Source organism: Populus trichocarpa, chromosome 14, assembly GCF_000002775.5.
Source record: "Populus trichocarpa isolate Nisqually-1 chromosome 14, P.trichocarpa_v4.1, whole genome shotgun sequence".
Lineage (NCBI taxonomy): Eukaryota > Viridiplantae > Streptophyta > Magnoliopsida > Malpighiales > Salicaceae > Populus > Populus trichocarpa.
In genome coordinates, this window is record NC_037298.2 from 17,292,722 (window position 1) to 17,364,810 (window position 72,089).

At 33.0% G+C, this 72,089-nt stretch overlaps 2 protein-coding genes, 1 long non-coding RNA gene and 1 pseudogene across 5 annotated transcripts in view; 2 read left to right on the forward strand and 2 right to left on the reverse strand.

The window, feature by feature from the left end:
- The first annotated feature begins 2,683 nt into the window (after positions 1 to 2,683).
- LOC7464416 (protein LOW PSII ACCUMULATION 1, chloroplastic) lies at positions 2,684 to 23,313 on the forward strand. 3 transcript variants are annotated; one of them, XR_002977705.2, is made up of 6 exons: positions 2,684 to 3,076; positions 3,384 to 3,956; positions 4,044 to 4,094; positions 4,574 to 4,742; positions 22,320 to 22,382; positions 23,088 to 23,313. XR_002977705.2 is itself a non-coding variant. In XM_024584896.2 (5 exons), exons 1-4 carry the CDS (start codon positions 2,850 to 2,852, stop codon positions 4,713 to 4,715), a joined length of 993 nt encoding a protein of 330 aa, XP_024440664.1. In that variant the 5' UTR covers positions 2,684 to 2,849; the 3' UTR covers positions 4,716 to 4,742; positions 8,183 to 8,491. The 3 variants fall into 3 exon arrangements, 2 of the variants coding, with proteins under 2 accessions (XP_024440664.1, XP_002320616.2); XM_024584896.2 differs by lacking the exons at positions 22,320 to 22,382; positions 23,088 to 23,313 and adding an exon at positions 8,183 to 8,491; XM_002320580.4 differs by lacking the exons at positions 22,320 to 22,382; positions 23,088 to 23,313 and having other exon boundaries at positions 4,574 to 4,957.
- On the reverse strand, positions 14,419 to 19,663 carry LOC18105408 (uncharacterized; annotated as a pseudogene).
- A 3,960-nt stretch (positions 23,314 to 27,273) lies between the features above and the next one.
- LOC127904311 (uncharacterized) lies at positions 27,274 to 30,819 on the reverse strand. Its single transcript, XR_008057347.1, has 3 exons — positions 30,451 to 30,819; positions 29,080 to 29,136; positions 27,274 to 27,508 (listed from the first exon to the last, which is right to left on the reverse strand). It is a non-coding gene; the product is annotated as an uncharacterized LOC127904311 (long non-coding RNA).
- A 37,326-nt stretch (positions 30,820 to 68,145) lies between these two features.
- LOC7464418 (26S proteasome regulatory subunit 4 homolog A) overlaps positions 68,146 to 72,089 on the forward strand; it is a 5,518-nt gene continuing 1,574 nt past the window's right edge. Inside the window, exons 1-5 of the mRNA XM_002320581.4 lie at positions 68,146 to 68,723; positions 69,603 to 69,848; positions 70,387 to 70,556; positions 70,660 to 70,876; positions 71,023 to 71,163. Of these exons, the coding sequence (XP_002320617.3) occupies positions 68,244 to 68,723; positions 69,603 to 69,848; positions 70,387 to 70,556; positions 70,660 to 70,876; positions 71,023 to 71,163 (1,254 nt within the window). The 5' untranslated portion in view covers positions 68,146 to 68,243. The remainder of the gene's footprint in view (positions 68,724 to 69,602; positions 69,849 to 70,386; positions 70,557 to 70,659; positions 70,877 to 71,022; positions 71,164 to 72,089) is intronic.

The window sequence follows — 72,089 nt, forward strand, 5'->3', positions numbered from 1 at the left end:
TAATTAGATTAGGATTGAATTAAAATGTTTAATTCAAAATTTTCAAGTTTTGTCATATCCTAATAGGATTAGAATTTAATTAAAATGTTTAATTAAATAAAGAGAGTTTTTAAATCAAAACTTTATTTGATTAATCTTAAAATAGTTTAAGGTATTAATAAGAATTTTAATGTGATTAATTTTCTTATTAAATTTTAAAAATTATTTTTCAAAGAAAATCTATATTAAATAAAATTTATTATATTTGAGAAATTATCAAATTGGATTTGATTTAATATTTCTAAATGTTAGAAATATTATTTTAAAAAATTCATATAAAGCCAATAATTATAATTGAAGCATCTAATAATTTTATTATTCATATTAATATGTTATTATGCATGATGGATGGTTATGGACATTAACGACCAATGTGTTTGTGTTTTTATTTTATAGTTGAATGGTTGTAATTTTATTAAATATGGTATGTGTGTCCTGCTTTATCTTTATTTATTTTTTCTGAGTTGTAATTATTTTCTCATTTAATTCCCCTCAAATATAACTTGAGGTTTTTTGATTAATTATATAAATGTTATGTAATTTACAAATGTAAAAATTTAGATAGGAAATTATTATGTAATCCAAGATGAAGAAAGAAATGGCAATGAAGGCTATAAACAAAGTGCTTACGATGGACTTATGAAGACTTGCTATAACTACCTAGGATTTGACCATCTAATTCCCTTCAATGGATCAAGAGTATTGACTTAGATATGTTCATAATAATCTAATTAAAATAGTATGCTAGTGGTGTGTGTATATATATGTTATGCTATGTTTTAAATGAGACCTATTTAATTATTAAATCTCTAATTAAAATATTAAGTATATATTGAGAACATGAAAAATTGCCTTTCAATTTTATATATATAAAACCACAGTTTTATTCATGAATAACTTATTGAGTCACTTAGGGTTACCGTTAATCAAATATGTTTAATTTTATAAAATTGAGTTCTACTTAACTAACCTATATGATTTGGATGAGTCACTTAAGATCATATGAGGTTAGAGACATGAGTTAGGCGAAACATATAAGATATATTTAGACAAAGAGTTGTCACCTAACTGATCTAGAAGTCACATAGAGATATGATTGATAAACTAGGTTATTTATCTAATTTAATTTATTTTGATTTATTGAGTCACTTAATGTCGGATAAATTAAATGGAATCCTAACCCATTAGAAAAATCTAAGTGAGATTTCCCGACTTAATAAGGAAGACTATTAATTTGCAAGAAAATAATGAGATACCAAATTAGAATTAAAGACCTGATCTAAATTTAAAATTTAAATATGTATGCATGAAACTAATACTTGCTATCTTTACATTAATAGGTTGATAGATAAAATGAGTAGTAACATATCCATACGAAACATACTTGATGCTAACAAATTGACTAAACCAAATTTCTTGGATTGACACTAAAATATGAGAATTGTTCTCACGCAAGAAAAGATGTTGTATGTTCTTGAAAATTCAATTCCAAATGCCTCTACTGAGGACGCTAAAGAAGAAGTTAGAAATGAACATCAACGTCATGTTGATGACGATGAACAAAATATACGTGTGATATTAGCTAGTATATCACTTGAATTTCAAAGGCAATATAGAAATATGGATGTCCATACTATGATTATGCATCTTAAAGAAATATTTGATGAGGCTAGTTGGATTGAGAGGTACGAGACCTCTAATAAATTATTTTGCTACAAGATGATAGAGGGTTCTTTAGTGAACACCCATATTTTGAAAATGATTGACTATATTGAGAAATTGGCTAATTGAGTTTTGTCATGGATCATGAGTTAAGTGTTGACTTGATATTGCAGTCATTACCCCAAAACTTTTTGCAATTTATTATGAACTATCACATGAAAAAGTTGGATAATACATTGCCACAATTGTTTAATATGCTTAAGACTGCAGAAGGGGCCTTTAAGAATAAAAAAAAGCTAAGTTCTTGTAGTTTAGTCTTCTAGAAAATTTTTGAATTTTTTTTAGCTTCAAATTATTTTTTTGGTATTTTTTAGATCGTTTTAATGTGCTGATGTCAAAAATAAATTTTAAAAAATAAAATGATATTATTTTGATGTATTTCCAAGCAAAAAAACATTTTAAAATATAACATTTGCCACATTTCTAAACAATCACTTGACACGACGCTGTTTGGAATTGCGTTCCAAACTATGTTTCTTGAAAATTTAATTTTTGTTGCTTAAATGTTTTTATATTTTTGGAGTTTTGATATGTTGATGTTATAATTTTTTTAAAAAAAAAATAACAAAAATTTTATTTTAATATATTTTTAAATAAAAAAACATAAATGATTTCATTTGTACTCTTCAAATCCAACCAATTGTAGTGGTGAAAAAACATCAGGGTCTGTTTGGGAGTGTGGTTGCAATTGCTTTTCAAAGTGCTTTTCATTCTGAAATGCATGAAAATGATATTTTTTTTATTTTTAAAAAATTATTTTTAAGATCAGCGTATTAAAACGATTCAAAATATAAAAAAATTAATTTCTAATAATTTTTTTTAATTTTTTTAAAATACGGGTTGGCCTGCGTTTCCAAACGCTCTTTTAATGGACTAATATGTCCACCTCCTCCACATTATTTCAGTTATCGCTCTGGATGATCCAGCCCATGTAAAATCGCACGGACAAAAGAAATAAACGGGAAAGCGTGGCGCTATAACGATCATCCAACAACGCGGCGGCGGCATCACAGGTTTTATTTAATTTCTTGTTCAAACAAATAAAATCCCTGTGAGTTGGAAATTTTGCAAAGGTTCCAGCGCCAGCCATGGCTTCTTTCATGGGTCTCTTTCCCTACAACATGGCTGGACCCCTTAACTTCTATCATCACAACAACTACAAATACCAAATTGGCAATCACAGAAACAGTGCACTGTTCTCTTGTATTGATCATAATTTAACACAACACATGCTAAGCTGCAAGAGGCAAAGTTGTTCCACTTCCACCATCACCTGCTCTGCTGCCAACAAACCCTCTCCGTCTACTGAAGTCAGGTGGGTTCTCCTTTTCTCAATTTTTGTTGTTGTACTTTGTATCTTGAATTGAAAAATTAGAGCATGAATTGAAATAGTTTAAGGGTGAAAGCTGACAAATATTGATTGGTTAATCTGCATAGGAAGGCAGACAGCTGAATGTATTGCAATGTGCTTGACTTTTACGCTTTTGTCCATGGAATTAAGTTTGTTAAAGAATATTCTCAGTTCCTCTCTGACTATTTTTTTCCCATTCAATGCTTCAGCTGTCAGAGTCTTTTTTTACAATTGAGGGTTCCTTGTAATCACTCTGTCATTTGTTCTTCAGCTCTACAGCCAAGATAAGGAGTGAAGTTCTATCTCCATTTCGGACTGTCCGGATGTTTTTCTACCTAGCTTTTCTTGCAAGTGGTGCTTTGGGAGGATTAATAGCAACCACACGACTGATTGCTGCTCTAGCAAATCCATCAAGAGCAGCTGAAGTACCTGAGATACTGAAAGGTCTGGGCATAGACATTGGAGCAGCAGCTATCTTCGCATTCCTATATTACAGGGAGAACAAAGCTAAAAATGTACAACTGGCTAGGCTGTCAAGAGAGGAAAACCTTTCAAATCTTAAGCTCCGTGTGGATGAAAAGAAGATCATTTCTGTGAGCTCTTTGAGGGGTGTTGCTCGTCTTGTAATCTGTGCTGGCCCTGCACCTTTCATTTTAGAATCTTTTAAACTTAGTGAGCCTTTCACTCAGAGCCTTTTGGATAGAGGGGTGCTTGTGGTTCCATTTGCTTCAAATGGGAATTTACCTAGTTTTGAGTTTGACGAGGGTGAGGAGATGAAGGAGCTTACCACCAAGAGGAAGAGACTCTGGCAGTTGGCTCCTATCTATGTTTCTGAATGGTCCAAGTAAGAAATCGTGTCAGAAAAATGTTTCTTTGTTTCTTCTCGAATTTTGTGCTCACTCCTTCTCATTCCACACATAACAAATTACAGCTGGTTAGATGAACAGAAGAAGCTGGCTGGCGTCTCCCCTGAATCTCCTGTGTATGTATTCTTCCATTTACTTGCCTTTTTCTAGTGCAGGAAAATGCAAGGATTAATTCTTGCAAATCAATTCTGTAATTTTACATTTCACCATTTCACATGGTTGTGAGAATGTGAAGCATGCTTTAAGAAATCAGTCTTTTGTGTTAAAGATGTGGCATCAATTACACCTTAACAAATCCTAATTGTATAAGCTCATCATATTGGGTTTAGGATTGTTTTTTCCAACTTATAACGTACTATGTGCGTGTTTGTGGCAAAACAAAAGTTGTGCGATATTAGGACTGGGCGTACTTGGGATTAGAGTTGAGAGTCCATGGTTCCAATTATAGTGAAATGTTGTCATCTTCTCAACATAAAATCTTTGTATATGCGTGTTATCCTTAACATGATGTTTTTCCTTTATTTATATGTAGAAGTTGATATAAAGCTTGCGTTAGGAATATTCCTAACTTTTCCGAGTACATTATGTTCTACAGGTATTTGTCTCTGCGCATGGATGGCCGTGTCCGTGGAAGTGGTGTTGGTTATCCCCCTTGGAATGCTTTTGTCGCCCAACTACCACCATCAAAGGGAATGTGGTCAGGTCTTCTTGATGGCATGGATGGAAGAGTTCTTTAGATAGTTTTATTTTTCCAGCCACTGCAGGTTAGTTTCTTCTTTGATTGTATAGTTCCTCCAGTCGTTGCTAAAGTTATCTTACTTCCTTTGTTTTGAATTTAAGAACTTACATTTTATTTTTTATTATTATATAATTCATCCTTTTTTCATAACCTTGACCCTCCTTCGGGTCATTGCAAAATTTTATCATTTGTACTGCCTAGAAGCAATATTTATATTCAATCCTTCACAATTAGTATTAATTGTTCTCCTCCCTCTCTATGTCCAAACAAATTTGGCCTAACCTTTTTTCCCTTCTCTTTTATTTAAATCAAATCGATGCTATTGACCTATATATCTTCTCAAAATTTTTGAATTATGAAGTTCATCGCTATGACTTCCTGTGCATTTCTTTATAGTAACACGAGAGTAATTGATTGTTGTTCTTTTGAAAGAAAAGAAAACAAACTTTAGGAACTGGAGATGAATATAATTACCTTAGTCTAGAAAACGCAATGGTTAGCTTAGGTTATGTGCTGGGAAATCATAGTATAGACTTTTTGCTAATCCATATTTGTTTTTTATTTTTTTTTGTATGTGTCAATAAATACCCTGTCACAGCTCACCACTATAACTAATTTGTTCTTTAGATTCCACTAGTTGTTATAATTATAGGATTTCGATTGCATTAGAACATTGTTCCTAAAATGTTCCTGATCAATGCTCTCTTAAATACTGAACATTCATTAGAGCTGTGAATACTGATACATATTATGTTCTTTACTTTATGAAAGGAAGCAACTGTTCTTATAAGTTAGGGTATAAGAGATACCTAGAACTAATATGTAGATGCTTATCATAAGACATGTATATTGAATTGACCTGCATGAGAATTTCATATGGAAAGATCACCTATGTCTATGGAAAGACCCATGTGATGGTTGCGTAAGTGATTCTTAGACTTGAGATCACTAAGTCATCTTATATAGAAAATGTTATGCTTTGATCTTGTTACATGGTATCTTAATCGAGATAATGAAGGGGTAGACATTAGGTATAACATGAACTATATGAAGGTACTTGAGTGATCAAGAGAGGATTCTTCACCCTAGATGAATTAAGAAAAATATTCTATTTGTTCTCAAATAGTATTAACCGAGAAATCCTTGGTTAAGGTGGAATAAGATTTGAAAAGGGTTTCAAATCTTATTGGAATGATCAATGACTATTATGTACACAATAAACATGATTTAACATGACATACGTACTTTATGTTTTAATGTTAAATCAGAACATTATTGATGAAATGATATTAATTATTACTAAGAAACCGATCACTGAAAGGCCTCAAACGATTGTGTAAGTGATTAGATCTTCAAGTAATAAATTCTTAAACAACTCTAGATCTATCTAACGGGATCATAGAGACCTCCAAATAATTTTGTTTTATTGTTTCCGCTGCGTGTATGATATTCTGGAACCCAACATTACTCTCTTTTGGAAAGTAAGGATACAAATTATGCCTTCATTGTGGTCGGTCAGAAACTCGTTACAAATTGCAGCCAGTTGGGGCAATATAAGGGTTAACATTTTTTGGTTTTTTGAATTTGATTTTAACAATAATAATAGAAATATAATAAGGAACAAGAGAGAGTCACGAAGGTGGAGTATGATACACATTCATGACACTTACAAAGCTTTAAGCTATAGAGTTGGATAAAGAAAACCAAAATTACAATTCAAAGACATCACACTCATTTTACTTCGATTTCATTTAAGGTATAGTTGTTTGTAGATACATTTTCATAATTAACCTTGTTGAATCAAACTGCCACATGTAGCGAGTCTTAAGGTCCTGTCCAATACAAATCCACTATAAATAACCATGATAAGAAATTTTAAAGGAAAAAAAGAGGTCAGGAAGGAGAGAGATTGTCTTACCTGATTAACAGCTACTACGGATCTAACACCATTGAACCAGTAGGATTCCTTCCTCAGAATCTTCACCTGTAGCATGCCAGGATAAAAAATGTTACTACTATTTTTACTTATTACTAATTGTTTGCTTGCCACATTCATGTATGAATTTAAGTAGTGAGAAGTGAATTCAAATCCCTCTTTTAAAGGAAAAAAATTGTTGTTTTCTACATTTGAACCATGCTTAATTGGTTTCGGTGGAGGTAATCCTTAAGACTAAACTTATTCCAACAATTAACAATTTGAAATACTTGGTTAGTGAAATTCCTCTATACTGGTACTAACATTATAAATTTGATATTTTTCAAACGAATAAAATGAAGTTAAACACACGTCAATGAACTTATTGTTGCGATGTCGCGATCGCACAAATTAATTACCTTAACTTAAATAAACAAGATAGTATAGAGCAAGCAAGTGTTCGATCCCACAAGGAAGTTTTAGTTCAGATTTTTATGCTATACGATATGCAAATGGGGGGAACTGAGGTTATTTAGGCTATAACAGAATTAAACAATCAAGCTAAATTAAATAAATCAAAAAATTATCAAGAGAACAAACCTTGGTTTCAAGTAAACATCCACCTACGGAAATCAGAACTGATCATTAAAACAAAACATCAATTTATATCCGAATCCTTATATTTTCTTAACATTGGTTAGTTAATAGATCCACTGTATAACTAACCCTAACCATCAAACAATCACAGTGTCCGCACTAGTAATTAAAATTCAATGGCAACCTTAAAAACTAGATAAGTTGATTAATCTAGACAACATAACTATCCGCAGTTCATGTTTGATTTGATCGAATGTTTTTCCTAAGATTAATAACATAGATCCGATACGATTATTAAACTTAGTTGCTTCACAAGTTTATATATCACAACTCCAGTTTAGATAGCAAACTTAACAATAGATTGTTCACAATAATAACTTAGAGTCTGCTCTAGCAATTAAAATAAACAATCGCAAGAAATAAACATATTCATTCATCATATAAACTGAAAAGAAAAGGTAAAATAAATCTCACAGTTCTTGAAATCCGAAGGTTTCCATGTCCTTGCAACCAAGAAAAAGAGTTTAGCCTTGCATGTCTATTGAACAACTAATAAAAAAGAAAGAAGAATGCATGATTTCGGGTTTTTTAGAGGAAGGTGTGTTTTTTCTCTCTTGGCTGGCCGCCCTTCTCTTTTTTTTTTTTTTGATAAGAAACCCTAATCCCTCTTGCCTACAAAATAGTCCTTACCTAAGTAGACAATTTACTTTTAAGTAGTTCAATAACTATTTTTCTAAAAAAAGAGAAATAACCTTGCATAAAATCCACAAACTTTGACTTAGACTTAGAAGAGTTAAATTAGTGAAATAAAGACTTGGATGTTGGTTTGGAAGCTTTGAGAAGTAATTTGGACCTGTTTCTTCAGAAAACATGTCTTTTGGCAGAATTCATGTGGCATCTTAGAAAAATCATATCTCTCTCATATGAGCTTTTTTTCTATTGAAATTGGGTAGGATGATAGGTCTTCGAGTCAGGAATCCAACCAAATTGAGTTTGCATCAAATGGACTTCTCTAGCTCAAGATATTCAAGTCAGAATGGTCAAAGGTCAACACTGGCAGAATATGAGATTTGTCTTTGAAGGCTGCGATCTCCATCCTCTTTTTTTTTTCTTGCCATATATTTACAGAAAGGTATGGATGTCAGCTTTCTAATGCCACTGGAATCATTTCGTTTCGACCTCTAGAGCTCAAGCTCTGCACAAAACATCGATTGGAAGTCAAATATGTCAATTATCTCCAATTTACTTCTTTTCGAATTTTACATCCAAAAGTGCCTTCAAAACACAAAACAAAGAATATCAAGACATTTTATATATAAAATATAGAAAAAATATTATGTAAATGTGGGTAAAACTATCAAATAATATGGTTGCATCACTTTAACTCAACTGGCATTAATGTAGTGTTTTTCAAGATAACTTATTTTTTCTAACTTATGAGTCTCAAAATTCAAGATGCTTATGAATAAGGTTGATGTGTTTAATTGGTTTATCTTTTAGTTCAATCAATCAAATTCATTTTTTCTAGTCAAGGTGTCTGCTGACTTGCTATGAAAAGCCTAAGGGGTTGGTAATTAGCAATAAATGATGCTTGGTAAGTCAAGATGACTGATAGCTGTGGTAGTAGCATGTGGTATTTAGTAAGTGAGGGTGACCGATAGCTGTGGTAGTAGCAGGTGGTGCCTGATAAGCCAGGTGACCAGTAACTGTGGTAGTAGCAAGTGATACTTGGTAAGCCAAATGACCAATAGCTGATACCTATAAAAGGTTCCTTTTGATGAACGTGGGGACTCTATGATGGTAAAGTCAGAAACTTTGTAAAGAGAAAATATAATGATATTTTAGAGAAATAAACTCTAAAAATATGTATGTTGAAAATTTTAAGATTGAAGAGATTGTGAACCTTTGACTTCAAGGATTTATGATGTATTTATTGTTAGTTTAATATACCATGTAGTCAATCGGTTGGTTACACATGTCACTATTATATTCATGCAAATACATATTTATTATCAATAAAGGATTAATTTATCTTTAACATTTATCTAGAATAAAGATAAAGTCAATAAGACAAAAATGCTTTGCAAAGAAAATTATAAAATTGTTACAATTATGAGATTCTGATTGCATCAAAGTATTGTTCCTAAAATGTTTCTAATCGATGCTCTCCTAAATACTAGATATTCATTAGAGCTGTAGAGACTGATACATATTATGTTTTTTTCTTTATGAAAGAAAACAATTGTTCTCATAAGCTGAGGTATAAGGGATACCTAAAACTAACATATGTTTGTCATAAGACATGTATATTGAACTGACCCGCATGAGGATTCCATATAGAGAGATCATCTATGTTTATTGAAAAGCTCACGTGACGGTTGTGTAAATGATTTTTGGACTTGAGATCACTAAATCATCTTATATAGAGAATGTTATGCTTTGATTTTGTACTTGTTATCTTAATCAAGGTAACGAAAGGGCAAACATTGGGTATATCATGAAGTATATATGAAGGTATTTGAGTGAACAAGAGATGATTCATCACCCTAGGGGAATTAGAGAAAATGTTTAATCTGTTCTCAAATAGTATTAACCGAGAAATTCTTGGCCAGGGTGGAATAAGATTTGAAAAGGGTTTCAAATCTTATTCAAATGATCAATGATTATTATGTATAGAACAAATATGATTTAACACGACATACATACTTCATGTTTTAATGTTAAATAAAAAAATTATTGATTAAAGAATATTAATTACACAGAGAAACTGGTTACTGAAATGTCAAGTCAAACCACTAATGAATTTTTTAATATTTGAGGGATCATGACACGTTGTCAAACGATGCATCTGATCTTAAAATATAAATTAATAAATTATTTAATTGATAATAAATTAAATTTTTTAATTTATTTATTTCTATTTAATTAGAATTAGGATTTATATTTAGGCCAACATATTAGAAACCTAATGGGTCACACGCATTAAGAACCATTAGTAAAAAATTTAATTGAGATGATTTAATTAAGTATGACTTAATTAAAATATATTTTAGAAATTAAGGACTAGATTATAATTAATACAAGGATTATATTTCTAGACTTAGAAAAATCAACGACTTGATTGAGTAAAGTTTTAAAATTATCTTGAATTAATATATGGATATTCTTCAGGGAGCAAATTGATATTTTACCGATTTATAGGTTTTTTAGATTTCGCTATAGATAATAAGTTGTGCCTCTTACTTTTTAAGGAGTGGTTGTTTTTTAAAAAAACTATGTAAGTCACAAAATAGAGAATTAACACTCTAGGTTTTACCCGTTTTAGGGCTTCACATAAACAAAAAAAAATAAAAAAGGGAAAAGAGAAAATACAAAAAAATAAAAAAAAAAGATGGAAGAAAAAAAATCTATCAGTTAAGAAGAATATACTGGAATTCCTAAGAAATTGCCAAAGATCGGTTGAGGCGAGTCAAAATATACAAAATTAAAAAATTTGACCTCGTTGACTAGCATAATATGATAGTGTATATGACAAAAAGACCATAAAAGAAAGCACAATTGTTAACCATCTGGCTGACAATTCCATCGAAGACTATGAGCCATTGAATTTTGATTTTCCTGATGAAAACATATTATTAATCAACGAAGAAGAAAAAAAGACAGATTGGTGGACCATGTATTTTGATGAAGCGGTAAATATATATGGAAACGAAGCTGGTACAATGATAATCTCTTATGATAAGAAGCAGTACCTGGTTTCGGTTAAACTACAATTTAAATGCATTAACAATACAACTGAGTATGAGGCTTGTATCCTGGGTTTACAGGCTGTATTAGAGCTTAAAAAAAAAGATGCATACGGTAATTCAATGTTGATTATCTGTCAAGTGAAAGAGGAATGACAAACCAAGAAAGAAAAGCTAAGACCCTACTAAGAATATCTATCCAAACTAGAAGAAATGTTTGAATAGATAAAGTTCACCCATCTAGGAAGAGTTTGGAACCATTTTTCCGATGCTTTGGCCACACTAGTTATCATGGCTAGAATTGATTTTGGACATAAAATACAACTAGTGCACATTAATATTAGAAATTTTTGAGCTCACTATTGCTCAGTTGAAAGAGAGATAAATGGGAACCCTTAGTATTGTGATATTAAAAACTTTGTACAAAACTAGGAATATCCCGTGGGAGCTTCCAAAGCAAATAGGAAAACCTTGAGAAGATTGACAATGAATTTCTACTTAGACGGAGAATTTTTGTGCAGAAGATCATTCGACGGAACCTTGCTAAGGTGTTTAAATGAGGCTGACACTAGAAATACATTACAAGAAGTCCATGAAAGGACATGTTCAACTCATACTAGTGCACATGATGACAAGAAAAATACAAAGGGCTTATTATTTTTTAATGACGTTAAAAAAGATTGTATCGATTATGTCAATAATATCATAAGTATCAGGTGTATAGTAATAAGATCAATGCACCCATCGCTCCTCTATTTAATCTAACATCTCTATGGTTATTTGCGATGTGGGGAATTGATGTGATTTGGCCTGTTAACTCAAAAGCCAACAATTGTAAAGAGAGGACAACTGTTGTAACCAAATTTTGGCCCATTGGTTTTTTAATTTAATTTTATAGGGTTTAAAATGTAAAATTAAAAGATCAGAGATTTATTTTGATGAAAAGTGTGATTTGTCAACTTGCGTGAAAACTAGTGACTACAATGTGCTTTTGTCATTCTATTTTTATCTTCAAGATAATCTCTATCTTCAAGATAATCCTTGTCTTCAAGATAATGATAGTTATCCACTTTCAAATTTGATTCTTAATCAAATTCAAACTTCAAAGAAGAGAATAAGTTTGATTGAAACTTTATTTCTCACACGTGAAGGGACTCTAACACTATAAATACAAATCTCAGTGTATGCAAAAAAAGAGGGGGGGGACAATTAGAAGAAACCTGGAGAGAGGTCATCACAAAAAAACCCTAAGAGGAGGCCATTAAAAGAAACCTTAAGAGGAGGTTATTAGGAAAAATCGAGAAAACAAAAGACAGAAAACAAAGAGAACGGGAGAGAGAAAGAACTCGAAAAACACAAAAAAAAAACACAACACAAAGGCGAGAGGAAGAAGGAACAGAGGGGAGGAAAACCAAAGCAGAAGAAATAATACCAGTTTTCCCAGCAACAAGCACCTGCATCAATCTTCGCTCAAGAAGTTGGCAACAACAGTCCATCAACAAGTCATTTCGTCCCCTCCTTTTCACTTTTAATTACCCTCTTCCTGTAGCAAGTGTGCGCGAGTAGCTTGCGCACACTTGCAAAGAAAAATATACCGGCCGGGTTACTGGTCTGAACTAGTAACCGGGTTGGTTTGGCTGGGTCTAGCCCAGCCTGCATGGCTGGGCTAGATCCAGCCCAAAAAGAAAAAAAAAGAGTGGGCCGGGTCTGGGCTTTAGGCCCAGCCGGCCCAAATTGTGTTTGCTAAGGGTGTGCTTGGCAAAACACACCCTTATGCCTTGACCATAATTTTTATGCCCATTCTAATTTGATATTTGATCAAATGAACCCCTTTTCGATAACAGAAAATTCCAAAAATATTTGGGGGCCTTCGTTGATTTATTTGTGGGCCCTTCACACTTTGTGTTTTTTTTTCCCTTTATTTTTGTATTTTTTGTATATGTGCTCAATCTGTGGACTAAAACTGTTAAATGTAAATATGTCGTGCAATGTTTTTTTACTTCCATCTAAAAAATAGCAAATAATAATAAAGGATAAACAAGAAAAAAATGGCATATAAAAATTCTTCTTCAAATTTATTTTTTGCAAAAATATTCATTGACGCTAGAGTCAGGAGTATCGTATTTTTTGGATTTGTGCGATATTTACCAACACCAGAGTTAGAAATATTCGTCGGAATTGTTCGCTGACGCCAGAGTCAGGAACATAAAAGGAAGAATAAAAAAGAAAAAAGAGAACAAATTATTATCAATTTTAGACAAAACCAGCAATGCAACTTGCCTTAGGTAGGACGCTTAAGGGGTGATAACATCTTTCCTTTTGCGTAACCAGTCTCGTACCATAGAATCTCTGTTGACCAGTTAGGGTTCCTAGTGACCATAATATTAGGTGACGACTCCTTGAACAAGACCTTTTCCCATAAAAGAATAAGATGCCAGATGTCTGTTCTTTTTTCCAATCAAGATTATTTTTTTTAATCGGTCACCGCGATGTCCGGGTGTGACAATGTTTATGATAGAAAATCTTGTAAGAGATTTTAGATTGTAAACTTTGTAAAGAAGAAAAATGAATGAGAAATAACAGACTCACTAGATCAAGAAATGGTTAATCATTCTGAAAGTGTTTCAGGTGAGAGCTCAAAAGCACACTAAAAGAAAAAAAAGATATGGCTAAAAAGCGTACTATCCAAAAGACGAGGGCTAGAAAGTGTACTCGAAGGAAAAAGAGATAGGTTTGTAAGGAAAAAGATGATCTTTGTGAAAAATTGACGCCACAACAATTATATTGATTAAAGAGTTTTAAGATTGAAAATAGGTTTAATGACTTCTAGGTTGTTTTTTAAGTCCAAAAACTCAATCATTGATTTTCTAATTATTAGAGGTGACTAGAAAATTATTCAACGAGTGATAGGTCTTCACCTGCTCTTTAGAAAAAGCCTTACACAAGCATGTAGGCCCAAGCTTCCAAGCCAAGGTGCGTGTGGGCATTTTTATGCTTGACGTATGCAAACTTGTTCTGCCAAACCCAACACTAGTTCAACACTAGTTGATTTTTTGTTTAACTTTTAATTTTTTTAAAATTTTAATTAATAACCTCTCCCTTGTTTTTTTTGTTTACTTTTAATTATTTTCTTAAATTCTAATTAATATCTTCTCTTATTTCTTAAATTGTTTACTTCATTTTTTTATTTAATTTCTTAAATCTTTAATTTTTTCCTTTTATATTTTGTATAATTAAATTATATTTACATAATAAATATATAAAAATAAAAATCCTTTGTTATTATCAACCAGAATTAAGCTCTAACACAAAATAAATAAAAACTAATTTTCTTTTTATTAGAAAGACTAGCATTTCACTCTGCTATTTAATTAACATTAATAACCGGGTTTTCGTTATATCATTCACTATATATATATATATATATATATATATATATATATATATATATATATATTAATTTATTTTATTAATCATAAACAATATCTTTCTCTTTCTGATACTTCAAAACACATTCTTAAGACCGACACCTTCTCTTGAAACCTTACCAACAACACAGTTGAGTTGTAGAAATAGTAGTAACTACAACAATCACGAACAACACAATAGAGGCCCCATCTTTGCCCTTTGGTGATCAACACAATGGATGATGCAGGTAGATTTGAGACGTTTGCCTGCCAGACCAGCTGATTTATCTATCCATGAGATATCAACAACAAGGGAAAATATACAGAAAATATTTACTAATTCAGGCAGTTGCAGGTGTTGAGCAAGCAAGGGCAGGTAGGAAGGATCAGCATTAATGGAATTCAATTGCATGAATAGACAACATGAAGAGTTACAACAAATAGGAAAAAGAAAGCCTCATCACACCCTACCTGTCAAATCAAAGACAGCCTCCTCAACAAGCTCATCCAGCAACTTTCCTTCTATTTCGTTCCCTAAGCTATCTAATTCCACTCTCATCTTATCTACCCACCCTTTCCCTACCACCATCTCCACCACCAGGCCGTTGCTGTCTCCACCGTCCCCAAATGTACATCTCACATCACTACAAAGCCATGACTTCAACTGAGCCCACAAGTAGTCAACTATCTGGGGTTGTGCACCCTCTACCAACCAGTTTTGAACCCCACTGCAAGTCACCGCCTTTGTGCTCCTGTCTGATCCATGACCTGTGATTTCAACCAGCGCTGCATTCACAGAGTCAAATACAAGTTTCCGATTTGATCGTCTCTGTCTTCGCTTTGCCTCGAGCAAAAGCTCCTTGTCATTTAGGTTAGCATATTTGTCTCTCAATGATGGGTCTAATGGGCTTCCGGGCGAATGCCACCTGGCAAAAAATGAATCTAATTGCAGGTCGGAATCAAGGCCAGCTGTTGTTAGTAGAGTTTGGACCAAGAAAAACCAGTCCTTTTCATCTTCCTCAGCACCAGAGGGGGCCGGAGAGGGAGAGGACTTTAATGGATAAGGACTAGCTGTCTCTGCACGGGAATCATCCCATGATAGATTTCGAGCCACTGATTCTATTGGTGGCGATTTATCAATCAAATTAGACTTGAGAGGCACCTCTATTCCTGCATTAAAGAGAGAATTCATATGATCTGGCTAGGAACTAGGTAAATGCATAAGAGATTTCTCTAAAAGTCCCAAAAATAGGAGATATTTACCTCTGTAACCTGGCTTGATACTGCCAGAAGCCTCCAGAATTGTGTTGTCATCCTTTTCGAATGGGGGTTCTAAAACTGAGATAGGTCTTGGCTGATCCTGATTCTCATTCATCGTCACAGGCACCAAGGGCTTTGTTACCGCTACCCCTCCCTGCAAAAAGTTTTTACAAGATTATCAGGTCGCTTCATGGGAAGTTCAAGTTGAACAGACAAATAGAAATAAATAAATGATATTCAGCTGGAAGAAGACAATTATGGAGTATAAATCCAGAACAAATGTATGACATTGCTACCATTACTTGAAATCTTGAAGAAATCCCGGCTTTACTTGAAATAGAATCAATAAGTAAGAAATCAAGATGTGTTTCAAGCTGCATGGCAAAAGCACAGACTGGTACTGTTTCGTTTACACATAAAAATTGATGAATTAACCAACCCAAACTCATTTTCCTAGCCCACAGGATGGCTTAGCTCATACAGTCCAGCCCAACTTTAATTAATTGACAAACTATAAGAGGTAGGAAGTACAGGCTGGGATTTCACTCTGTTCAATAAGAAATACAATGTTCGTGTCTCTCAGTCATGTTTTCCATAAATTATTAACTGTAGACATACCTTTGATCAATAATAACAATAGCAGCATATATGACTAGGAAAGAACAAAACAGGGCAATCATAAAGAAAGAAGATAGAACTACCTCATGGGAAACAATGCCTTGATTTGTTCCCATGCTGATAAGATCTGGATAAGCTATGCTTGCTGATCCATGTAAAACAGGAGATAAACGCTTTTCACAGCCACAGTTATTACAACATTGAGCTGCATCATCACGAACTTTTTCAGTAAGAGGAACTGGTGACCCTAGGATGGCAGACTGAGATTCATCTTTAGATTGACATGCAACAGATTTATCTTTACTTGGTTTCTTGTTCCTCGAGAAAAATAAACTAGAAATTTTCCCCTTTAGAGAAGATTTCATGATCTTTGCCTTTGTCAGCTCCTTCAAAACTTCAGTTTTGCCAGCATCAGGGTGTGAAACTTCATCTTTAAGCCTGGCATCATAAAGCATGGATGAGACAGGCACTGACTTGGACCTTAGAAGACTTCTAGGAGAATCAGGTGTGCTGTCTTCCTTATTTAAATGACTAGGGATGCAAGAGGTTGATCCTCTTGGTTCTTGTTCCTTATTACTAACCTCTTCCTTAGATCTCACAAATTTCTTTGCATCTGAAACTGCAAGCATCTCTCCCAAAGTGCTGGAGATTCTCCGGGCAGTTTTTTGCTCTTGAGCTCTCCCATTCAATGCCATCATGACCCATCTTTTAGAAAGTTGCTTCTTTGCTTCTCTGCAAACAGATGACTCTGGAGAACAAGATGCACAGCTGAAGGAGGAAGAGGAATAGGGGTTATCAAACCTATTGGTGTAATCCCATAAATGCCTAGACGTCAGTGACAAGATTTCTGTATCACTGAGATTTCCCACTGCACAGTCATTTTCTGATTTGTTAACTGAACTATCATCACCAATATAGCCATTGGAATACACAGAAGAAAGACGAGTTCCATTTCTCTGGTGGCCCATCAGGTTTTCACGCATATTCCGAGTGATTTTCTTTGCCACCTCTCTTGATTCTTGACCCTCAAAATCTTCAGGTTCATCATAAAAATCTTCACAATGCAACATTCTTGGTGGCGATGATGGTGGTGAAACCAAAGCCTTAACGTCATGGATCTTCCTTTGGCTAGGCTTCAATACTACTATTCGAGTGGGTTGAGCAGCATATTCATCAATCTTCTGATTGGAAAAGGCAGAAGAATATCCAAGATTACTTTTTTCCCACCCAATAGCTTGACCAGTATGGGACTGTTTCTTTGTCAGTTTATCACTCTTCTTCCCTGATCCTGCAAATCTTTCCTTCGAAGGCCTCAGAACAGTGATGCGCCTTGTCTCGGGAGATGGAGGCATACATTGCAGATCATGCAGATGTTGAGAGAACAATGAATTTGGTTCCTGCAGAAACTTGAGGAATAAATCTTTATTGGAACCTTCCAGTGCATCTTGGAATTCCTTGGACTGGCAGCCTTTTTCATCTGTTGACAGACGTTTTGCTTCCATAAACTTCAGGCGAACAAGAGCCATCATTTTGCTTCCATTGTGATTTCCTTTCTGAGGTGAACTATCTCTCAGAATTGTGTTTTTGGATTGCTGCCAGATTTTATAGACATCTTTGTATTCACTTTGCTCCTGGCATAGGTGGCCTTCACAAGGCCTCTGCTTGTCCAAAAAACTATGATCTTCATCCCAAGACTCCACAAGTATCCCTGAGTGACTTAAAGAACACCTTGAATAACCTCTAGAGTGGCTTCTTCGTGTAGCTGCAATAGGCTGCTGATGAGGAAGGGTATCAAGTCCCATCAACTTGGCAACCAAGTTGGGGGGAGTTATGCTTAGATTCAACTTCTTTGGACAGTTCTTGGGCAGTGAGTGTCTTTACGGGTGTTCCATTCGCTTTCTTATTTGAGGAGCTTCTCCTCAACTCAGATACAATCTGCAGATCAGGACACTATATTGTAGTATATTATAATGCAAGTGTTAGAAATGTAGACAAGTTCTTCAGAAAAACCTCTCTCTTCACTGGACTATGGTCAGTATTACAAATAAAAATTCTCGATATTTTACCATTTTATCCTCAGTCTTACCTCCAAAGAGTGCACTCAACATCCTTGCCACATCTGATTGACTACTTGAGATTGAAGAACCTGCCAAACCACCATCTCCATGTCAGCAACAGTTGGCTTGATGTATAATTTAAGATGCACAACCATCGATATGAAAATATAAACAACCAGCATGAATCCTAAACAGGACAGTTTAGAATCGAGTTAAACCATCCACAATAAGCAAATTAAAATCCTACGATGGCTGGAAAAGATGGAATGCGATGCAAGACATAAATGGTAGATGACTCCTTTATATTGCTCATCGCCCCTCATAATAAATTGCGAAATAGTTCAAAAACTTAAAATCAACACCTATTAAAGCTAGGCAACAGCTAATTGTCATGAAAACGTTAAGTTTAACTAAACAGATTTGAGCAGCCTGTTTCCAGCGACCCCGTTGCTCAAATAAAAAAGATTGACCATCCTGCCCAAGCATCCTGGAAACTTGAGCCTCTCTGTTCTGAATCCCATCTATCTCAACACCTATAATAAATACCAATTGTCAGTTTATGAACTTCCTAAAAACAGAAACCCCAACTCTAGACCAAGATATCTGTTCGGAGATGTAAAAAATGATGGCAGCAAAAAATAGAAAACAAAAAACGGGTGGTTTCTAAAAAGGACGAAATCCTATTCCTGTCAATGAATACGTAGGAAAGACATGAAGAAAGTAGCTGGCTGCTTCAAATCAGGCAAAACCCTCTGCAACAAAAATCAATCAGAACCAAATGACACCCAGTTTTATCAAGATTTTATGCAACTATCCCCCCCTTTTATCTCTGTTTTTGGAGTGAAAGCAAAGGAATTGGGCACAGGAACCTAAGTGAAGAAAAAAAGAAACCGTTTGATAAGAACGTTAAAAGAAATCAAAACAAAGAAGCTACCTTGACTTAAGACAAAAGACAAATCTCTCTTTCACTGCAAACAATATTCCCTCTTCTCATGTTTTGTCAATTATCACATCAATAATAAACTAAAACCAGTTCAGTCCAGGTTTTTATCCAAAAATGCAGAGCCAGAGAAAAAATTTAATTTTAAAGATAATCAGCTTCCAAAAAAGCTTCCCTTTTCTTTTAGAGTAAAGGAAACAATTCAAAGGGGAAAAAGTCAAAAGGAGTTAAAAGAGGAGAGATTGAAGGAGGAGAGCAAATAGTTGAGAGCTATAAAACAGGAAAAAAAAGAAAAAGGAAAGAGTGATTGCGTCCTCTAAAAGAGCTACAGCTGACACGGTACAAAAAGGAAGAAGTACTTTTTAAGAGAGACAAAGATAGAAACCTGGTTGCCAGAATCTGACATTCCGGTGGAACGTAACCGGAGATTCGACAGGAAGTAAGAGAAAAAAAATAGCTCTAGAGTTATGAAGTCACAGGCACAGCACGAGATTTTAGCAGAGAGGAGAGTGATAGAGATTGGTGTTTTGATTTCTCTTAATAAAAAAAAAAAAAAAAAATTATCAATAAAAAATACTTTCTTGTGAAAAAAATTCAGCTTGATTTTTTAAAATTTTTTTTTTATTTTGAATGAAAATATTTTTTAAAAATTATGAAAAATTTAAAAATATCATATTATTTGTTAATTATATTAAATTTGGTTCTTAAACTTTTGATTGCTATATATTTTGTTTGAATCTTTTTTTTTTTAGATTCATCCCTTAAAATTTGATTTAATTTGATTTTTATATTAACTTTGATTCTTATTTTTATAATTGTCATTTACTTTTCTCTTATCATTTTTAAATTGAAATTTTTTATCAATTAAATTTGGTTCTCATTCTTTTGATTGTTACTTATTTTATTTAAAATAATTTATAAAATTATAATTATTATTATTTTAATTTCATCATCTTTCAATTTTTTTATCTGTTAGATTTGATCTCTATTATTTTGATTATTATTTATTTATTTGAGATAATTTATGAAATTAGATTTTTTTCAATTCCATTCCCATTCAACTTTTTAATTTATAAGATTTGTTTCTTATTATTTTAATAAACTTGAAAAAAAAATAAAACATTAATAAGCTATTTTCCAACTCATTTTTCATAATATAACCAAACATTGAAAAGTATTTTCCAACTTACTTTTCATAACACTACCAAACATCGGAAAATAATTTACTTTCCCGGAATTCGCTTTAAAAAACAACTACTTTCCTACAAACAAATGGGGCCTAAGAGTGTCTTCGGTATTGTGATAGTTTTTATAGTTATAATTTAAAATAATTATTTTATAAAAAATATTTTTTATTGAGGTTGGGTTGTTAAAATATATGTTTGGTTAAAATTATAGTTAAAATTAAGGTTAAACAAAAAATTGTTTAATGTGTTTGGTTAAGAATGCTTTTGAAATTGAATGTACATCCTGGAAAAATCAAAGCTGCATTAGATTAAAGAAAATAAACTAAACTAAAAAGAAGTGGGGGCAAAACAAATACATTTAAAGAAAATGGGGTCTAAATGCAAATAAGAATAATTATAAAGCATAAATACTCCTCTTCTCACTAAGAGTAAAATCTACAGCCATCGTAAAGATAGAAAAGAGGGAGTTTTTGTATCCATTTTTACAAATCAAGAGAGAAACACTAAAATTTCAAGAACTCATCTAAGATTAAGGGTTATAGGTAGAATAAACACTGGTGGGCAAGAGATTAACAAGAAAATTTGAACAAGAAGAGAAGAGGGGAGGGCCGGCTGTCATTAGAAGGAAAAGGAGGGAGTTGAAGATCGAAACCTTGATTCGTACCGGGTAAGGTGTTTTAAACATGACCTTATGAGTCATTTCAAAGTCGATTATGAATTGATACCTGGATGTTGAATTATAGATTAGAGTTCTTAGACTTGAATTGAGGAAAAAGTATGAGTTGCTAAATTAATAACTTCATGTGTTGGGTGTAAATGAAAAGGTTGACGAATCTGGATAGTTTCGTCTCTCGACTTTTAGAGGGATTTCGGGTAAGAGGATGAAGGAATTAGGATTAGGTTCCTTCATAGAAATTGTAGTTTTGGATGTTGACTAACTAAGAAAATTGGTCTTTCTCAATTTGGAGTTATAGAACTCCAACTATGGGTCACTAATTGAGACTGGGTCATGACAGACCCTGTAGGGTAGTAGGTCTGATTCGTTGATGAGCAATTTTGACTATCTTGGAGGCAGAACTGAGTTCTCCTTCCTTCAGAGAACTTATAACCTCATGTCTTAGTTTTCCAAAGAGACCAATCTAGCTTGAAACAGAGTTTTATACTCTAGATATAGTTAAAACTTTGAGGAGAGGTCGGACAGTAACAGTTCAACGTCTAGACAGTAACGGTTGGACAGTAACAATTCAATGTCTAGACAATAACGGTTGGATAGTAACAATCCAAATATTTGTTGACGAGCAATTTTGACTATCTTAGAGCCAAAATTGGGTTCTCCTTCCTCAGAGAACTTGTAGCCTCATGTCTTAGCTTTCTAAAGAGACCAATCTCGCTTGAAACGGAGTTCTATAACTCTAGATATAGTTAAAAATCTGAGGAGAGATCAGACAGTAACGGTTAGACAGTAACAGTCCAAATGTTTGTTGATGAACAATTTTGATTGTCTTAGAGATAGAATTGGGTTTTCCTTCCTTCAAAGAACTTGTAGCCTCATGTCTTAGCTTTCTAAAAAGACCAATCTCGCTTGAAACTGAGTTATATAACTCTAGATATAGTTAAAAATCTGAGGAGATGTCAGACAGTAACAATTCAATGTCTACACAGTGACAGTTCGGGATTTAAACATAAACAATTCAAATATAAAGAAAGAAATGATAACTATGGTTGGATAAAGAACGACAAAATTAATGGGTGAAATGAGAAAAACCTAAAATATTAAGAAATGACTGAAAGAAAGACTTGTTGGTTGTTGATATGGTTACTATAAAACATATCCTTGAGTGAGGAAAATTTATGAGATAAACCTGTGATTTGCAGGAAGGACCACAGTCGTGGTGCAGCAGCAGCAGCAGGGGAGCACGAGTAGAGCTTCTATTGCAGGTAGGTGAATCACACTTATACCTTCTAGTTATATTACTGATGTGAAATGTGAATTACTGAATGTATGTGTATTCAAGGTGAAATTTTGTTGTGTGAAATGAAATTATCGCTGACAAAGGAAATATAAGAAGTGTGATTTGAGGCTTGAACTAGCATACATTTAGTGTATGTTACGATCCCAGGTAAGGGGATCACCACATTTGGACTAGCATACATTTAGTGTATGTTAAGATCTTGGGTAAAGGGATCAAACATGTATTGACTAGCATACATTTAGTGTATGTTAGGATCTTGGGTAAAGGGATCAAGCATGTATTGACTAGCATACATTTAGTGTATGTTAGGATCCCGAGTAAGGGGATCACCATGTATTGGCTATCATACATTTAGTGTATGTTAGGATCCGAGTAAGGGGATCACTTTGCATCAACTCCTACGGGGTGATGATGATGATACCAGTGAAAGTGGTATCGGTAATGTGTTAAGCAGAAATAATCATGTTTGATCTTATAAAGTCTGGAATGGAGGTTGATAGTGGAAGAGGGAATGGTTATTAATAGTTGAACAAGGAAGAGATTCTAATAAAAACTAAAAGGGAGAAGTGAACAAAATATGAATGCATGTTACCCTTTTGAAATTGTTAGATATTCGTGTTGTTATATTTATTGTGATATTTACATTTCAATAATATGTATTTTATTTCAGGATCATCGCATGCACGACATGAGTAGATCCTAACTTATGTTCCCTTCTTGTAAACATATATTGTAGTATATTATAATGAAAATGTTTGTATACCCTTGTATTTTGTAAACATGAAAATGTTTGTATAACTTAATTTGTATAACTAATGTTTAAACTTGATTGAATGAACTTAACTCTGTAGTTCATATAACCATATTTCATGACTGTGTCTTTATATTTTTATCCATCCATAATGATATTTTGTTATATAATGTATATAATAAATATTGTGGTTGATAGGTTTGATAATATTTGTGGAATGAAACCCAGGATGATTGGGTCGGGATTGAGTTATGAGTTTCGAGTTATTAGAAGTGTAAACAGATTACATGTCGATAATTTGGGACCTTCCGGTATAGGGTGGACCCTGTCGAAATTTTGGTAGATTTTAATACGAAAACCATGAATATACATATATATATATATATATATATATATATATATACATACATAATCACTATGTTTTTTGGTTGACATGAGATTGTTGTTTTTATCCCGGAATGAGGAATGTTACATTGAGGTTATAAAATAACTAAAAAAGATATATATTAATATTGATGGTTTTAAATTTCAATATTGTAGATTTATCTACTGCTATTACATCATGAAATAAACAATACTTTATATAAAATATTGTTTATTGTTCCATTAAACTATTTGTAATTTCATCATGTACGAAATTCATCCGACAAGGACTACAGTTTCCATGACTTCCTGAGCGTATAACAACATCAGGTAAAATATCATCGAAACAAAATTTAGATTACAATCAAATTCTGCAAATGCTACGTCATCATGCGATCTCTTTCTAATGTAATTATGTAGTGTCTTTGATTAATGTTAAACACTAGTTTTTTTTTAATAAAACACAATATCTGAGAAAATATTTTGGATTTTTTAATTTTACTGGGTCAGACCGGTCCAACACATTTAGGTTTGGGTCAGACCGGTCTGACCATGAACAATGGAGAGCAGCCTAAACGAAGAAGGGGAAGGGGAAGAGTAGCTCGACGGTGATGGATTGAGGGATGGTGGAAACGTCGGAGGCCAGTCACTCTCCACTGTTCACATTGCAGAGCAGTGGAGAATGCAGAAGACAACGAAGGAGAAGGAGAAGGGGAAGGGGAAGAGCAGCGCGGCGGTGGGAATGACGGAGGCTGGTGGTGAAAGGGAGCTGCTCTCCACTGATGGATAACAGTCCTTCTTTTTTTCCTCTGTTTTTGCTCTTCTCCTTCTCGCCTCCTGTCTAAAAAAATAAACATGGTAAAAACATAGCATTGTGAAAAGCATGTAGAAATAGCTTCTACAAAATTGAGTTTTGAATGCATTTAATGGTGGGGCCCATGCATGAAAATTATGTTCTGTTTTGTAACCAAACGAGATGAAATCACAGTTAAATAAAAATGCTGCCACAAACGTTGAGCCAAACGGGCTCTAAGAAGTGAAGTGAATCCGTGTAATTGGTTAAGTCTTGGATTTATTCTTTAAAGGTTACGAGTTCGAGTTTCATAAACTTCAGGGCCACTGAAGACTTATATGGTCGTTAATTTTAGGATTTGTGGGATTAATTAAGGTGCACGCAAGCTAACCCGAATACCCACATTAATAATAAAAAAAAAGAGAAGTGTCGGACTTGAAATCGGTTTTGTTAATTTTGATTTATTTATGTGTTTTGATTCCGAGAGAGAGGAGGGGAATAACTGTAGTATTTGTTTTATGGCTTTATTTTATATACTGCCTCTTTACGTTTTAGTATTTCTGGTTTGAGCTTCAATTTGTCTTTCCTTTTCTATTTATGATCTTCATAACACATGCATAATTCGTCAAATGCACTCCTTCATTTGAAATATTTTTAAGATATTCAATTGAACTTTTTTAAGAGAATGAATTTAAATCATAAGTAACTTTTTTATAGTAAGTTTTGTATTTGTGTAAAAGGAGTATAATTAAATGTATAATAATTTTTATATTTGCAATTCAAACTTAGCCATAAGAATGTATGGTATTCATACTTACATGAAAGAATGAGAAAAAAAGTTACAATTAATTTTTAATAAAAAAGCATTCTTGTTATTTTTTAGTGGGATCTATGTAATTTTTTTTTTTATTTTTAAGTATCTAGCAATTATAACTTATTACCATAAAGTTTTTTCATTTATTGTTAACAATGATTTGAGAGAAATTAAAGGATAAGATACCATGAAAGGAAAGAACTCGCTAAAAGGTGAAAACATGGAGATGGAGAAAGGGTACGAGGGCACATTCACCATCTTAATCATAGCCGCAAAAAATATAACTTGATGGTTAAGCTATGTTACTATAAAATGCTTTTTGTAAACTCCCAGTTAATTTTTTTGAAATATAATAATTAAAAAATGGGGTAAATGATGATAATAATATGTTCAAACATATATGAATAAAAGATGAAGAGGTTAAGGGTACTTCGGTATAAATTTATGGAACGATTCTGGGTGATAGAAATTATGATGTAATAAATGAATATAATAAAATGGGAAAGAAGAGTTAATAAGATAAAAGAAGAAAGGTTTACATTTGAATATATGTATTTGTCCAAAACTAGAAATGGCTACCTTGATTTAATAAAATGGTTGCACAATTTCTCGAAATAGTCAGACCGTTTTGGCTATTATTTCTCTTAAAGTTAACGGTGCAGCCAAAAAAGAGAAATAGTGTTTTCTCTTCTTATTTTTTCCTTTCACCATTGAAGAGTTAGAGAAGTGATAGATAGGAGTGAAAAGAAAGGGTTTTGAGAGAGAAAATATCAACACTAGAAATGAAGAAAAACCAAAGAGATGGAATATTGAGTTAGAGAGAGAGTGAAAAAATAAAAGGAAAAAGGGGAGGGATGTGGAAATTTTTTGACTGGTTGGAACTCGAAGTTAATAATATTACTTGGTAAGGAGTTTTAAACCTAACCTAGCAAGCTTATATGAAAAAGGAAAGTAATTGAGGTTGAATTCATGAATTTTGTGTTAGGTTTTATAGTAGAAATTTGAGGGATATGCAAATTTATTGTAGATTAAGTCAATTATGTTAGATTATATTGTGAAGGGTGCTAAATTCAAAAGAAATAATGAAGAAAACTATGGTGTTCTTAAGGGCTTAATTGTCGGCCAATAGGGGACCAAATTGCATGTGATGAATTTGTATTTATTCAACCATAATGATGATATATTAGTGTATGTCTGAGGAGAATGAATACATAATGTGTTCTATATGAGATAAATTGAAGAGAATTTACATTCTTTTTTGTTATATATGTTTCGACAAAATAGGAGTAAGGATGAAAATTGAGATTTATGAATGTAAAATGGTTTAAAATTTGTATAAATTAATGATGAATGTGTTAAGGAATGAATGAATTCTGTGTCTTTTTTGGAAGGAAATGAAAGTCCAATGTAAGTTGAATCATAAACGATGGTTAAGTTGAAAGAAAACAACTTGGTATATTATTATATGAAATGTACTTGGAATGAAAAATTATGTGGTATACTTATGGATTTAGGGGAGGCCACGAGAGTTGTGCGGCAGCAAAGAGGTATTATGGTTTAAAATTTGTATAAATTAATGATGAATGTGTTAAAGAAGAGTGGATTCTTTGTGTCTTTCAAAAGGAAATAAAAGTTCAATGTAAGTTGAATCATAAATGATGGATAAGTTGAAAGAAAACAACTTACTATATTATTATGTGAAATGCATATGGAATGAAAATAATGTGGTATACTTGTGGATCCAGGGGAGGCCACATGAGTTGTGCAGTAGCAAAGAGGTGTTACCAGAACTTTGACAACATGTAGGTTTCGAATACCTTAACACTTTTATTTACCATGTTTATTATACTAGAAATTGCAATTGTAGATAAGTATTGTGAATTCAATTATGGATTAAAAATGTAATAACCCCGATTTTTCTACATTCTTTTTCGCGATATATTGAAAATTTTTAGGTAAATTGTTTTTTTTTGTGATATACAGGTTCCACCAAAATTTCTACCAAAATTTCGGCAGAGTCTCCCCTATACTGGTAGGTCCCAAGTTATCGACATATACCATGTTTACACTTTTAATATCTCACATCTCATAACTCAAAATCACGACCCAATTATCCTGGGTCTCCACCCAACTCATTATCATCAACACAACACATCTTATTCAATAACATCATATAATATAGTTCAAATGAAAGATTCAATTTCAACTATAAATGTGCATGGTCAAATAGGTACTAAGAGTTTAAACCATTAGAGTAAAGACATACATTCAAATTTACGGATTAATATTACATCTCAAGTTTTATAATTTACATAGTCAAAAGCAAAAGATATCTAAACTAGCATTACCCTTGACGCGGCCCTGATGGACCTGAAAATAGAAATTAACATGTACACATAAATATAAAAAATAGTAACAAGCAATAACAATGGCAGACAATAATCTCTACGAAATTTCTTTTGATATATAAAATTAGGCATAAAACTCTTTTACAATATATATTTTCCATCTATTACCAATATCCATCTAATATTCTATCTCATTTGCCAAGAATAATTCCATCTTGGAAATCTCAACACAACTCAATGGTTTGCGAACACCATCTCTTTATAAATCAATTCTCACTTGATACCAAGATATTCCTCTCTTCGTATTATTAGCTTATCTCATTCTTTTGGAATAACTAATCAATATTTTCCCTTTTCTAAATCTGTTGCTAGAAGATAATCGCTGAAACTAATAAATCTCATTAGTATCATTAGTCTTCTAATATTGGGCTAGACTAATCAATTTAAGAAATACCGGCACTGATGAAACTTCATCGATACCATTAGCAATCTAAACTTGGATGGCTAATCAATGCCATTTGATTCTTCCATTTGTACCGAACCCCTTTTATTTTTCTTATTAACATCATATGCATTGTAACCACGGTTGCCAAGTATCATTTGCACACAATCTTAGTTATCGACACTACGGTCACTAAGCATCCTTCACATAACTTTGGTCACCCTTATCACAGTGCCAAGTATCAATTTATGCCCTTAGCCACCATCATTATGGTGTTAAGTATCATTGTAATGTATCCTTAGCCACCAACACTATGGTAATCAATTATCTATCAATTCCCCTCCAATCTCCAAGTCATTGTGTCTACCCAATAACTACATTAATTAATTTACTCAATATGTTAATCATATATTAATTATTTTACTCATAACATTTAGAATTTACTATTTCTAACTTCAATCAATTAATTCACATAATCTTTTCAAAACTTAACTATCCAGCTAACTCATCTCGATTGCCAATAATTCTGGTAATTTCATATAATTACCCATACTTTTGGTTAACCTTCTACGGTTACCAATACATCTGGTAATTCCATACGAATTACTCAGCCTCCAGCTAACTTCTTTTGTTAGTCAATCAATCCTGTAATTCCATATGAATTACCCCATATCCAGTTAACTTTCTTGTTAACCAATAAACCCGGTAATTCTCTTAATTGTCCAAGAAATCTGGCTAACCCATCTTGGTTGCCAAAGTCAATCCGGTAATTCCATACGAATTACCCAGCATCCAGCTAACCTCTCTTGTTAGCTAATCAATCCGGTAATTGCATACGAATTACCAAATATCCAATTAACTTCCTTGTTAACCAATATACCTGGTAATTCTCTTAATTACCTAAGAAATCTGGCTAACCCATCTTGGTTGCCACAATCAATCCGGTAATTCCATACGAATTACCCAGCACCTGGCTAACCTTTTTTGTTTGCCAAATAATTTCGGTAATTTCTCTTAAATTACCAATAATTCTCATTTGTAATAATCACTCAACTTATTCATTTGTTTCATTCTTTTAACATCAATTAAACACACAACACAAATATTTAAGAAAAACTAATAATTACAAAATAAGGTGATGAATCACCTACCTAGAATAGGTGCACGTGCTGCCACTCCATGCAATTGTCCAGTCCCCACAGCTTTCCCTGTACCACTAGGGATTCAATATTTATTAACAATACAACCAACATCACATCTTCATTTAATTCTCATTCAACTAGTATTCTCAAACTAATCATAAGAAATTTTCTTTAAGATCTCATACTCTTACTCATTTTAATGTTTATATTCATTCTTATAATTTTGTTATTAAAACCATCACTCAACAGCAATTCCAAGCAACAATTAAAAATTATCTAATTCCGATCAATTAAGCTTAACCAACCCAGAACACTATCTAGTGTCTTAATCATAACTAAAGTTGTAAAACTCAGTTTTGGGCATGATTTATCTCTATGAAAGGCTAAACATAGAGATACAACTTTTATGAAGAAACCAACTCCAAATTATTTAGTTTGAAGACTCAAAATCAACAATCACAATAGCCCCTTCTTTATAGCTAAAAGTTTGGACAACAAGGATTTTCATTCCTTGGAAATCCTTTTCAACTTCCAACTTATTTTCATGCAAAATCAACATCATCCAAGGTCATTTGACATCATTAAATCACAAATTCAAACCAATTCTAAAGCAAAACATTCAAACAATTTCCCTACCTCTATAATATAGCAAGATTAGACCAAAATAAAGAAACTCATTCCTTTTGAGATTGTTCCTATTATTATTATTATTATTATTGTTATTATTATTATTATTATTAATACAACAACATGATGAACTATTCATTTTCTTTCGCTTTCTCCTCGTGCGATTAAACATAACGGCAAACCTTAACAATTAATATTCTCAGATCATTATCACAACAATAATTTCACCCTACTAATTAGGATCCATGACAACCTTCATTAACTAACCATTTGCTAAAAACACTTATGGCTAGCTTTAAATATGTTTTATTTTCCAAATTTCTTTCATTTCAATTTATTCATGGTTCCACCCCATTTATATCCACACAATCAACAAGTTAGCTTTCTATTCAATCAACATGTTCATACAACAATGTTCCTTACTATTCTTACACAATAATCATTCTTCCCCTCATATAAAGAATACACAATTAATCTATAATAATACTAATAACAAGAACATATTTTACCATTACATCTTCCATAAAACCTACACCCACACAATTCTAATCTCATCAAAACATGTACTTAATCAAGCTTACTACATTTTGCCAAAACTAACAATAGATTCAAAAGGCAATAAGTCATCAACATCTGATTATTGTTTCAAACCCAACGGTCAGACTACATATCATAGAGTTGTGCATAATATATCTCAAAATAATAATGATCCAACAGTTAATTCTCCCTAGATCTGAAGAAAACCGAGCTTACCTGAAAATGGACGAGCTACTGTTCAACATGCACGAAACCTTGCCAGCAAAATATTTTCCGATCTCCACCGTCCAAAATGAAGGTAACATCTAGGCGCACCACATATCCAAGAATGAGCATGATCCAACGGTGGACGAGAGAGAAATCGGCCGGCGACCAAACTGCCCTGCAAGTGCATTTCCTTTTTGTTTTCCATGACATTCCAGATGATGATTTCTGTCACACATATTGTGTTCCTTCCAATCTCTCTGGTCAGTTAGTAGAGGTGTGTAATGAGAACAACATATCCAAATATAAGCATGATCCAACGGTGGATTCCAGAGATATGGCCACCGGAGCATTATTGGTTTTCTCCAAAATCTGCAGCTCTCTCCCCTTATCCGCTTTTCTCTATTTTTTTCTTTTCTTTTTTTTCTTTTTTTTTAACTGGTGGCCTCTTTGCAGTTTTATAGGCACCTTTTTTTTCATAATTACAATTTTGTCCCTCTTTCATGCTTTTATGTATTTTATTTTATTTTTCATGTAAACTATCTGGTTTATTTCTGTTTAAATCGCTAGTTTTTACCAAACTCCGATTGGGATGAGATATTCAACCAAGGTAGGAAAACATATTAATAGACTTCATACAAAATTTCATCCCGATCCGACGATTGGATTGAGAGCTCTGCTTCCTAATGTAAAATTGATCAGTTCATAACTTTTCATAAACAATCTAGATTTTTCTTGTTCAATCTTCACAAAAAAAAAATTCATATCAATTATCATTCTAAACCTTTAAGGTCATTTAATTATTTTGGAATGTATTCTTTATTACCTCACTTATTTTCTAAAAAATATTTTGTCATTTTTCTCATTATTTCATCCATCAAAACACGTTACCAGTTTCTCTGTCCTTATGAATTCTAAACCAAAATTCATTTTATAAAGGTCATCTCTTCCATTATATATCATTATTTATCTATTATTTCTAATCTTGGTTTCCATCACTCATTGAAACATTACCACTTTCAATCTTACGTTTACACATCTACATATTTAAATTATAAATTTCCAGGGGTTTCACAAAAAATGTGAGGAACTAGATTTCCCAGTAATGGGATTAGTGCCCGGTAATGGGCAGAGAAACTAGTTTTCCTAGTGATGGAACTAGTGCCTGGTAATAGACTAAGGAACTAGTTTCCCGGTGATGGGACAAGTGCCTAGTAATGGGGCGAAGAAAATAGATATCTAGTGAAGGGTTTATTGCTCGGAAATGGGCAGAGAGATTAGTCTTTCAATAATAAGATATTTTTAGATAAGGGTAATGTGAGTAAATGCCGGAAGAGGTAAAATTATGCTCGAAAAAGGGTTAGTAGTAATGAGTCAAGATGACCCGGGGTTTAAGTTGAATTAGAAGGAATTTGACTAATTTATTAAAAGGGAACTAATTGAAATAGATAAAATATAGTAGAATTTCATAATTAAATGGTATTCTTATTTAATTAATTTATGTAATAGCTTGATTTTATTATGTGATAATTAATTTCAGGTACCTCTCATTAATGAGTGGAATGATATGGTTTTTTTTAGGAATACTTTTTCTAAGATTTAATGAACATGTAATCAGTAATCCTTTGTATTATAATTTGGGAATGTAATTAATATTAACCTGGTTGCGGGACATATTACTATACTTAGACATCTTTGTAGATTTCTAATATTTTATCAGTTCTTTTGTTTTATTAAAATTACAAAAGCATGTGGTTATATTGTGCCATTCTCATATGAATTGATTATGTGTGCATATATATGTATATCTCTGCAAGAAATATAATAATGGACTATGATGAATGAAACATTGAAAGTTAAGGTTAGAAGGTATTCTAATATGATGACGAGATGAGTCCAAGATAATTGAACCTTTGAGATGTGCATTAATAAGAATTGATGTGAAACATGAATTAGTTGATAACTTGGGATCTCCTGGTATAAGGGAGACTCTGCCGAAATTTTGATAAAAATATCATCAATTTCATGAGGAATATATGTAATATTCAAAACTAGAAAATAATAAACAAAATGATAACGTAAGGTTCTGGCTTAATCCAATTGACCATTCAAAAAAACAAATTTCTTAAATACATGGAATTAATATGAAGAAATCATATAGTGATTGTATGTAAATATTAGGGATGTTATAGTTGGTATCAGAGCCTTGTTATAGGTTCAAGATTTATCATGAAAATTGATACATGTTAAAATTATTTTAGGATGGTTCGTACAAGGCATGGTACGAGAACAGATCCCTCTTCGGTGCAGAGGAGGATTCAAAATATGGATCTTGAGAAGAGTTAGGAGGAAGACCCTTTGGAAGATATTGCCTCTCATGTGCCATCAACCGCTATTTAGTCGAGATAAGAGGAGTCATTTAGGCTCCAAGATGATACCACCTCTAGATAGGTTGGAGTGTCGCAACACATATAGTAAGGGTAGTGGTCGATACCATGAATAATGCATCAACCCTTATAACCCTAATATCTTCAGCAGTGCCAGCAGCTCCAATGGTCACAACACCAATGGATAGTGTGGTTGCCTTAGTGCAGATAGTGAAAAAGTATGAGGAAGATGGGTGCGAAACTTTCATAAGGGATTGAGATACAAAAATTACAGGTAGATGAATTAGGAAAGAGGAGAAGACCTTATTTAAGATAAGGATGCTATATGAGTTGAGACTGGACAGTGCCACCTAATTTTTATCAGATAGAGTGTAGTCTTGGTGGGAGACCGTACAATCGATGAGGGCTATAGAGTTATGGACTTGGAGTGATTTTAAAGCAGATTATGAAAATTAGTTCTACTCCATATATCATCGTAAGATGAAAGAATAAGAATTCTTAGCTTTAAAGCAAAGGGATATGCTAGTCTTGGAGTATGAAATGAGGTTCTATGACCTCTCCATGTTTTCCTCACATCATATTCCTACAAAACAACACATGATAAAGAGATTTTAGGATTGGTTAAGATTGGATTTGAAACAGGGATTGATTGCACTGCAATTTGAGATGATGAGAGACTTGGTTGAAGTAGCTCAAGCATTAGAGGCATGTATAGTAGAGGGTTAACAAGGCCAATATGGTGATGGGAAAAGAAAGGAGTTTGATTACTCTTTGGGTAAACCTCCCAGACCTTTTTTTTAAGAAGGGAAAATAAGGGTAGTTTGACCAATATAAGAAGAGGGGAGGAGAGTTTAGTCAAGAAAAAATAGCTTATAGGCTTTTTTAGAGTATAAGTGAAGAGTCGACTTATATTAAGGGTGTTCTGCTGGACGAACTTTGGAGCAATATAAGAAGAGGGGAGGAGAGTCTAGTCAAGAAAAAATAGCTTATAGGCCTTTTTAGAGTATAAGTGGAGAGTCGACTTATATTAAGGGGTGTTCTGCTGGAGGGACTTTGGAGCAAAAGACCATTACCTATCCTCATTGTTTCAGGTGTGAGCAGAGGCATTTGGATGATTGTTCTGCATTGCCAGGGCAATGCTGCATTTATAGGTAGGATGAATATAGATGGCGGAACTGCCCTTATTTGGGTCATAAATGTTACTATTATGAAAGGTAGAGATATTTTAAGAAGGATTGCCCTCAGAGAGCTAATTATGTCCAGTGATAGGGACAACAATCACATAGTTATTAAGAGTCAATCATAGTGAATAAACCCATCAGACTAGTGCAATAGAGAATAAGTAGTAATCGAGGCCGACCTCGAAGACATGGGGAGAGGATCTAGAGTAAAGTCTTCCATATGATCTAAGAGGATGTACGGGTTGCCACGAATGTAGTAATAGGTGCTTTATTTTTAGAAAGTCAACATGTATATGTTTTGATCGATCCTGGTGCTACACTTTGTTGTGGCAAGACAAATTGAAAATAAACTGAAAATGCAACAAACTAAATTGAAAAAAAAAAAGATTTCTAATTAGTACACCTTTAGGGGGATGATGTACTTGTGGGTTGTATGTATGAGAGTGCTACGGTTATTTAATGAGGGACATGATATGGAAGTGAATTTAATGTCATTAGAGTTGCATGATTTTGACTTAATCTTAAGAATGGATTGGTTGAATACCCAGAAGGCACAAATGGATTGTTTTGCCAAAATGGTTACTCTTCAGGGAGTAGACGAGAAAAAAATGATATTTAAAGGAGAAAGAAATTAAAGGTCATACCGAGTCATGTGATTTCAGGTATGATGACTAGAAAATTGATGAGAAAAGGGTGTGTGGCCTATTTTGCATATATAATAAATTCTAAAAAGGATAGGGTAAAGTTGAAAAATCTCCCCATCATATGAGAGTTTTCAAAAGAGTTCTCAGGATTGCCACTTAAGAGGGAAGTAGAAATTTTGATTGATCTATTACTTGGTAACTTTCCTATAGCTCATATGTCATATAGGATGGCACCAATACAATTTGTTGAGTTGAAAGTTTAGCTGCAGGATTCATTGCAAAAGGGTTCATATGCTCGAGTAATTCACCCTAGGAAGCTCCAATCTTATTCGTAAAAAAAAAGGATGAGACTTTTAGACTCTGCATAGATTATAGGCAACTAAATAGGGTAATAATGAAGAACAAATATTTGCTTATGTGGATAAATAATTTGTTTGACCAACTTAAAAGGGCTAAGGTATTTTCAAAAAATAAACCTGAGATAAGAGTACTACCAGTTATAGATTAAGGAGCAGACTGTGCCGAAGACTGCATTTCAGACTAGTTATGGACACTATAAGTTCCTGGTAAATGCCCTTTGGATTGACCAATGTACCAATAATGTTTATGGATTTAATAAATCGGGTCTTTTGACCTTATTTAGATAAGTCTATGGTAGTATTTATAAATGATATTTTGATTTATTCCAACTCATACATGAAGCATGAGCAATATTTGAGGCAAATGGTGTAGACCTAGAGAAATCATCAATTGTATGCCAAACTAAGTAAGTGTGAGTTTTGGCTGAAAGAAGTGGTTTTTCTAGGACATGTCATATCTGTAGAGGGACTAATTGTAGATCCAAGGAAAGTTAAAACCGTGTTGAAATGGAAATAACCTATGAATGTAACTAAGATCTGCAATTTTCTTTGGTTAACAGGATATTATAGGAGATTCATTGATGGATTCTCAACCATAGCAACCTCATTGACCCGATTGTTGCAGTGTTTGCATCACGAGTATAGAGATACTATTTATATGGATTTTGAGTTTAGATCTTCACGGATCACAAGAGTTTGATGTATTTGATGACGCAAAAGGAATTAAACTACGATAAAGAAGATGGGTGGAATTGATTACGAATTTTAATGATATAATAGATTACCACCCACGCAGAGCAAATATTATTAAGTTAAAAAGAGTTGATGCCAAGATTGATATAGGGCCAGAAGGCTCTTTGGTAGCCCAATTGAAAGTATGGTCTATATTTCAGGATAAAGTACAGGAAGTTCAACAAAGAGATGTTGAAGTGGATAAAGTGAGAAACAAGGTGAAGTTGGGAGTTGAGATGCCATTTTAAATTTTAGAGGATGGAATGGTAGTAATGAGTAAACGAATATATCTGCCTAAACGTAAGACCTTAAAGGAGGAAGTGTTAAAGGAGGCACATGAATCCATATTCATTGTGCATCCAGGAAGTACTAAAATGAAGAAAGAAATTGCTAAATATATGGCCAGGTGTAGAGTTTATCAGCAGGTAAAAATTGAATATCAGAAGCCAGCAGGGCCTCTACAACCATTGTTGATACTTGAGTGGAAATGAGAAAATATTTCTATGGACTTTATGTTAAGTATGCCTACGGGGGAAGAAGGGTAATAACGTAATCTAGGTTATTGTGGATCGCTTGACAAAATTTGCACTTTTTTTACCTATGAAAATGACAGATTCAATTCATTAGTTGGCTAAACTTTGTGTGAATGAAGTGGTAAGATTTCATAGGATACCCATGTTGATTTTTTTCTAATCAAGACCCTAGACTCACCTCACTATTATGGCTAAGTACTCAACGTGCTCTAGGGAAAAAAAAGTAAATTTAAGCACAACATTTCATCCTCGGTCGGATGGGCAATCAGAGAGAATAATCTAGTATTTAGAGGATTTGTTGAGAGCAATTGGGAAGAACACTTTTCATTTGTGGGATTCACCTACAACAATAATTATCAGTCTACAATAGGGATGACTCCTTACAAGGCTTTGTATGGTAGAAAATGTTGAACCCTTATTTGTTGGGAAGAAATTGGGGATAAAAGGTTAATGGGACCATAATTAGTGCAAATTACCTTAGAAAATGTGAGAATTATAAGAGACAACATGAAAGCTGCCCAGGACAAGCAGAAACGTTAAGCAAATGTCGGGAGGGGGCCTCTAGAATTTGATGTTAGAGATATGGTGTGCCTAAAAGTTACTCATTGGAAGCACATGTTGCGGTTTGGAACGAAAAGAAAGTTAGCACTAAGATATATTGGACCCTTCAAAGTGGTGAAGAGGATTGGACCGGTAGCTTATAAATTGGCCTTTCCCCTATATTTAGCTAAGATAGATGTATTCCATGTTTCATTTTTATAAAAGGCTAATATGGATACTTCTCGAGTACTACCACAAGTTCCATTGAAGGTTAAAGAAGATTTGACCATGGAAGTAAAACCAATAAGGATTCTAGATGAAAATGAAAAAAAAAATCAGAAATAAAAAAGATCCTTATGGTGAAAGTACCATGGAGAAGTTCTCAAGTCGAGGAAGAAACTTGGGAAAGGAAATCAGAGATGAAAAAGAAATATCCTGAATTGTTTCTAAAAACAGGTATGGAAATTCAAATTTCGAGGATGCAATCTAAGGAAGGGAGAATGTAAACTCCCGACTAATTTTTTCCCAAAATATAATAATAAAAAATAGGGTAAATGATTATTATAATATGTCCAGACATGTATGACTAAAAGATGAAGAGATTAAAGACGCTTTAGTATAAATTTACGAAATGATTTCGGGTGATAGAAATTATAGTGTAATAAAATGAATATAATAAATTAGAAAAGAAGAGTTAATAAGATAAAAGAAGAAAGGTTTACGGCTAAATTATATGAATATATGCATTGGTCCAGAATTAGAAATGGTCTAGCCATTTTAAGAAACAGTTAGACCGATTTAATAAAATAGTTGCACCGTTTCTCAAAAGGTTAGACTGTTTTGGCTACTACTTCTCTTAAAATTGACGGTGCAGCCAAAAGAGGAAAATAATGTTTTCTCTTCTTCTTCTTCTTCTTCTTCTTCTTTCATTTTACCATTAAAGAGTTAGAGAAGTGATAGATATGAGTGAAAAGAGAGGGTTATGAGAGAGAAGAACACATTCACACTAGAAATTAAGAAAAATCAAACAGAAGGAAAATTGAGTTAGAGAGAGAAAATAAAGAAAGAAGAGGAAAAAAGGGAGGGACATGGAAAATTTTGACTGATTGGAACTCGAAGTTGAGTATATTAATTGGTAAGGAGTTCTAAACCTAACCTAGCAAGCTTATATGAAAAAGAAAGCAAATTGAGGTTGAATTCATGAATTTTATGTTAGGTTTTAATGTATAAATTTGGGGAGAATGAAAATTGATTGTATATTAAGTTAATTAAGTTAGATTAAGTTGTGATGGGTGATAAATTAGGAAGAAATAATGAAGAAAACTAGGGTGTTCCTAAAGGCTCAATGGCTAACCAATAAGGGACCAAATTACAGGTGATGAATTTGTATTTTATTCAAGTGTAATGATGATAATTTAGTATATGTGTGAGGAGAATGAATACATAATGTTTCTTATAAAAGATAAATTGAAGAGAATTCATCCTTTCTTGTTATGCATGTTTTGAAAAAGTAGGAGTAAGAATGAAATTGGGATTTATGAATGTAAAATGGTTTAAAATTTGTATAAATTAATGATAAATGTGTTAAGGAATGAATGGGTTCTTTGTGTCTTTTCGGAAGGAAATGAAAGTTCAATGTAAGTTGAATTGTAAATGATGGTTAAGTTGGAAAAAAACAACTTAGTATATTATTATGTGAAATGTACATGGAATGAAAAACAATGTGGTATACTTGTGGATGCAACACCAAGGAGGTACTATGGTTTAAAATTTGTATAAATTAATGATGAATGTGTCAAAGAATGAATGGATTCTCTGTGTCTTTTCGAAAGGAAATGAAAGTTCAATGTAAGTTGAATTGTAAATTATGGTTAAGTTGAAAGAAACAACTTAGTATATTATTATGTGAAATGTGCATGTAATGAAAAATAATGTGGTATAGTTATGGATCTAGGGAGGTCACATGAGTTGTGTTGCAACAAAGAAGTACTTCAAGAACTTCGACAGCAGGTAGGTGTCAAATACCTTAACACTATTGTTTATCATGTTCATTATGTTAAATATTGCAATTATAGAAAGGTATTGTAAATTCAATTGTGGATTAAATATGTAAGGAACTAGATTTTCTGGTAATAGGACTAGTGCCTGGTAATGGGCGGAGGAACTAGTTTTCCCGATAATAGGACTAGTGCCCAGTAATGGGGCGAAGAAATTAGATTTTTAGTGAAGTATTTATTGTTTGAAAATGGGCAGGGAAATTAGTCTTTCAATAATAGGATATTTCTAGATAAGGATAATGTGAGTAAATATCGAAAGATGTAAGATTATGCATGCTCTCCAACTTTTCAGTGAACAATTCTTCTTAAGAATTTTCTTCACACTCCACTTATGTGTCACGAGTAGAAGTTACAAAACTCTGTGTAACTCTTGAGCTAGTTGGACACTCTTACTCCACTGCAAGTGTTGTTTTACCTAGTGCTGCTCACTCTTTTTAATGTTTCAGATTGTCCTTTCTTATATAAATATCCATGCGATGTCAATAAGAATATTTGATAAACATTATCTTCAAGCTTTCTAGTTTGTTATGTTTTTAACATACTATTATTCATGTTTCAAAAAAACACTTCTCTAACAATTATCTTCAAATAACTTGTATTTATCTTCTTCTGATAATACCTATCTAAACTTCCTATATAATTTATGTAAAAAAATTAGATAATTAAATAAATAATCATGATATATCCTATAAGATAAAATTGTCTATTTCTTTATCTAATTTGGATAAGCTAACAATCTAAACAGATTCATCTTTAACAATAATCCTTCATAAATCAAAGCCAAATATTTTGACATTTACAATCTCCCTTTTTGGTTGATTTATGACAAAACATAATAATAATGAATTAGCAAGCAAGTAGTTTAGATAGTTTGATCATAAATAGATACTTCATTAAAGTATTCTAGCAAGCATAATTGAATGACTGTTAATAATATTTATGCAACAACATCCTATCAGTTCCTAACATGTTTCATGCAAATAGTTCATAACCTATATATAAAAACTTCACATGTTACATCCTAACAGTTTATAATATATTAAAAAAACTATTATACATCGGATATTGTAATGTAACTACATGCATGCATCAAGTTTAAAATGCATCAAGTATTCAACATAAAGGTTTTTATGCTAAAACAATATCCTAGATATTACAAACCAGAGTATTCAATATTTAATATTGATTGAAAATCAATAAAATTCCAGAACAACAAATTTTTTTCTGACAGTGCTGGTTGGATTAGCTTTGCTTTTCCTCTCCTTTACATGTATTCGTGTCTCCCTCTTGATTTGACACCAATCCTATTCCTCTTCTTCACCAACAATAGATTGATGCACTTGTTTGATGTTCAAGATTATTTGAACAAGTCTATCATTAACATACATAATATCTTATTGCATATTTGTTAGCAATTTATTAACTGTATCAATCCTTTATTCCCACTTACCAGCAAAACTATTAAACTTGTTTGATAGTACTTGCAATTATTCTATTATAAAATGGAGTAAGGGGCTGGTTTGAGGAGTTTCGAGCTGATAGAAGGTAGACTCTTTAGGATGTGATCATTTTTATTAACCACAACTTCAAATTTGACAGTAGTTACAACTGAGGTCTTTCTATACATCTTGATTGTTAGCTCACTATCATGCAAGGGTACTTTTTTCATGATTGTTATCCCAGATATCAAACCACCAAAAGATAGACTCACTTCCTTCTCAATTGTAGTTGTTTGTATTACATCAAAAAAGTGACTGGCTAGGTCAATAGGAATATCAGTAGTAATTGCATACATAAACTGAGCTTTCTCAATTATTAACTTAGTATGTCTTCCAATATGACAGATGTTTGTTAGCAAAATTTTTGCTAACACTTGATAAGGAGGCAATATAGTGTTCATAGGCAGTTTATGTGATTTAGCACACCATTTTGGTCTTATAGGGCATATAAACAAATCACTCATCTGAGTCTAAAAAGGGCTCTTATTCCTTTATAGGGAAAGTTAGGATCTGTCATTTCAAGTAGCTTATATAACTTCCTAATGTTAGTAAGAGACAACTTAAGAGTTTTAATTTTAATGGTGGAAGTAATGGAGTAGTCATCAAGATTGAAAGACTCACAATTAGCATAAAACTCCCTAACTACTTCAATATATGGAGTAAGTGCCTTTTTATTTAGTTCACGCCATTGTATTTTCTTAAACATGTCTTCTATGAATGCAAATATAGGGTTTGAAAGATCACTTACCAAAACTTCTCTTTCACCTAGTACATTCTTCTTGAAGAAGTTGTTTCTATAAGCAATCTTTGCACCAGGAGAAGTGAAATGGACGGTTTTTCTAGACCATGCTATTAATTTAGAAGAACCATCCACCGCTTTGCCCTTTTCTTCTATCCTTTGAATCTTAGATGGCTGGACTAGAGTCTCTTTAGGGGATGAGGTCTTCTGTTCTTCCTCATTGAGATAATTTGAAACAAAGGTTTCAAGTTTCTTCTTGGCTTTTACTTTATAACGACCTTGTAACAACAAAATACATTAGTCATTTTTAGAAGCGATAAACTAAAAGAAATATGTGCTGTAAAGGTTGTGCACATATGATTTTAAAGACATTCTTTTTAACAATCTACTTAAGAAATTTCAGATCAAGATAAAATATCCTTACCATTTTCATAGAAAGATTAAATGCAAGATGGAGAAGATGAGCAAATGTTTTGTCTCATAAATTCTTTTTATATTTATCAAAAGATGACAAGTAAGGATGAAGAGATTTACTTGGAAAGTTGCGAGATGAGTTCCTTAAAACAAGAAACAAAGAGAGCGAGATAAAGATGATTGTGTGTTTTGATGAATAACATCATTAAGTAAACTTATGGAAAAGTTGTTTTTCTCTTATTCCTATTCACATCAAGCATCTTAATATGTTCCTACAATCTCTATTAAGATGACACGTTAGTGTTATGAAAAAAGATTGTCTCTTTATACCATAATTTCTCTTTTTTTGTTTCATAAATCAGGTAGGCCACATCATTTTCTCATGTTTTTCTCACAAGTGTATCAATTGTACACTTAGGCATAAATATGAACCTACATAAAGTAACCTAATTTTATAGCCTAAAAATACTCACAATAATAGTTTGAAAGGAATACATACCTTATTGGTCAATCTTCATTTATGAATGCATATCTATGGTTGACCAAATCAAGATGTGAGTGTGCGAGTGAGAAAGACAACAATTCTGCTTTTAAATTTTTTTTTTCATCTTTTTTTCTTTGATTTGAGATATGATAGCAAGATGTGAGTATACTTTGAAAGTCAAACTTTATGCTAGAGCCTATACAGAAGATTCTCACCCTTAACAGTCTCGAGAATTGTTGAACTTTATCATTTCCATTATATAATTGCTTATCTATTTTCACAGTGAGCAATTAACTTTTTATTCAAGGAATTAGAGAGTAGAATTGATCCATATTAAAATTTTCATCTATTTTCACAATGATGTGAACACTTGATTTTGTCTTAAGGATATGTTAGGAGGATTGTCTTAATAGCTTGTGTACTAGGTTCAAGTAGCTTTAGTCAATTCAAGGCACATTACTTCCCCTTAACTGTTAGTGTACATGTATTGAACTCAATTTTACCTCTGCTAACAATTCATTAAACAACTTGAATTCCTTTTAGTGCTTAAGATAATACATTTATTTGATATTCCAAAAGAATAACATTTCGGAAGTAACCATATCAAATAAGACTTGCCTCGATCCCAGCAAAATAAAAGTTATGAGATTTAAAGGTATGAGTTAGGTTTGTTTACAAGGTTTGCTTTAGCGCTTCAGTGTTATCAACCTATCACCCGTGTGAAAAACATATAAAAACCCAAACAAGATTCTATACACACATATTTTTTAATTTATAAATTTTATCTCTTTTAAGAATTAGGACACACGAATGACTTTTCTAAGAAACTCATATTTTAAATCATCTAGAGGTTTCATGAATAAGTCAACCAATTAATGTTCGGTGTTCACATGTTTTAATGATATAATCTCTTATTCAACCAAGTAAAATTTTATATGAGGTTTGTTAAGGGATGCTCTAATACCAACTTATACGGACCTTTCAATCACATGGTCAAGTGACCCCCAACAAAGATGATACTTCCCAGGAAAGCTGATAATTAGGTTTGAGAACCTTGACCCACAATTAACCTGTAACTAAAAACTAGAGGTATTGGAATTCATGAATTGATGTCACAAGGTTTATTATACCTTGATAAGTCAGGTTTTCTTCTTTGTCACAACAAATAACATGTTTACTTCAAGCAAAACACAAGTTTATTTCATAGATTCATGCTTGCTAAATATCTCAACTTATAAAACCTTATATAATAGTTCAACTAGTAACCCTAATAGACCAAAAACTTGTGGGCTAATATTTACCCACTTACAATAAACTCAAAGTATGTTAACTAAGCCCAAACATGAAGAAAATAATAAAAATAACTAATTTGATGCATAAACTAAAGTTGTTACACCAATTAAATAAAATAACCTAACATAGATAATTTTCCTAGTTTAATTAATGTCATGAACGAAATTCTCATCCTATAAACACTAGGGTCTTTGCTGCCACCTTTATATATCCAAGATAATCTAGGGAATTAATTCCTGAAGTTGCATCCCCTTTAGTTTCCTTGTTTGTCTAGGATAATTAAATGTAGCTTTAAAGAATCCTCTTAAAACATGGAAACCATTATTGCCTTCCTTTAACCTTCTTTGTAGAATTAAAAAACTTCCCAAGATAAGCTAACCAATCTGTCATTGAATATCATCAGCCCTTCTTTTCTTGTGTAGCTAGGATGAATAAGGAATCCTTATAAGAAAGGATTTTGGAACATTAATGAATCATTACAACTTGAAAATTATATTGCAGCCCATTAAAGATCCTTGTGGAACTAAAAAATTTGTAAAACAAGTTATCATATCATTGTAGCAAAAGGATCTTTGTGAAATAGAAAGTCCACAAGTTAAAAGGAAGTAAATAACAAAACTTGTACAATCTATTCTGACCTATATTGAAAGACTTTCTTGAACTCTGATTGACCTAAAGTTGTACCCCAACATAGAATAATATTCTAGGAAACTCTAGGTCAATGTCCAATCTAATCCAACAATTGGATTGAGAATTATGATTATTGCCATGAAACTGAACAGTAGGCATGATTTTGCTAGAATTCAAATTTTCTTGTTCAACCTTTTCTTGGATCATATCATTTAGGTGCGATTTCGACTCCTAGATCCATTATATAAAATTTGAGAATTTTTTGAATTGGTTGGGTCCAAATTCTCCCTTGTTTGTGTACTATGACAGATTCGATAAAAGTGACTTTTAAACATTTTTTTTTTAATTCTTTATGCTACTAATATATTATGAGACAATAACATAAAATAACACTTTTTTTTTAAAGAATCCTATATGCAAACTACTAAGCTCTAAACATGAAATAAATAAAAATTGAATAAAAGACAAATAAAGCTAAGAAAGCCAAAGCTAACAAGAACAAGATAAATGATACAACCTGATTTTTGGAGCCTAGCTCTGATACCAACTAATGTGAACCTTTTGATAACATGGTCAAGCAATCCTCAAAGAAGTAGATAACAACCCGGAAAGCAAAGAATCAGGTTTGATAGAACCTTAACCCAGAGGTAACCTTGTACCTAAGAACCGGATGTATTGGAAAAAAAATTTGAACCCATAGATAACCTTATATCTAAGAACCCTAAGTATACGAATGATGTCATAAAGCTAGTTAATCTTCGATAAGTCAATGTATGATCTTTGTCCCTGCAAAGAAAGATTGTTTTGCCACAAAAAAAAAAAAACTCACATTTATTCTGCAACTTACTATCAAGATTTGCAGTAAAATGCCATCTATAGCTCCAGATATGTCTCAAACAGTACACAAAGGTCAAGTGTAGTAGGTTTGACAAGATTTATCTAGTAACTTCAATCCTCTAAAATAAGATCTCTCTAAACTCTGTTTGACCTGAACATTTATCAAAATATAGTTCCATGTGTCTAGTATCTCCCTGTACAATTTGAGCTCATTCTGATATACGCTTAGAGAGATATGTTTGATCTCGCAAAACTAATCAACAGACATTTTAAGGCCAAATTCAGACCAGACTTAGTTCGTATCAGGGAATCAAAATTTATCGCCCATTATCAGGCATTATTCCCTCTTCTAGAAATCCAAATTCATCGCCCATTACCAGACATTATTCTCTCTTCTAGGAATCCAAATTCATCATCCATTACCTTGCATTATTCCCTTTTTCGGTAATCAAAATTCATCGCCCATTACCGGACATTATTTCCTTTTATGAGAATCTAAATTCATCGCCCATTACCGGGCACTAGTCCCAATACCGGGAAACTAATTCTTTCGCCCTTAGCCATAATTTTTAACACGATATAATATTACATTTTCAATAAGCTATTAAGATAAACTAAGTAAGAAAATGTTAAGGTGAATGACCCCTCCCTACAGCTGCACAACTCCTGTGACTTTTTCTGTATCAACAAGTTCACCACATTTTTTTTCATTTCATGTTCATTTTACATAATATTATTCTAGCTTTACTCCCAGCAATTTAACATTCATTTTACATAATATTATTCTAGCTTTACTCCCAACAACTTAACATTCATTTCCACTTCAATTCTTCCAATTAGGCATAAGGAATTCATTAATTCTTTGACACATTCGTCAAATCAAATTACACAAAACACATAAAACTTACTAACTTCTAACCATTTTAAACTCAAGAATTCTAAATTCATTTTTTCTCTTATTTTGCTGAAATATACATAATAAGAGAGGATATGAATTTTTCTTCAAACTTTCCCATAAAGAACACATTGTTTACTTATTCTCCTTACACATACAAGAAGTTTTAACAAACTAAATAACAATTTTATTAACACCATTAACATCTCTTTTGCATGACCATATCCACAAATGTATTATATCACACAAACATTATTACATTTGCATCAATTTTCAATTTATTCTTTCTTTGTTCGCACCATAACTTCTTTTTATTCCATGATTTATTTAAAATTATTTTCATTAACTCTTCCTTACATGAAAAGTCAAACACATTCACAATAACATTCCTCTTTAAGTTCAACAACCTCCCTCAATTTTCAATTTACAACAATATAAACATTTCAATCAATCTATGTAACGTAACTAAACTCCTTTAAAATCATTTCTTTCACAAAATTATACATTAATCTATCACAATTTCACTTAAATAAACACAATTTAACTACATATAAATTGATCCCTTTTTGGCCAACCCTACATGCTCTTAAGAGCATCATGTTTTTCTTCATTATTTCTTTCAAATTTAACACTTATCACAAGTTATTCTTTCCCAATTTGTTCAATTCACAATCAATTTGCCTTTCCTCTAAAATTTCTTCTATAAACCCTAAGACAAAATTCATAATTTAACATCAAATACCTTTCTTTTCATATAATCTTGCTAGGCTAGGTTTAAAACCCCTTACCAGGTAATACTCTTAGCTTCGAATTCTAACCAATCAAAATTTTCCACATTCTTCACCTTTTTCCTCTTCTTTCTTCACTTTCTCCTTCTAACTCAATTCTCCCTCTCTTTGATATTTCTTAATTTCTAGTATGGATGTGTTCTTCTCTCTCAAAACCCTTTATTTTCACTCCTATCTATCACTTTTCTAACCATCTCCCTCTCTTGGTGAAAGGAAAGAAGAATAAGAGAAAACACCATCTCCTTCTCTTAGCTGCACCAACGGCTTTTAACAGAGATAGTAGCCTAAACAGTACGATAATTTTGAAAAACGGTCTGTCTGTTTTATTTAAATTGGTCTAGTAATTTCTTAAAACAGCTAGATCATTTTTGGTTTTAGACTTGTATAAATTTGGTCATAAATCTTCTTCTTTTTTCTTCTTAATTCTTTTCCCATTTTATTATATTCATTTATTTCATTTTATCACACCATAATTTCTTTCTCCCCAAATCAATTCGTAAATCTATTCTGAAGCGTCTTTAATCTCTTCATCTTCTATTCACATCCTTATGGACATATTTTAATATTCATTTAACCCAATTTAATATTTAAGAAAAGTTTTAGCTGAGAGTTTACATTCTTACTTTCTTAAGAAAATTTTGTCCTCAAAATTTGAATTTCCATACTTGTTTTTAGAAACAATTCAAGATGTTTCTCTTTCATCTTTGATTCCCTTTCCAAAGGTTCATTCTCGACTTGAGAACTTTTCCATAGTACTTTTACCATAGGGATCTTTTTACTTCTTGACTCTTTTTTGCTTTGATCTAGAATCTTTATTGGTTTTACTTCCATGGTCAAATCTTCATTAATCTCTAGTGGAACTTATGGTAGAACTTTAGAAGGGCTTGTATCAGCTTTTTGTAATAAAAAAAACATGAAATGCATCATGTATGTTGGCTAGATGTGGAGGTAAAGCTAACTTATATGCTACCAGTCCAATTCTCTTCACGACTTCGAGGGGTCCAATATACCTCGACACTAATTTTCCTTTCATACCAAACCACAACATATGTTTCCAAGGAGCAATCTTCAAATACATCATATCTCCAACATTAAACCCAAGAGGCTTTCTTTTGACATCTGCATAACTTTTATGCCTGTCCTGATAAGCTTTCATTTTGCTTTTTATAGTTTTTACCTTTTCTGAAGTGATCTACACCAATTATGGTCCCACCAACTTCTTATCTCAAACTTTTTCCAAACAAACAAGAGTTCAACCCTTTCTACCATACAAAGCTTCATAAAGAGCCATCCCTATTGTATACTAATAACTATTATTATAGGTGAATTCCATAAGTGGTAGATGTTCTTCCTAGTTGCCCTTAAATTCTAAAATACAAGTCCTCAACAAACCCTCTAAAGTTTGTATTGTTCTCTCCGACTGTCCATCTGTCTAAGGGTGAAATGCTATGCTCAAATTTACTTTTATCCTTAGAGCATGTTGAATACTTGGCCATAATCATGAGGTGAATCTAGGGTCTCAAGCAAAAATAATTGATATGGGTACCCCATGCAATCTTACCACTTCATTAACATACAACTTGGCCAACTTATCAACTGAATCTATCTTTTTCATAGGTAAGAAAAATGTAGATTTTGTTAAGCGATCTACAATAACCAGATTACATCACTGCCCTTTTTTCCCCTGGGCAAACTCGACACAAAGTCCATAGTAATATCTTCCTACTTCCACTTAGGTATTAGAAATGGTTGTAAAGGCTCTGCTGGCTTTTAATGTTCCAGTTTTATCTGTTGACAAACTCTACACCTGGTCACATACTCAAAAATTTCTTTCTTTATGTTTGGCCACCAATAAAATTCTTTTAAGTCTCTGTACATTTTGGTACTTCTTGGATGTACCGTGAATCTCGATTCATGAGCCTATCTTAGTACTTCCTCTTTCAAAGTTTTATCTCCAGGCATATACATCCGTCTACCCATCACTACCATCCAATCCTCCAAAATCCGAAAGGGTGTCTCAACACCTAATTTCACCATGTCCCTCACTCTATCCACTTCAGTGTCTCTTCGTTGAACTTTTAAGACTCTATCCTGAAGTATGGATTATACTCTCAATTTAGCCAACAATGAGCCTTTAAGCTCTACCTCTATCTTGGCATCAATCTTTTTTTAATTCTATTAACTATCTTCATCCCTTCTTCCAATGTTTCCATAATTCCTTTATTCTTACGACTAAGGGCATCAACAACAACATTTATCTTTCCTAGGTGATAATCTATTACACAGTCAAAATCTTTAATTAATTCTATTTATCCATCTCCTTTGTTGTATATTTAATCCTTTTGTGTCATCCAATACCTTAGACTCATGTGATCTGTAAAGATCTGAACCCGCGATCTATACAAGTAATGTCTACATACGTGTAATGCCAACACCACTATAGCCAGATCTAGATCATGAATAGGATAATTAACTTTGTGAGACTTCAATTGCCTTGATGCATAAGCTATGGCCTTCCATGTTGCATTAAAACACAACCAAGTCTCTTTTTGGATGCATAATTATAGACCACAAATCCTTCAGTTCTCGAAGGAAGTGTCAACGTTGGGACGGTAGTTAACCTTTTTTTGAACTCCTGAAAGCTTTCTTCACTCTCCCTTGACCACTCCTATTTTGTCTCTTTTCTAGTCATTTGAGTCAATAGAGTTGCTACCCTCAATAAACCACCTATAATACTCTGCTAACCCCAGAAAACTATAGATCTCTATTACATTTGCATGCTTTTCCCATTTCAGAACTGCTTTAACTTTTCTTGGATCTATAAATATTTCGTCTACAAATATAAGATGCCTTAGAAAAACCACTTCTTTCAGCCAAAATTCACATATAATCAATTTGGCATACAAATGATGATCTCTCAAGGTCTTCAATACTTGCCTCAAATGTTGCTCGTGTTCCAAATATGATATGGAATAGAATAAAATAGCATCTATGAACACTACCACAAACTTATCCAAATAAGGTCGAAAGACTCAATTTATCAAATCCATAAACATTGTAGGTGTGTTGGTCAATCCAAAGGGACTAGGAACTCATAGTACCCATAAGGAGTTCTAAATGTAGTCTTTGGCACATCTCGCTTCTTAATCCTTAACTGGTAATACCTCAATCTCAAGTCTATTTTTGAAAATACATTGGTCCATTTTAGTTGGTCAAACAAATCTCTATCTGTGAAAGGGGATACTTGTTCGTCACTGTTACCCTATTTAGGTGTTTATAATCTATGAAAGTTTTAAAGGTCCCATCCTTCTATTTTACAAATAGGACTCAAGCTTCCCAGGGTGAATCACTCAGGCATATGAACTCTTTTTATAGTAATTCTTGCAGCTAAACTTTCAACTCAGCTAGTTATGCTTATGCCATCCTATATAGTGCCTAAGTTATTGGAGAGATACCAGGTAATACATCAATCAAAACTTTTACTTCACTTTTTGAGGGTAGTCCTGACAATTATTCTAGAAACATATCCAGAAATTCTCTCACAGTGAGAAGATTATTCAACTTTACCCTAGCCTTTTTAGAATCTATTAGATAAGCAAGATAAGTCGCACACCCTTTCCTTATAAGCTTACTAGTTGCTTAAATAAAATCACACAATTCAATATGACATTTTGATTCCCTTTAAAAGTCATTCTTTTCCAATCTATTCCCTGAAGGATCACCATTTTTTTAAAACAATCAATTTGAGCTTATGGTTACTTAACCAATCCATTCCTAGGATTAAGTCAAAATCATGCAATTCTAGCGGCATTACATTTACTTCCATATCATATCCCCTGATAGCAATCTTAACACCCTTATACATATGTTCTATAAGTACAACATCCCCCAAGGGTGTGCTACTTAAAAACCCTTTTTCTAATTTCATTGGTTGCTTTTTCAATCTATTCTTAATTTTTCTTGCCACAAAAAAATGTATAGCACCTGGATCTATCAAAACATGCACAAACTAATTTTCTAATAATAAAGTACCTATTACTACATCTGTGATAGCCACACATCCTTCTAAATCATGTGAAATACTTTGCCTTAGGTCCTCTCCCCCTGTCCTCGAGGTCGATCTCGATTTCCACTAGTCCCACACTATATTGGTTTGGTGGGTCTATCCACAGTGATTGACTGCTGGTAACTTTGTGCCTGTTGTCTTTGTCTCTGAACATACTAGGCTCTCCTAAGATAATCTTTCTTAAAATATCCATGTCCGCCACAATTGTAACATCCTCGACCTAAATAGGAGCAGTCCTTCCATATATGCCCATCCTGCATGCAATTATAGCATCGCCCTAACGATATGGAGCAATCTACATGATGTCATTGCTCACACTTGACATAATGAAGATAAGTAATTGTCTTCTACTGTAAAGTCTCACTAGCAGAACTATCCTTAACGTTCAATAATCCTCTAGCTGACCCTCCACTTGTACTTTGATAAGACCCAGTAGTTGATCTACTCTGACTGGTATCCCCTTCTTTTTTCTTAAACTGACTGTGTTGTCCTCATTTTCCCTTCTTAAAAAGGGAATGTCTGGGGGTTTACCCATAGAATAATCAATCTCCTTTCTTTTGACATTGCTAGGTTGGCCTTGTTGACCCTCAACTATACACGCCTTTAAAGCTTGGGTAGCTTATGTCAGGTTTCTTATCATCCTAAATTGCAAGGTTATTAACCTACATTTCAATTCTTGTCTTAACCTATCTTGAAATCTCTCTATCATGTATTGCTATGTAGGAACATGATATGGGGTGAACATAGAGAGGTCATGAAACCTCCTCTCACATTCCAACACTGACATATCACCCTGTGTTAATGTTAAAAACTCTTGTTCTTTCATCTTGCAGTGATATCTGGAATAAAACTAATTCTATAATACTTTAAAATCACCCAATGTTCGTAACCTTGTAGCCCTCCTCAACTGTATAGTCTTTCACTAAGGTTATGCTCTATCTGATAATAATTAGGTGGCACAATCCACCTCAACTCATCTAGCACCTTTATCTAGATCAGGGTCTTCTCCACCTTTATAATCCATCTGTCACCAATCCCTTCATCCTGATCTCCTAGAAAAGGCTCACAGTCCATCTCCCTCATACTCTTCATTATCCTTACCAAAGCAACTTCATTGTCTGTAGGTGTCATACCACTAGAGCTGGGGCTATTAGGGCTGTAAAAGCTAATGCATTTTTCATAGTGTCAACCATTGTTCTCACTATTTCTGCAATAAAAGTAAGATTAGCATACGGAGCAGGGGTTCTTATAGGTTCCACTAATTGAGGTATAACAATCTGCCCCTAACGATCTATTCTCTTTAGGTGTGACACTCCTGCCTGTCTAGAGGCGATATCATTTTGGAGTCCAAATGACTCCTTCTGTCTTGATTGAAATGTAGCCAACGACACATGAGAGGCAATATTTACCAAAAGGTCGTCCTCTTGACTCTCCTTAAAATCCACATTTTGAATCCTCCTTTGCATTGAAGAGGGGTCCATTCATGTACCATGTCTTATACGAACCATCTTGTAATAATTTAATATGTATCAATTTCTATGATCAATCTTGAACCCATGTCAGGGCTCTGATACAAACTGTAATATCCTTCATAATTACACGCAATCATCACTTGGTATCTTATGAATATTACAACATATATATATAAGAAATCTTAAATGGAAAAATATGCTGAAATTTTAGCAGAGCCTTCTCTATATCAAGAGGTCCCAAGTTATCGACTAAAAGCTAGTTACACTTCAATACTTAACCATTTCACATCTCAGTCACTGTCCAATCATTCTCAACTCATCACATCACAAAATGAGGACATTTCATCCATCACATTTCATTATAGTTCACTATATACACGTGCGCGCACAATAACTCAAATCATCTAAAAATAGTGAAACATGATCACAACATTAATGTCTATGACATAATAAAATAAATTAATAAGACATCATAAGTTTACATAAGATATCAAATTAAAATCACATAATCTTCAAAGCAATTAACATTTAATTACAAAGCCTATTACAGTACAAAAGGGGCAACTATTACATGTTCATTCAAAATTATCAAAAAGCCTTTCTAATTTATCTATCATTCGGCTTGTGGCTGTGAGGTACCTATAATTAAGTTATAAATAATAATTAATTTTACAACATATAGATTATCAAACAAACATAACAATCCATTTAGATTGTAAACTCAACATTATCAATAATTTCTTATTAATAGTTAATAGAATTCATTCAGTAATCTATAATACTCATTCACCACATTGAAATCGCTTTTTTATCATTAGCTTAATATAATCATCTCATTCCTTGCCATTACCCTTTGTCAAATATTAATTTTCAAAACCTAATCTTTCTAGGTAATACCCAACATCAATTAACTTTTTTCTTCGCTCACATCCAGACATTCTTCCCTCTTATGGGAATCTAAATTTTTTTTCCATTACCAGGCGTTATTTCCTCTTCTGGGAATCCAAATTCATCGCCTATTACCTGGACATTATTCCCTCTTCCAGAATCTAAATTTATCGCTTATTACCGAGCATTATTTCCTCTTTGAGGAATCCAAATTCCTCACATATTAACGAGTATTATTCTTCCAGAATTCCAAATTCATTGCCCATTACCAGGAATTATTTCCTCTTCTAGGAATCTAAATTCATTGTCCATTACTAAGCATTAGTCCCAATACCGGGAAACTAATTCCTTTGCCCCTTACCGGGCATTAACCCATTACCAGGAAACAAATTCCTTCACCCTTAGTCATAAATTTTAACATGATATAATATTAAATTTTCAATAAGTTATTACGATAAACTAAGTAAGAAAATGTTCAGGTGTGAGACACTTACCTGTTGTCATAGCTCGAGCAACACGTCCCTTTTGTTGCACAGCTCTCACGACCTCTCTTGTATCAACAGGTTCACAACTATTTTTTATTTTATGTTCATTTTACATAATATTATTCTAGGTTTACTCCCAACAATTTAACCTTCATTTCCACTTCAATTCTCATTAAATTTCATTTCCTTCCAATTAGGCATAACGAATTCATTCATTCCTTGACATATTTTTCAAATTAAATTACACAAAACATATAAAACTTACTAACTTCTAACCATTTTAAACTCAAGAGTTCTAAATTCATTTTTCATCTTATTTTGCTGAAATGTACATAATAACAGAGGATATGAATTTTTCTTCAAACTTTCCCATATAGAACTCATTGTGTACTTTTTCTCCTTACACATACAAGAAGTTTTAACAAACTAAATAAAAATTTCATTAACACCATTAACTTCTTTTTTGCATGATCATATCCACACATGTATTATACTGCACAAACATTATTACATTTGCATCAATTTTCAATTTATTCTTTCTTTGGCCAGCACCATAACTTCTTTTTATACCATGATTTATTTAAAATTATTTTCATTAACTCTTCCCTTACATGAGAAGTCAAATACATTCACAATAACATTCCTCTTTAAGTTCAACAACCTTCCTCAATTTTCAATTTACAACAACATAAACATTTCAATTAATCTACATAACTTAACTAAGCTCATTTAAAATCATTTCCTTCACAAAATTATACATTAATCCATCACAATTTCACTTAAATAAACACAATCTAACTATATACAAATTGATCCTTTTTTGGCCGGCCCTACATGCTCTTAAGAACATCCAGTTTTTCTTCATTATTTCTTTCAAATTTAACACTCATTACAAGTTATTCTAACCCAATTTGTTCAATTCACAATCAATTTGAATTTCCCCAAAAAATTCCACTATAAACCCTAACACAAATTTCATAATTTAACATTAATTGCCTTCCTTTTCATAAAGCTAGCTAGGCTAGGTTTAGAACCCCTTGCCAGGTAATATACTAAGCTTTGAATTCTAACTAGTTAAAACTTTCCATGTCCAGAACCTTTTCCCTCTCATTTCTTCATTTTCTTTCTCTATCTCAATTCTCCCTCTCTTTGATATTTCTTAATTTCTAGTGTGGATGTGTTTTTATAAAATAACTAGATTGTTTCTGGTTCTAGACCAATGCATAAATTCGACCAAAAACCTTTTATCTTTTGTCTTCTCAATTCTTTTTCCATTTTATTATATCTCATTTTATCACACTATAATTTATATATCCCGAAATCATTACGTAAATTTATACCATAGCTCCTTTAATCTCTTCATCTTTTATTCATATACTTTTGGGCATATTATAATCCTCATTTATCTCAATTTTAGTATTTAAGAAAAATTTTAGCCAGGAGTTTACATAGTCAACCTGCAGCTTCTCTAGTACCGACATCTGATTAATTACCCTTTCTACTTTCCTCACCCAATATCCCGCCACCTCAGCATTTTCCTCACCTAGGCAAGGAACACATCCTAGTTCCCTCGTGTCTTTCACCCATTGTACCAGAGTTATAACCTTTTTAACCCTCGGTGTTGCACTAGAAGCTACTATTCTAATAACTACTCTATAAAAGCTGGATTTGAGTAAGGTGTAGGTGCAGTAACCGATATCACTAGTGAGGGTCTATCTATTAGCCCCTATATATTTGATGCCTCAAGTTGTGGCATTTGTGCATATAATGATGCAAAATCATCTCGTTGTCTTGTTTACTTACCTCGTGAAGCGGTATCTACTAATTGGTCCTCTTTCTATGCTGCTTTACATTGAAAATCTCATTCTTTTCCCTGAACTAGGGATGGGTTAGTCTTGACCCCCTGTCTAATCCAGACCATCCAAAAACATAAGTTAAATTTATATTAACATTTTAAGTCCCTGAACAAATAATCATTGCTCTGATATCAACTATAACAAACCTTAAATTGGGAAATCCAGTTTAACATGCCATCATATAAAAGGATCATGTTTTCCTTGTATTTAAGACCTCTCATGTTATCCTGTTACACTTCTAAAAATATTTCCAAGTAAGACATAATGTGATGGTAGATGTGGTTGTGATTTGGGATGATTGAAAATATATTTAGAAACTATGTCTTACTTGAAAATATTTTTAAAAGTGTAACAAGATAACATGAGATGTCTTAAATACAAGGAAAACTCCATTGAAATTCTATATATATATATATATATCGTTTTCAAAATTTTAGAAGTCAAACAAGAATAATCATGCAACAAAATAATTTCTAATTATTAATGTTAACCATACTCAATTAAACATCAACTAAATATTTTGTCTATTGAAAATATAAAAGAATCCATAGTGAAATTTAACTAACATATTTCTAACCAAGATATAGAGTAATACAAAACAAACATGCACACATATATGTTTACATAAACATCCCAAAAATTTCAATAGACAAAATTACATAATATTTACATTTATTTTTCAATTTAAATAAAGTTCTACCTAATTTATAAAAGAAAGAGAGCAACTTTAACTAAGGAACTACTCTTGTCTCGAGTAAGATGATCCTGTAAGCAAACATATGTAATAAAATTCACATATCAAGATTATACATTTCAATCATAAGAACGAAAGGTGAAATTTATTGCTTCTCATTAAACCGATTCAATAATTTTTTTTTTCTTTTCATTAAATCCTCACACATGAGTATATTAGACACCCTGATATCTTTCACCACCTATAACCTAGGTCAACCACTCAATATCGATATCGATTCTAAATTGATATCATTAGTCATCAGCATAAAGACGACTAATCAAGAGTATGTCAATACCAATTATCTTGGTATCATTAAATTCCAATATTTAGATAGCTAATCAAGTTTTTTACTATGCCAATAGTAGTGTAACCCCACCAATGTCATTAGGCTTCATGACCTAGAATGGCTAATCAAGTTCATGTTAATGCCGATATCAATGTGATCTTATTGATATCATTAGCCCCATGATCCGAAAAGCCTAATCAAATTCTATTTTTTAAAATTGTCTTTCCATCCTTTGGGTTAAATGCTGATGACAATGAAATCCCATTGATATCATTATCATCCATAACCCGAAATGACTAATCAAATCCTTTTCACATTACTTCTTTAAGGAAATGTCGACATCAGGCTAGCTGATATCATTAGCCTCCATACAGTGGATGATTAATCAAGTCAAACATTATTTGTTTTTTCCCTTTTCTTAACCTTATGATGCTTTTCATACATTTACAGAGCTTAAAGAATTTAAATGAAACAACTTTAATATTGTTATATATCACTAAGCATAGGAATGAGACACTTGTTTGTGTAACAACCCCAACATTTGTGTTCAAAACAAAGAGCAATGACATGATAATTCAATTAAGATTAGGGTAATTTTTTTTTTGTAATCAATAAAAAAGCCAGCAAAGTTTCCTTTGTATTTTTAGGTACCAAGTTATCAACTTTTCTTCCACAATCCCCAATTGTCAAATTTCTTACTCATCCTATCATCCAGAACTTCCTCCTCTCATTACATCACAATTTCTCAATAATCAAATTCACACATGTTTAAACAATTCAATATCACACATTTATATAAATGTAATCCAATGAACAATTCTAAAAATTATAACTGAAGTACATTACACAATTCAAAGATTTACAAATAAGGACCATTAACGAAATTATAATAAAAATAAGTACATAATTAAAGACTAAATTCATAATTAAAATTATACTACACAAAAGGGCTTTTGATAAACTGTTGACACATTAAATTCTAGAATTTATATTACATAACAGAATGATAAATTCATTCATTATAAAATGATACCGAACAAAATATAAGAAAACTAATCTACTGTTCAGTCCGATAGGGGGATGTACTTGAAAATTGATTTAATACAATAATTTTATTAGATAGATGAAAAAATATATTAATAAAATTCTTTCTACTTTCCTTTTTTCTTCCTTTCTTTTTGAAAATTTAGTCAAAAGATCATTAAATTAACTTGCTCATCTAGTATTATATATATATCAATTAAATTTTAGAATAGTCTATGATTTTGTTTTTTTGAATATCAACAAAAATATAATTATTCTTATCACCCAATTAACCCAGCATTACTTTCACTAATAAATAATTAATTTTCCACCAGTCCATTCAACAAGCACTAATTCCATCAAAAGTATGAGGGAAATGGGTTGCGAACCATAGATAGAGGAACAAGATGCAAAGATAGCCAGGAGGTGGATTAGGAAAGTGGAGAAAACTATGATCCATATTAACATACTCAAGGGCTTACGAGTGAAATGTGCTACTTAGTTATTGTCTGACCGGGCCATGACATGGTGAGAAACAGTTTAGCTGAGTCGTGCAACCAAGACACTGACTTGGAGTGACTTCAACTTGGCATTAAGATATGGTGATATGTCGGTATTAGAGTACGAAAGGAGGTTACATGATCTCTCATTGTTTGCCCCACACTATGTTCCGATAGAAGAACATATGATTGAGAAACTGAGAGATGGCTTATGGCAAAAGTTGATCGCCTTACGGTTTAAAACCATAAGGGAGTTGATTAAGGCTGCATAGGTTTTGGAGGCTTGTATTGGAGAAGGTCAACAGGGGCATCAGGGTATAGGCAAAAAGAGAGATAGGGATTATCTTAGTAGTAAACCACCACTTTTTAAGAAAGGAAAAAGCAGAGTGTTTGAGCAATACAGTCAGAGCCATCAATAATCAGTCATCGTGAATAGGCCGGTGAGATCTTCTCAATCAGGGGCAAACTCCAGTCGAGGGAAGCCGAGGGCACAAAATGACCGAACTCTAGGGAGGGTCTTCCACTTGACATAGGAAAAGGTTAGAGTTGCATCGGATGTGGTGGAAGGTACACTACTAATGAATAACCTTAATGTGCATGTGTTGTTTGATCCGGGTGCCATCCATTTATTTATTACTAGAAGAATTGTCACCAAATTAGGGAAGAGAGTGGAAGTAGTAGAAAAAGGGTTCGTAATTGGAACTCTGATAGGGAACATGGTTGAAACAAAATAATATGTATGTAGGAGTGGGGGTTAGTCTAGCTGGGTATGAAACAAAAGTAGATTTGATTCCCTTGGAATTGCATGATTTTGACACAATTATAGGTATGAATTGGCTAAGTAAATACAAGGCCCTGATAGATTGTTATGTTAAAATTGTTACATTCCAAATACCTGAGGGTAGGAGGATGGTTTTTGAAGGAGAGAGGATTCTCAAACCAACCACCTTACTATTAGTTGTAACAGCTCAAAAACATTTGAGGAAAGGATGTATGGGATACCTCGCATACATCTTAAACTCAAATGACAAAGGTCTGCGACTAAAATATATTCATGTGGTAAAGGAATTACCAGACATGTTTCCTGAGGAGCTATTAGGACTACCCTCGAAGCGAAAGGTAGAAGTGTCTATAGACACTTTCCCAAGAGTCTCACCCATAGCTCAACAACCGCACCGGATGGCTCCAACAGAATTGAATGAGCTAAAGACCCAACTACAAGAGATGTTAGACAAGGGGTTTATACGGCTTAATAATTCACCTTGGGGAGCATCGATTTTATTCGTAAGAAAGAAAGATGGAACCCATAAACTTTGTATTGACTACCGTCAGTTGAACAAAATAACAATGAAAAACAAGTACTCGTTACCGCAAATAGATGATTTATTTGATCAACTAAAGGGAGCGAGAGCATTTTCAAAAATAGATTTGAGGTCAGGGTATTATCAGATGAAGATTAAAGAGGTAGATGTACCAAAGATCATATTCAGGACCCGTTACGGGCATTTTGAGTTTTTGGTGCTACCGTTCGGGTTAACAAATGCCCCAACCCTCTTCATGGACTTAATGAATCGGGTCTTCCAACCATACCTTAATAAATTTGTAGTGGTATTCATTGATGATATATTAGTTTACTCGAACTCCTTTGAAGAACATGAAGGACATTTGAGGCAGGCCTCGCAGACCTTGAGAAATCACCAGCTATATGCAAAGCTAAGTAAATGTGAATTTCAGCTGGAAAGGGTGACGTTCCAAGGACATGTCATTTTAGCCGGAGACGTTTTCATAGACCCCTAAAAGGTCGAAGCCGTCTTGAAATGGGAAAGACTGACTTCGGTGACCAAAATACATAGTTTCCTAGGACTTGCAGGATACTAGCGGAGATTTATTGAAGGGTTCTCCCTTATTGCAACCCTTTTGACACAGTTAAATAGGAAAGATAAGAAGTGGGTGTGGTCGAAAGAATGTGAGGAAAGCTTCCAAGAGTTAAAGAGGAGGCTCACCCCCGCTCTAGTGTTAACACTTCCCTCAGGGATTGAAGGTTTTATAGTTTATAGTGATGCCTTGGGGAATGGATTAGGTATGTCTTAATGCAACATGAGAAGGTGATCGCCTATGCATCGAGATAGTTAAAGACCCATAAGGTGAATTATCTGGTGCACGACCTAGAATTAGCCGTTGTGGTATTCACCTTGAGGATATGGAGACACTATTTGTATGGGTCTCGAACCCAAATCTTTATTGATCACAAAAGTTTGAAGTATTTTATGTCACAAAAGGAGTTGGATATGTGACAAAGAAGGTGGATATAACTTATTAAAGATTATGACTGCATCATAGAATACCACCCTAGGAAGGAAAACATAATGATATATGCTCTCGGTCGCAAGAATAAAGACACTCTAAGTAAGCCAACACTGTGGAAGGAACGATAGTTGACGGAGTTGAAAGAGATGGGTGCAGAATTAGGTATTAGTTTAGGAGGTGGACTTTTAGCTCAACTGATAGTACGACCAACGTATCGGGAATGAATATTACGAGCCCAAAGTAGTGACATTGAAAGGTCCAAGATTAGGAAGAAAATGGAGGCTAGGATAGAAACTCAGTTTTGAGTAATAGATAATGGGTCAATGGTTGTACATGCCTGATGACGAGATGGTTAAACAAATGGTCCTACGAGAAGCATACGAGTCTAAATTCTCCATACATCCTGGCAGAACTAAAATGTATCAAAACCTGAAACATCTTTATTGGTGGCCTAACAGAAATAGCCGAGTATGTGTCAAAGTGCAGAGTATGTCAACAAGTCAAAGTTGAACACCAAAGACCAGCATGATCATTACAACCACTACAAATCCCAGAATAGAAGTGAGAGATGATCATCATGGATTTTGTGTCGGGATTTCCTAAATGAAGGAAAAGGAATGATGCAATATGGGTTTTCATAGACTGCTTGACGAAATTCGGGTTATTCTTGCCCATAAAGATGATTAATTCGATAGACAAGCTTGCCAAGATTTACATAAACGAGGTGGTACGACTCCATGGGATTCCGATATCCATTGTCTCGGATCGGGATCTTAGGTTCACCTCTCGAGTGTGTTTGGTATTGTGGTAGCTTTTGTGGTTGTGGTTTAAAAAAAGTTGTTTTATAAAAAGTACTTTTAGTTGATGTTGGTTTGGTATTTATATATATTTGGTTAAAATTGTGGTTGAAATTGAGGTTGAATAAAAAGTAGTTTAATGTGTTTGGTTAAAAATACTTTTCAAATTGAGGTTATAAAATAACTAAAAAATATATATATTAATATTGATGGTTTTTAATTTAAATATTGTAGATTTAACTACCACTATTACATCATTAAATAAATAATACTTTATATCAAATATTTTTTATTATTTTATTAACTTATCTACAATTTCATCACGTATGAAATTCATCCGATAAGAACTATAGTTTCCATGGCATTTTGAGCGTGCAATAAAATTAGGTAAAATATCATCAAAAACAAAATTGGAATTGCGATCAAATTCCGCAAATGCTACGTTCTAATTTATGTAGTGTTATTGAATAATATTAAACACTAGTTTTTCGAGTAAAACACAATTTTAAAAAAAAAATTACCGGGTCGGACGCGGTCCAGTGAACAGTTCACTTCAAGAAACAGTGCCCAGGTGAATTATCACCTGGCATGTAGACGCAGCTGCGTGAGAAGCAGCTGAGAGCTGCTTCTCACTAACAAGCGGTTTCAACGGGCCCCACATGCACAGTAATTTGTGTTTTAATGTTACCAAACGAATTGTTTACGCAGTTTGCTTAAAAAGCTGCCGCAACTGCGTAAACAAACGGCCTCTTAGCCAAGCATACAACACACTTTGGGGACAAGATTGGATATGAGCACTGCGTTTCATCCTCAAATCAATGGCCAATAAAAAAGAGTCATTGAAGTCTTGGAAGACCTATTAAGGGCATGTGTCCTAGAGTTTGAAGGAAACTGGGAATAGCACATAACATTGGTGGAGTTCATATACAATAACAGTCACCAAACCACATTAGGGATGGCCCCGTACGAAGCCTTGTATGGTAGAAGGTGCAGGAATCCCTTATGTTGGGAAGGAATTGGGGACAAGAAGTTGTATGGCGTGAAATTGGTTCAGATCACCACAGAAAAAGTGAGAACCATCAAAGATAGAATAAAAGTCGTGTAAGACAGACATAAGAAGTATGCGGACGTGAGGAGGAAACCTCTCGAGTTTGGTGTGTGGGACTAGGTATTCCTGAAGGTAGCCCCGTGGAAGAACATGTTGCTATTTGAATTGAAAGGGAAGTTAGCTCCTGCTTTATTGGACCTTTCAAAGTCTTGTAATGAATTGGGCCAATAACCTATTGAGTAGACTTGCCCCTATAATTAGCCAAGGTCCGTGATGTGTTTCATGTCTTCTTATTACAAAAGGCCGATGTGGATCCTGCTCGAATAGTACCCCAAGCCCCGATAGAAGTAAAGGAAGACTTAACACTCGAAGTAAGACCTACAAAAATTCTGGATCAAGGAGTGAAGGAACTATGAAATAAGAGGATTGTCATCATCAGAATCTTATGGAGAAGCGCCCAAATAGAGGAAGAGACTTGGGAGAGGGAGTCCAAAATGAAGAGGAAGTACCCCGAATTATTTGAACTACCTGGTATGGAACGTGAAACCTCCTTAAATTTCAAGGATGAAATTTATATTAAGAGGAGAAGAATGTAAAACCCAATGAATTTTATCTTTGATCGATCCATACTAGGAAAAATTAAGAGGTATAGACCTACCAACTTTGGAGGAAAACCTAGAGGAGGAGTGTAGGTGGTTTTCACCTTCCTCTTACATGATGCTAATCTATGAAATGTTTTATTATGAATGTCATAATATCGTGTTAGTATGAATACCAAGCCGTCAAAGGAGTGTTTGTTCTGTGATTGATGATTAGCTTCAGCTAATGGCATCCTAAGCGGATGACCGGGATGAATAAATGATTAGCTTCGGCTAATGACATCCTGAGTGGATGACCGAGATGAATAGATGATTAGCTCTGGCTAATGGCATCCAAAGCAGATGGCCAGGTTGTGATTAATGATTAGCTTCGGCTAATAGCGTTTTAAGAGGATAGCCTGATTGGGAAGTTATGAGTTGGTTTCAAGAATTGATGCATTAATGTGTACTATATTTTGTATGTACCAAGTATATGAAAGAACTATGATTATTATGTTTTAAACATAAAATAACAATAATGTTTCCTTAAACTATTTATTTTCTTATTATTAATTATTTATAATTCTTGTAAATATTTGTACTACAGCAAGGATGTCACACCAACGAGGTGCCTAGGAACCCCATTTCACGGGACCCTACTTTTGCAAAGAATCATGTAATCGCATTTTAAATCATGATGTATTTTATAAGAACAAAATGTATTAATGTATAATTGTTACTCGATACTTTTGTTTAAACTTGTAATGACTATTATTAGTTAAGAATGCAAACTTATGACTATGTATATATATTATAATGTAAACTTGTATTTATATAAATGTTATGTTATGTGTATGTGTGAGAAGTACTCTTTATGAAATGTTGAATGATGTTATTGCATATGGATTGTGTATGTTGAACTACTCCAACAATTTCCGGAATGATATTGAAAAAAAAATTATCGTTGTTTTGGCTTTGAAATCGTTGTTTCGGTTTTGAAAAAGCCGGGTTATTACATTTATGGCTGAAAAACACTGATTTAATGATTTTTTAATATTCGATTCATTCGTTTTACATTTTACATAAAATCAAATAATCGTGACTTTTGTTTAATTTTTGTGATGATCTAGCCACAAAATCTTGCTTGGATGTTGTTTTTAAACATGTCTATGCTTTCAATTTGATATGATCAGATCTGTTTTTGAAATCACGTTTCTGGGTTAATCTGAGTGTTCTTCATGTTCTTAAGTAAATTCAAATGTTTTCTTCTCTTTTAATCTTCATTTTTTTTTTTTTTTGGTTTTGGGTCATGTTTGTGGATTTAGGCCTTTGGGTGAGGAAGCTCAGTCCACATGGCTAGGCTGAGTCCATTTATACTAAGGCAACGTTTGGTTGATTTAAAACTCTCAAAGGAAAAAACATCATATTTTATTCTTAAAGCGTGCTTTCCCCACATGGCCTTAAAACAATTTTAAAGCTTCTGATTTTCAGTTAAGAGTGTGTTTGGCAAACATTCAATCCTAATTTTCCAGCAATATTTATTTTCTTATTTTTTTATACTTTTTCCAAACAGACCTCAAATAATTTCCAAAAACTTTAAAAAACTTTAGACACCATTTTAAAGTCATTTTTGGATCCCTCGTGTGTTTTCCAACCATTTTATTTAATATTTGGGTTGTAAACTTACACTGTAAGGTACTGACCTGGTATTAAATATACTTGCCTTTATTTTCCTTCAAAATTTTAAAAAAATATATAAAAATTGCTTATTTAAAAAATAAAAAATATATGTTTTCATTTGTGTGCATACGATCAAATTCTAGAATTTTCATGCATATTTCATAAAAAAATTTTGCTTTTCTATCATACTTGAGAAAATACAAAAAATATATATATTAATGGGTATCACAACAAGTTTATGAATATCCATTAGGATTCGACCAAAATTTCAAAAACACCATAAAAATCAATTTGTTTTTATTAATATTTAGGGTATGAATTTTACAAAGTAATGCATATTCTTGGTATTAAACTAAATGAATTGACAAGAATACACCTTTAATTTTTTAAGCTTTAAAATAGTTAGGTTTTAGCTTGATAAGATAAGGATTTCCTTAATGGGGAGAACTTTTCTTAAACCTTAGATAGACCAACAAATAGAAACATGACTCAAACAAATAAACAATACAATTTACCTTAGGTGGTACATCTTTCCTATACACAATCAACCATTATCTAGACTCTGAGACTAATTAGAGTTCATATTGATCAAAATATTAGGTGACGACTTCATCTCTCTTTTACTGATAAAGGATAAGAAATCCTTGATCTTTCCATTTAAACCATGAAAATACTGAACCAAAAGGATGATTGTCATAACACCACACACATGCGATATCTGGAGTGGAAGTTGTTGGGTATTTTGGGAGTTCATAAGTGTAGGCTTGTTGCTGGTTGAAATGAGCATGACATGCCCATGTTGTGATAACCCACTGTAAAAATGGACATAATTGGTTTTGAATTTTCAGCATTGATGTTGCAGACATTTTCCATACACTCTCCTCGTTGTGACCAATTAAGTACCATTATTTTGCAGCATCTTAGTTAGTTGTGTTTTGTTCAACAGGCAAGTTCAAGCAAGTAGTGGGGGATGGTGAAGCTATTATTTTGCTGGTTATAACAAAGTGCCTTTATGATGTTATATCTAGAATGGAGAAGGTTGTTAAGCAGAGGAGTGTCGTCGCTGCTGCTGCTGCTGCTGTTAAAGGGACCAACGCTTTAGTGGCTTTGATATTTAAGATCTTGATCTTCAACCCACTGCATACCAAATAGTACTAAGAATACCAAATAGTACTAAGAATCCATTCAACATAGGGCAATGTTCTACACTAATCCCAAAATCAACCTTGTAATCCATTCATATTTTAATTTGGGGTTTTCTAGTGTGTTAAGTTGCAGATTTTGGACTGAAAAGTGAAGTGGAGAGAAAAAGCCATAATTTCAAGGGAATTTGGGTTTCTTTTTTTTAATTTTATAGATTTTGTTATTTTATCTAATCTAAAATTTTGGGTTGATCCCATATATAAAGTTCAATTTATGAAAAAATAGAAGCAAAGCAAAACAATAAAGAAACTATAAGAAGCTGGATTGAATTAAGGTAAAAAAATCAGTAAAAAGAGAAAAACCGCAGGGACCATTCCATATAATTAAGAAAAACAAAATTCTGAGGGGGTGTAGCTCAACTGGTCAGGTCCTGAGTTTGCTCTCTAGAGGTCACTAGTTCGAGTCCCACAAACCTTAGGGCCACTGGAGGCTTACATGGTCATTAACTTCAGGGCCCGTGGAATTAGTCGAAATGTGCGCAAACTAACCCGGACACCCATGTTAATAATAATAAAAAAAAATACTAAAATGCAAGGTGGTTTTCAACAATGTAAAACACTGTAACTCTAGATTTATTTGAAACGTGAATATAATTTTACCCTTATCAACAAAAAAAATTGTCTTGGCTATCAAGGATAATATAGTTTTTTTATATTTTTTACATGGTAAATTGACTTGTTTATTCATAAAAGCAAGAAATATTAAACTGATGTCTAGAGGTTGTTTAGACTTTTCATTGTTTAAAATATGGTGAAATGACTCAATTACTCTTAAATTAAAAAAATTCTTTAACTAGCATCCAAAGACTTTTTCATATTTTCCTTATGGTTTTTTTGTTATAAGCAAATAGGCTGAATGACAAATTGGTATTTTAATAGATATAAAATATTATTTAAAAGCAGAAAGTATTTAACATTTGTGATGCACGCGCTAACATGTAGGGTGTTTTCACGTCATTCAGACAACATATGAGGGTCATCTGATTGCCAAACGATGGGTTCTAGAGTGATGTTACAATCGTCTCGACAACCCCTCCATCCCTAGACAATGTTTATGGACAACGAACCTCTGGTATGACGTTGATGTTGTTTTCGTTTTCCTTCTTTTTTCTCTCCTCCTTGATTTTCATGCTTGACCCTCTAATTTTTCATAGCAGCTCTTCAATTTGTTTTTCCTTCATATTTGATCTCTATTCTTTTTAGTATTATTTGTTTTATTTGAAGTTGTTTATAACATTAGATTTTTTTTTCAATTTTATCCTCCTTTATTTTTTTCCATCTATTAGATTTAGTCCTCATTCTTTTGATTGCTATTTATTTTATTTGAGATAATTTTTAATTATTTTATGATTTCATCCTCCTCCTTCTTTTAAAAAAAAATTAATCATTATTCTTTTGATTGCTATTTCTTTTTGCTTTGAAAAATTTAAAAATCAATATTTTTTTTATTTCATCCTTTAACATTAAATTGATTGGGAATTGAGTTTCTCGATTGAGCTCAGATCTAAGATTTCACGGATTATGAGTTTGAGAGATTAACCCAGATTTAAAAGATCCGACTAAGATTGTTTTTTTTCTTAAGCTCATATTTTTTCTAGTTTTATCCTTCAATATTTATTTAATTGGAAAATAAATCAGGTTATTTCAAGTCTTTTTAATTGTCATTTTTTGTTAAATTCATCTTTTTTAAAGAATTGTTTTTGAATTAAATTAGATTAATTAATTAAATATAAGCATGAGATACTTACTTTATGATATTTTGCTTGGATTGTTTTCTGGGTGGTTGATCTAACAACACATATGGTCTCTTTCAGTGTCACCATTTAGCCTTGTAAAGTGAGGTTAGAATCGTCTCAGTGAATTTTTTTTAATTATGGAGCGATGCCTATGATGGAGCGACGACAAATCTCTAATGAAGTTTTTTTTTTCTTCTACCAAGTATGATATTGTCAACTAAGTTTTTATAATTAATTATTGTTATTTTTTTGTTTTATTTATTATTAATTTTTTTAATATATTATTAAATTAATTAAAATTATTAAATTCAATAAAATGAATAATCAATTTCTTATATTATTAAATTAATTTTTATAATAACTTATATGCTTTGTGACTACTGTAGACTTGCACAATGGATTTTCCAAGCTTTGAAGGCTTAGGATGACGCTATTGTTGTTTTTTTACAAAAAGTTAAATTATCATTTTGTCATTTGGTTGAAAAAATTGAAGCTCTAGTTGTAGGAGTATTTCAGTATTTTTTATAGGCTCATTAGTTGTTAAACGTATCAACATAGGTATAATAGTCTTTTTCACGATTATTTGCATAGTAAAAATACTATTTCACCATAAGATTAATAAAATTAAGACCTATTGCCTAAGGTTTTTTTGACATTTCACAAACTGTTAAATAGTTAAAATACATCTTTAGTCTTGGAAAAGAAAAGAAAAGGCTTTGCTTATAGCAGTATTTTTGTTCTTTCACTTTGTTTTTTGTGTAATTTTCTATAATCATGAGAAATATTTTGATATTTTAATATTAATTTATTATTTTTAAATTTCAAAAATTATCTTGGATTCATGTTTACTTGAATTTAACAATTAAGATCCAAATTATTAACATGAATTTGACATGATTGTCAATATAGATCTTATGTATTATTATACCAATCCTAAAATACTTAAGATATTTTCTATATTTTTAATTTTTTTATATTTAATTGTTTTTTGATATTGACCGTTATGAAACGCGATCAATATATACTAGTCGAACCCCAACCTTGTTTCTCTTTCCAGCACGGAGGGAACTTGAATTGCTCTCAAAGCCTAACTCTTATTAAAAACTGTCTTGCAAAATCAACCAAATCGAAACATGGGTCAAGGACCATCGGGCGGTCTGAATCGGCAACTCCCAGGAGACAGAAAACAAGATGGAAGCGACAAGAAAGACAAGAAATTCGAGCCGGCGGCTCCACCAGTGCGCGTGGGCCGCAAGCAGCGGAAGCAGAAAGGCCCAGAGGCGGCTGCACGGCTGCCTACGGTGACGCCTCTTACAAAGTGTAAACTGAGACTGCTAAAACTGGAGCGAATTAAGGATTATTTGTTGATGGAAGAGGAGTTTGTGGCAAATCAAGAGAGATTGAAGCCACAAGAAGAGAAAGTGGAAGAGGATAGATCCAAGGTTGACGATTTGAGAGGCTCACCTATGAGTGTCGGAAGTTTGGAGGAGTTGATTGATGAGAATCATGCTATTGTTTCGTCGTCAGTTGGACCTGAGTATTATGTCGGGATTTTGTCTTTTGTTGATAAGGATCAGCTTGAGCCTGGTTGTGCTATCTTGATGCATAATAAGGTAATTTGGGTTTTTCAAAGTTTTTACCTTTAAGGGTTTGGAGTATTATTTACTTGTTATTTTTGTTGCAAAGTTTCAAATTATGGTTTGTATGTTTGAAATGAAGGGTTTTGTTTCATGAGTTGTTTAGGTTTTGGACATGATTAATACGAACTTTATCATAAGCTAGTAACTAGTTACGTTGGTTTAAGGTGTTGTAAGAAAGTAATGATCTAGGTTTGGATTGGTAATGGTTTTGTGTTGTATGGTATTTGAATTGAATTGAGGAGTAGAGTCTTGCCTGCTGCATCTTTAAGTGCTGTTGTGAACTTGGAATGTTTTTTGTGAGAAGTAATGAATAGAATCCGAGTATGATCACTGTGATTTTTACCTTGTGGAAACAGCTTTATCATATACCTTTACTATGATCTTTTAATTGATTTAAAAGTTCATTATGGATATGTACAACATTATTGTTAACCCTCCACGCAGCATTGATCTGATACTATTAATCTTTGCTTATGTATGTTCTTCTAAGCTATAGTTTTAAGTCTGGTATAACGTAATGCAAGATGATGTCATAGAAGAATTTCCGTCATTCATTACTAGTTTCAATTATAGTCTGGAAAACTTAGAATATGAAAGATTTCACAATGTATGCAATGTGGTTTTAAAGGTTCTTGTAGAGTATGTTATTATCGGCTAGATGTAGCCTAGCTGCTTGCCTTATGGGTTATGCTATTTGTCTCATACCCAACTATGCATGTTTTCTTTAAAGAAATTGTAATCTAATTTGTTGCCTTATTATAGTTTTCATGTCAATTGATATAGTTCTTAACAATATCTCATTTAGGAAAATGGTTTTGATAATAACTTATATGCTTTGTGACTACTTGACAGGTTCTATCTGTTGTTGGGCTTCTTCAAGATGAAGTTGATCCAATGGTATCTGTGATGAAGGTTGACAAGGCTCCATTAGAATCTTATGCTGACATAGGTGGTCTAGATGCCCAAATACAGGAAATCAAAGAAGCAGTTGAGCTTCCACTGACTCATCCTGAATTATATGAAGATATTGGTATTAAGCCTCCCAAGGGGGTTATATTGTATGGAGAGCCTGGGACTGGCAAGACCTTGCTTGCAAAGGTGTGCACTCAAAATATTTTTCCAATTGGATTGTTGCAATTCAAGATATCATCTTTGATCTGACACTGAATCCAACATGAGCTTTATAGTTGGCTTTTGTTGCTGTGTCTCTTCTTGAAAGCCCATGTAAAAAGTAATTGCAATTGACTGTTTTTAAACCTATAAATTTCTAAGTTTAACTTTCATCACATAATTTTGTGTCTTTCCATGATTTGACCAAAGAGATTGTTTTTCCAAAATTATTGACTTAGGATTGTACTCTGAATTTCCAGGTATTTTTCATAAGACATGAATAAATTTCTTTTTCTTATGCTTTTAAGCATACAAAAGAATTTGGATGGTTTGTGTGCCTTACTGGGGTTGCTATATTGTATTGCTGCTGCACATTTATATGATTTTTACATGACATATAGCTATCTAATCAAAATTGGGAAAAATGTCTTTTTTCTCACTATTTTCTCTGTAATGGTATGGCATTATGATTTTATGTAAGTGGAGTGAACTTAGACTGACTTTGTAAGCCTCGGTTGTTTTCCAGGCAGTGGCTAATTCAACATCAGCAACTTTCTTGCGTGTTGTTGGAAGTGAATTGATTCAAAAGTACTTGGGAGATGGCCCAAAACTAGTGAGGGAACTTTTCAGAGTTGCTGATGATCTCTCTCCATCTATTGTCTTCATTGATGAAATTGATGCTATTGGTACAAAGAGGTGAGTTAGTAAAATTTACAGATTACTCATAAATATGGAAGAAATAGAATTTCTATGTTATAACTGATGTAATTTGAAATGTTTCTGATGTAACGTCTTACAGGTATGATGCCCATTCAGGTGGTGAACGTGAAATTCAGAGGACCATGTTGGAACTACTGAACCAGTTAGATGGTTTTGATTCAAGAGGAGATGTCAAAGTGATTCTGGCGACCAACCGCATTGAAACCCTTGATCCTGCTTTGCTTCGACCTGGTCGAATTGATAGAAAGATTGAATTCCCCCTTCCTGATATCAAAACAAGGAGGCGTATTTTCCAGGTACGCATGGCTTGATTATTGGAAGCAATGTATTGGAGATCATTCCATATGATTTATTTGTGATCTTATGCCTCACTGCTTTGTGTTTTTCATCATTGAATCTGTGAAGCTCCCTCATACAATTAATCTCAATATGTGGATTGTAGATACACACAGCAAGGATGACATTGGCTGATGATGTTAACTTAGAAGAGTTTGTTATGACCAAGGATGAGTTCTCGGGAGCAGATATAAAGGCAATATGTACTGAAGCTGGGTTGCTTGCATTACGAGAGCGACGCATGAAGGTGAGTAGTGTATTTTGATTTCCTTGTCGGTGAGAATTTTTGGTTCTCTTGTCTAGTTTTAGATTTTTCCCTAATAGAAGTCTAGTCAAAGCTTCATCCCATTGCCCAATTGAGAAGCAGTCTCTGATGGAATTTGTATGCCATCTGTTGGGCAGTGGGCTTGTAGCTTCTCCTATTTGAGATATGGTCAAATCATCTAATAAGACTTGGACTAGCAATATTAACAACCTCCTCACAAGCTGGCATAGTGTCGCGGTACTGCATCCATAGCATTCTCAAGTGAAACAGTTTCAAATCCTAGTGGTACTGCATCCATAGCATTCTCAAGTGAAACAGTTTCAAATCCTAGTGACTCTAGTTTCCTATGTTATTATGTAGCGGGGGAGGTAAATCCCCCACTGTGTTGCCAAATGGTCCTCTGGGGCTCCCTATGAACCAAAAAAAAAAAAAAAACCAAACCTTCCAATCCAATCTTAGTGCTTTCTCTAGTCTCAGGGCTGACAAAGATATTTATGCGGATGCCTCTCAAGATATGTTAAAATTAAATTTGAATGGTTTGCAACTTGACCTAACAAAAATTTGTTTTGGAGAACCAAAGTTATACGCAATGATCACCTCCACCCTGCTCTTAAAAGAGATGTGAACGAGTAGTATAAAATCATAACGAAGTTGATTAATCATTTGAAGAGTTTGCAAGTTCAATCAAGAACTTAGTATGAGAATCACTTAACTTCACAAAAAATAACAAGAATGCCAATTTCTTTATTAAAAATATTTTTTTTCCGTTCAAAAAGTCTATACAAAAGAGTATTTATACTAGAAAGAATCTTAAGTCTAATAGGATATCCCTAATATATATATGGATAAACCTAATAAATAATAATAATCTAATGACCCCGAATTTAAATAAAGGTTCTAATATCTCT

What these genes read in the sequence shown, in the direction of transcription:
- LOC7464416 (XM_024584896.2), top strand. Translation starts at nt 2,850, where the DNA reads ATGGCTTCTTTCATGGGTCTCTTTCCCTACAACATGGCTGGACCCCTT. An exon ending in TATGTTTCTGAATGGTCCAA is followed by an intron (nt 3,957 to 4,043) that starts GTAAGAAATCGT and finishes AACAAATTACAG; the next exon opens with CTGGTTAGATGAACAGAAGA. An exon ending in GTCTCCCCTGAATCTCCTGT is followed by an intron (nt 4,095 to 4,573) that starts GTATGTATTCTT and finishes TATGTTCTACAG; the next exon opens with GTATTTGTCTCTGCGCATGG.